This window comes from Cryptomeria japonica, chromosome 7 (genome assembly GCF_030272615.1).
Source record: "Cryptomeria japonica chromosome 7, Sugi_1.0, whole genome shotgun sequence".
In the NCBI taxonomy this organism is placed as follows: Eukaryota; Viridiplantae; Streptophyta; class Pinopsida; order Cupressales; family Cupressaceae; genus Cryptomeria; species Cryptomeria japonica.
In genome coordinates this window covers 435,703,808-435,775,896 of record NC_081411.1, presented here as the reverse complement: position 1 = coordinate 435,775,896, position 72,089 = coordinate 435,703,808, and the positions used below count along the sequence as shown (strand labels likewise).

General features: G+C 34.5%; 3 protein-coding genes and 1 pseudogene across 4 annotated transcripts; all 4 read right to left on the bottom strand.

Annotated features, from left to right (window-relative positions):
• Nucleotides 1-14,295: 14,295 nt before the first annotated feature.
• LOC131030406 (phosphatidylglycerophosphate phosphatase 1, chloroplastic/mitochondrial) lies at nucleotides 14,296-38,829 on the bottom strand. Of its 2 annotated transcripts, XM_057961236.2 has the most exons (5): nucleotides 38,108-38,822; nucleotides 26,090-26,167; nucleotides 16,177-16,250; nucleotides 15,930-16,037; nucleotides 14,296-14,849 (listed from the first exon to the last, which is right to left on the bottom strand). In XM_057961236.2, the coding sequence occupies exons 1-5, from the start codon at nucleotides 38,646-38,648 to the stop codon at nucleotides 14,739-14,741; spliced, it is 912 nt and encodes a 303-aa protein (XP_057817219.1). In that variant the 5' UTR covers nucleotides 38,649-38,822; the 3' UTR covers nucleotides 14,296-14,738. The 2 variants fall into 2 exon arrangements, with proteins under 2 accessions (XP_057817219.1, XP_057817220.1); XM_057961237.2 differs by lacking the exon at nucleotides 15,930-16,037 and having other exon boundaries at nucleotides 38,108-38,829.
• A 541-nt stretch (nucleotides 38,830-39,370) lies between these two features.
• LOC131030442 (uncharacterized) lies at nucleotides 39,371-40,774 on the bottom strand. The gene has a single exon (XM_057961276.2). The coding sequence runs from the start codon at nucleotides 40,772-40,774 to the stop codon at nucleotides 39,371-39,373; it is 1,404 nt and encodes a 467-aa protein (XP_057817259.2).
• Nucleotides 40,775-40,963: 189 nt separating this feature from the next.
• On the bottom strand, nucleotides 40,964-44,039 carry LOC131030443 (uncharacterized). The gene is made up of 3 exons (XM_057961277.2): nucleotides 43,975-44,039; nucleotides 42,364-43,647; nucleotides 40,964-42,257 (listed from the first exon to the last, which is right to left on the bottom strand). Exons 1-3 carry the CDS (start codon nucleotides 44,037-44,039, stop codon nucleotides 40,964-40,966), a joined length of 2,643 nt encoding a protein of 880 aa, XP_057817260.2.
• Nucleotides 44,040-53,788: 9,749 nt separating this feature from the next.
• Nucleotides 53,789-67,481, bottom strand: LOC131030444 (serine/threonine protein phosphatase 2A 59 kDa regulatory subunit B' zeta isoform-like; annotated as a pseudogene).
• Between the last annotated feature and the right edge of the window lie 4,608 nt (nucleotides 67,482-72,089).

Here is a 72,089-nt window from a genome sequence, read left to right as displayed (position 1 = left end):
CCATTCTTTCATCATTAGTTCTAATTTCTTCTATTCTACCTCCCCTCCGCTTTTCATTCTTTTTCGAGAGATCGCCCGATTTTTCAAAAAAATTCGGCCCATCTCTCGAGGGGGCATACCACCCATTAAATTTACATTTTATGGGGCATTTCTTCACACCTATTTTTCTTTCTTTGAAACGACGCGATAAACCGCACCGTCTCAAAGAGGGGCAAATGTAGTCACACAAATCTGTCCATGTTAATTAAATGAATATTTCGTATTTATTTGATTAAAAATCCACTAGCCACCAATTAATTAAATTAATATTTAATTAAATTCATCCCCAAACATTCTTCTATTAATTAAATAAATTATTCAATTTATTTTAATTAATTCATTAAATCCAATTCCAATCAATTAAATAAATAAATCAATTTATTTAATAAAATCCCCTATTCCTCTTTTAAATAAATTAAATAAAACATTTATTTAAATCATTATCCTCCCCCCCCACTTGCATTTTCCTACAAATGCAACTTGCACACATATTGAAATAAATGAATTTTTATTTTAATAAAATCCTATTTTCCCTCACCCACCAAATCCACTTGCAAAATCTAATCCCCTTCTAGATTCTTCTAACCCCTTCCTAATTAGCCTAATCCATCCCCTAATTATTGTCACATTCCTAAGCAAAATGGAGTCACTTCTCAAATGGCCCAAAGTCTTGGATAACCATTGAAGGTTTTCAACCTTCAACCACCAAAAACCCCAAAGTCTTTGAAAACCATTAAAGGCTTCCAACTTTCAACCACTTAATCCCCAAAGTCTCCAATAACCATTAATGGTTAATTCAACTCTCCCACATGGTTAAAACATTTGTTTTGACTCAACCTCTACCCAACCCAAGGGTCTCATCAGGTCATTAATGCTTTGACCATGATTATCTCTTAATCATTTGCACAAAGGTTTATCCTTGCATTAACTCCTAATCCAGTGGGTAATCCTAATTTAGGCTTGACTCTTAGCCTTTAGATAACCATGAGGTCTTCTCAGGCCTTTAATGCCTCCAACCTCTTCTCTCAACCCAATCCTATGTTGACACTTGTCACTATTTTATTGGTGCCAATTGTGCACATGGATCTCCAACTTTCAAGCTTGACCCTTGATTAAACCTTTCAATCCTGGCCATCCATTGCTCCATTTTTCCTATAAATAGAGCCCATTCCTTCATAATCCAGATCCTGAAAACTTGTAAGCATTTAGACTATAGCCATTCTAGAGAGCATTTTAGCATAGCATAACTAAATCTTGTCTTTTTGGTTAAAAAACTTCATTTTAGCATTAAAATAGCTTTTCATTTCATATTTAGAGCTATTCTATAAATCTCAATCCTCCATAAGCATCCATAGTGCAAAAAGCTGCTGAGAGCTACACTATTTTGGAACTTGGAGAGGAGAGGAACAAGGGAGAAGGAGCTAATCTCATGCTAAGAGATAGTTGGAGATATCTCATTTGTCTTTACTTCTTTAGTTAGATTCATTAGCATGTTTTTAGTGTCTCCTTTGGAATGCCTTCATTTGTTTTAGTTTTTGATTGACTAACTTTAACATCTTGTGTGTTTTGTGTTGTTTGATCATAAACTAACAATCTTGCGCCATTTAGGAGGGCATCAATACCCATTCAACTCAATTCCACTAAAGGAAGTGAATTTGATTTGTATTTAATCCATTTCATACTTAAAGTGAGATCGGATCAATTGAATTCACTTTCCCTTCAATGTAATGCTTGGAAAGTAGGTGCAATTCCTTGTTTACATGCCCAAACTTGTAAACCCTATTTTCTACCAATACAATCACGTATCTTTCTTTTTTGTCTGTTAACGGTTTTTCATAAGTCAATCTACTTTATTTGTTTGACTCCTTCCGTTTTAAGTGATCTTTTAGTAGCCTTAAATTCTTCATCATACCAAAAATTCATGTGGAAAGAGTTTGTAGTCTTCTTTGTAGGTTAAGATCTTCTACAAACCTTTAGAGCCTCTTGCATTATAGTATCAACATATTGCTATGAATGTAATTAGTTTCTCCTCTATTTTTCCTGTCTCCTATGTTTTTTTTTCCGACTTTAGATGTTGCTCAAGGGCAATGACAAAAAGTTCTTGATTTTCCTGATTAACAAGAATTTTACCTTGCTTATAGACTTTCATATGCATGTGTTGTTCTTGTTTCTCATGAGAGTTGTTTGTGTGAATGCAAAGATTTACATGAAGAAGCATATGATTTGATTTCAGATCCATAGGGCAATTCTTGATATTGAACCCCAACATCCTATGAATAGAAATTTGAGAGCAAACAAGGTAATCAACAACACTTCGCCCATTATAGGTTTTACAAGTGAATCTGTTGAATCCAAATTAATTTCTCATGCCATTACATGCAACCAAGCCATAAAAAATGCATAGTCCAAGAAGCTCTACCCCAAAGTGTGGCACACTCCCATGTTCATCTTGTTAAGTCCGTTCTAACAACTTATCTTTGTTTTCTTCAAGCCATAAAGGGTTGTTATCTTCTCTTTCTTCATTGTCCAATTGGATAGATTGATGGTCTATTGTTTTAGCATTGAAATCACCAATTAGAATGATTTCTCTAGAGGTGTTGAAGACAGCTATGTCTTTCTTTAGAGCAGCATAAGCATCCTTGTTGTCTAAGTTCCTCTTCTTGTAGAATTTCAAACTTTTTGGAAGAAAGTATCAAGCAACCAGACTAATTGTTACCTCATTGACAGTTAGTTTCCACCAAAATGAAGTGCTTATTTGGATCTTCTTTTTCAACTTTTATTATTCCACCTCATTTTTCTCTTATTAGAATTGTGATTCCTCCATGTCCTTTACCTATTTCAATCCCTTCATTCCAAATAGATATTTTATTCTAGCCTTCAAAAATAGGGACCTTGCCTCCATCATGTTCATGTATTTCTTCATGGGAAGCCTCTACAATTCCAACTTACCATGTGTAAGTGCTCCATTGGGGCCCCGAATCCCATTTTTTGTGATAAATGCTCATTGATATGCGCTTTCCCCTTTTTTAACCATGCTCAATTTCTTGCATTTGTTGTTGATTTAACTTTTCCCCATTCTTTTCTCTAATCTTCTTGCTATGTAAAAGTCAAGTCTTCATCTAAATATATGTGAGTTCCTCTAAGCAGCCCCCTATTCTTTAGGATTGTCATTTTCTCTTCCGTGCTTCTTCAAACAACTCTAACATGTCTATTTCTTCTCCCTTCAGATGTCTTTCCAATCTTATATGCCTCTTGAATACAACTCGTCCATTTCAACTTGTCCTTAAAGAAGTCTCTAGCTAGAATATGGATTCTCTCATTTTCCCCATAATCCTTTAATCCTTTGATGATAGTATTTGTTGTCGTATCTTGTTTGTCTTTTTCTTTTCTTATTTGTCTTTTGATTTGTTTCTCTGTGTTTTATTTTTTATCAATTGGTGGACCATTTACAACTTGAGCCCAAGGTTCAGCTTCCTCTATTTGTTCTCTTAGTTTGCTTTCTCTTATTTCAATGCTTGGCGATGCTAATTGAAATTCTTCCTACTATGAAGTGTCATTTACTTTCATTGTCTCTGAGTTCTTTTATGTTGCTTTTGATTGATCTAATGCTTGTTTTAAATTGATTAGCTCTTGTTGTCCTTTTCCATACTACTTTGCAAGTTTATTACTTGCTCTTTGAGCATATTGTTATCTCTTTCAAGATTCTGACAATCTTCTAAAGTTTTCATTAGCTTAGCTTCTCCAAGTTGCCCCTTCTCTTTTATAAACTCGATCCTTTTTTTAAGCTCATGAGATTGGATGACCATAACAGCAAAGTGGTTGTGTGACTATATGTATCTTTAAAGTTTTCACCTTTGTCCATTGAAAAAGTTTCGATTTTACTTTGTATTGATCTAGAATCCTCTTGCAGTGATAGGTTCTCTTTGTTTTTCCCCTCAAGAATAGTTTGTTCTGCTAGTCCCCCTACCATAGGGAGACTTTTGGAAGTTTTGCATGTTTTCTTAGGTTCTATTTGGGCACATGGCATCTCACAAGGCTCCAAAGGACTAGCGTTGTCAAGGTTGTGAAGCTACGTGATGGTGTCACCAATCCATACATTAGAGTGGGTAGAGGTCATAGTGAAGCCTAAGTAGAATGTTGTGTCCAACTATATACCATGACACTCTAGGTGGTTACTCTTGATTGGTTTTGCAACAATGCAAAGGTACAAATTATTGAGCATTTCAAAGTTGCAGTGGTGCAAGATTTGGACATGTATCCCGAGCTTATCGATATGTTCCAACAAATAATTTTGATAGTAAGGTCCATGAGGTAGGATATTGTTCAATTGAAGCTTACTGTGCACGATATAGAAATCTAAACCTTGTTAGGACTGTGATGGCGCAAAGTGTTTCCACCTGTCTCGATCTTGCTTATGTGCTCGAACTAGCTTCAATTAGCAATCCACATGGTGGTCCATCGCGTGTTCATAGGAGCTCAAATGAGGGACCTTGAAATAAATTAAATAAATAAATAAATTATTTTAATGTCTATGAGGCTAAATATAGTCTATGGGACAGACCACTTCACAAACTGACTTCTGTATTTCAGCTCTTTTCTTATGCAATGTGATGATGAGTACCCTCAACTTCCCAACAATCCCCTCACTGAATAAATTATCCCAAAAGCTGGCTGCCAAGGTGCTAACATAATTGTCCATGTTGTCCTTGAAAGTTGAAGTAGTTTTTTTGTTTCCACTTTACCTAAGGTCGATGCCATATATTGCCATGTGTCCATCCATGCTAGAAGAAAGTTTATGATGTTTGGGTTGGGTCCACATGTTGATTTGTAAAGTATCTCATTGTGTGGTGAATGCTAATTAGAATAGATAACATAGTTCCAATAACCGTCACCTTATTGTCATGTTGACCCCCCAATAGCCGTCATAGTGAAAAACATCATTAATAAATTTGTTTTGTACCAATAGTCGATCATTTTTTGTAATTAATTGGCCCATTTGTGCACAACTATTGGAACATTTGTCCCATTTGTGTACCATTATTGGAACATTTGTGCACCACTATTGGGACATTTGTCAACAAGTACTAGCGATTTTGAGTTGACGGTTATTGGAACATCTTTAGTTAGGTATCAGGCGGCACTTTGAAATGTGTACTTTTTGACCTTTGCGTGCATCGTTACTACCCAGAAGCCAAATCAATAGCTATAAACAGTTACATCGCATACGAAGACAACTAAAAAAAATTCAAAATCCGATATACCATTTAAGATCTGTAGGTGCGCAAAGTTAGCTATGACGGCTACTGTAGTCTTCCCTTAGATGAGAATTTTCAAGGGCAACACACATGATTTTTCAAATAAAGTCAAGTCTCTCCATCGCCGTTGATCTTGCCCACATAGCTCAAATTGATGGCTCAGCGTGTGATCGCAGAAGGTAGGGTCGGGCCCAGTCAAGGTCACGATGTGTGGTAGTGTGACACATGTTTGTCCCTGCCCAGAAAGGGCCACCCGTTGTATGGGTCCATAATTAATGACTTGTAAAAATGACTCTGACATGGCTGTTCTTGATTGGTTGTTACCTATTAACACAATGTTGCCTTGGAGCAATTTTATTCAAGTCTAGTCAACTAGCCTAATCGCTGTTGGTCTCGCCCACGTATTTGAAATCAACAGCCTGCATTCAAACTTGGGAAACAGCTACCTACTTCATTTTTATTCGCAGGAATGAACAACGATGGAAAATTTGATCGATGTCAGTCAATTTTTATTGATCTTTTCAACACAAATTCAATTTTATCCATCCTTCGATATATGAAGAAGGCTTCAATGCAAAGAAATTGCAAAATTTAGGTAGTTTCGGCATTCGCAGAGATAGTTTAGGGTTTCTAACCATGAAGCTGTCATTAATGCTTATCTCCTCAATCGAATCACCAAAATCGGATCCAAGTCCGTACAGAAAATGTTATCAATGCACCAAATTCGGATCCAAGTCCGTACAGAAAATGTTATCAATGCACCAACCCTTCGATCTAAAGAGGAAGATGAGGCCCATGCTCATTGAATGCCTACAGACATACCTTTTATTCTGGTCAAATAGCCTAATCATCGTTGGTCTCGCCCATGTATTTGATTTGAGAAACATCTACCGGCTTATTTTTTATTTGCGAAACAAGCAGCGATGGCATATTTGATCAATGTCTGCCTATTTTGATTGATCTTTTCAATTCAAGCTCAATTTTGTCCATCCTTTGAAGTATGAAGAAGACTTCAATGCAAAGAAATTGCAAAATTTAGGCGGTTCGGGCATTCGCAGAGATACTTTAGGGTTTCAAAACACAAAGTTGCCATTAATGCTTATCTGCTCAATCTGATAGCCAGAATCAGATCCAAGTCACTACAAAAAATGTTATTAATGCACTTTCTCTTCAATCCAAATTAGAAGACGCCTATGCTCATTGTGTGAAATTTTGCAGTTAACGTGCAAATAAAATAAGGATCTAGCTGGCAATAAAAAGACAAACTTGCAGATATATAATGCAGGAAGAAAACAGAGCTGAAAATTAAACTCTATAAATTGAATGTAAAAGCATGATTTATACAATAGTAACCACCGCATGAATAGAGATTTTACGGTGGAACTGGAAATTACGGAGGACATGCATAATGTTAAACATGCACTCTTCCTTCGTTAGCTGCACTACTGTTGAATTGCTGTCCTGACTGGCATGCAACTGCAGCCTCAGCAGTCTCACCGTAAATCAGGGATGAAACAAGAAGTTGTACTAACACATTGAATGCATATAGACATGCCTTTTTATCTCAAGCCCATTCCAAACCGCAGAATTTGTGAGTGATCTTCGATTTCCTTGCACCCAAAATTCTAGAACATCAATGCTAGGGCATGATTAAGTGCCAAGCATGTCCTCTCAGGCTTCCTCAGTTGCCCAGGATTGGATTTGATGCGATCATCTTACCAAAATCTCTTGAAGGTGCATGAAACTAGGGTTTCAATTCCTGGTGTGCCCTGCCCTAACTTTCTCTTGAGCTCAACAGTTGGATATAAAAGGTTTTCCAGCCTCATTGTAAAGAGTTTTGATCCCTAAGAAATCAGTGTGGACTAGAGAGTCAATTTTTTATTTTTATTTTTGTTCTTAGAACTTAAGAAAAAAAAAATGTGACCTATGCTTAGCTCTGTAATGATGCAGTTTACACACTTCCTATAGCAGCCAAAATACCTGTAGTAGTTTTAAATGGATAATATAATTTTTTAGTTACATTTCATCCACACTCACCTCATTATGTGCAACCCTTGTGCATATAGTCACAATGCCTTTCATAAGTATATGCTCTTGGATTGACACATACCAAACTAAAATTTTACTATTAAACATTAGATCTATTTCATTATTTATATTATTTTGGGCCTATCAATTATTTCCTAACAACTTAAACGGAAAAACAAACTATTATGACTTCTTCAAAGGAGACTTGGGAGATTATACAAAAAATCTTGGTTTTATTTCCAACTCTAATGATGGTTTGAATGATTTACAAGTCTATCAAGTATAGAGTGAAATGGAAAGGAAAAGTAAACAAATTTAAGGGTGACTTCATATGCAAGTTTTGTGTCATTAAGTGGTAAAGCATTAATGCTTCAAGATCTACCCCCTACTTGATGTTTTAGAGATCTTGGGCATATTTCTTCTCTAAATGGGATCTTATTCCTTATAAAAAAATCCCAAAAGACATCAAGGTAATGGAAGCAATTAATGATGGGTATCAATGGAACATTGAAGCTCTCTTTATGAAATGAAGCTAAAGTGTGGAGTAATGCTTCCAAATGCTAAATCTAACAGAAGAGACGATGCATAAATTTATTACAAACTCTTAAATATAACAAATAAAACCACAACACCATGTATACATGGGAAAACCCTTGCACGAGAAAACCCACACTTCAAGAGCCAGACTCAATTGTATTATCAGCAACAACAACAATTATAATACAATGCACGAAGCTAATACTCTTCAAGAGTAGCTACAATAGAGAATTCAAGAAAAATTATGGCAGCATAACAACACCTTAGAAATAATCAACCTATCTCATACAAAACCACTAAGGCATCAACATATAAATAGAGCTCATCACAAAGAGGTATTTGCCCATGGTTTCCAAAACCATCTTCAATGCCCAAGAGGTAAGTTGTGTCACAAGAAACACATTGCTAATCCAACGACACGTTGCACGTAGCAACTTTCAAAGCAACAACACTTATCTCTTTCATAATGACCATCTTGTCAAATGTAATGTAAGTACAACATAGAAGTTACAATGACCAAATAGGTGCCTTCCTTACCTCACAGTATCGAAAGTGAACTTAAACCATCAATGCAAACTGCCAAAAAATAACTCTCCATGACTCTTCCACCAAACTAGAAACCGTCATATAGTCATAATAGAAATTTGTCATAGTCTCAACATAGCAACCCATGACACTAGTCCCCTAAACTTTGGGACTCCCAAAGTGGGTGAAAAAATAAATAAAATAAACATGATTGGACACTAAGGTTGAGACACCTTAATCCCAACACTTTTCCCACAAGGGAACGAGATCAACTATGTTTTCCTCAAATAATTGCTCTAGATTGTATTGGCAAGATTATTGCAATTATGATTTAATTGTTTTTGTGTTGTAGTAATAATTATGGTGATTCATGTTTTTAGGATTTTATTAGTCTTCCATTCTTTGTACATTAAGAATAATGTGGATGTTTATGTAGACCTAGCTAGATGGTTTGTTGACTTCATTGTGTTGATATTGTGAGAATATAAATTGTATCATTCATTAGTAATATTTTTAGGACAGCTCAAATGTATTCTCACAATCTCTTTGGAATCCTTCTTGTCTCAACTTAGATGTATCCCTACAATTATACAAAACTACAAATTTTTTCATTTTTTCTTTTTTTAAAGAATAATTGTAATGTCCCCTCCCTGATTAACATAATTAATCTATTTCAATATACTAAAATTGATTGAGAGACTAATCATGAAGCTAGAATGTCCCCTACCTGATTAACACAATTAATCTATTTCAATATACTAAAATTGATTGAGAGACTAATCATGAAGCTAGTCATTGATATTCTTCAATCAAGTGCTTATTTATTTTCGTCATTAGATGATTAATTTTATTATTCATAGTTCTTAATATAGTTATTAGACCCTGGTACTACTTCATTTTTAAGGGAGAAGGTTCTATGTATCTTACCAAAACGCTTAGAGACCAAATACAATAGGTTCCCTCAAAGTTTACAGATCCAAGCCCTTACCAATTTTGGGTCTATACCCTCAAGGCTTATGGATCACCGATCCCCACCCTATCTTGGGACTTAACCTATTGCTTGGATTTAGACTGCCCCTGTTTGGAACATCTCATTCTCATCTTCTTATATACTGACAATAATGGCATGATTTAGACTATAAGTATACTAATTTCTTATGTATTATGAATATATATGTAATTAAGTATGACTGTCATACAGATTGCAATCCATATTAATATTACTATTTATTCTGCATAAGAACATTATCGGGCTTCATATATTAAGCATACTTATTAAACACATCCTCATGCATACCACTAAGAACAAGGATGTTACTGCCTGTAACTTAATAACAATTCTGATTTGATTTGATCCATGGTGTTGTCACTAGATGCTTTTGATTCCTTTCCTTTGTATCTCTCAATGTGAGGGAGAGGTCACACCTTTGAGAGGGAGAGGTCACACCTCTTCATCATGTATGCCCTTTGGCAAGAGACGCACCCTTTGAAAGAGAGCAACTCTTCATTATTTCTGCCTTTTGAAAGGGACACAACCTTTCACAATCAGATCTGCAATTTTTATTTAAATCAAATCTGCACTTCTCATTCCCAAATTATCCCCTCTTCAAATGAGTTCTCTCCTCCCTTTTATAACTCATATTTGGGGGAGTCGCAACTTATCACTTCATGCCTTTTGACAATTCATTAACTTTAATCAAATCTTAATTATATTTAATTATATTATTTTATATTTTTATTTTTATTTTATTCTTTTGTATTTTAATTGTATTATTATCATTTATTATTAAATTATATTTCAAAGTGGGGACATCATAATAATTTGTATGTTACACATTTTAGTTTTTAGTAATGTATGTGTATTAAGTTAATTCATCAAAAAAAGTATATAGGCCAACTAGCTCAAACTTTCCCTTGGTCCCCAAATAGGCCTCGTGTGTTTCAATTCTAGCTCAAGCTTTCCCTTGATCCCCAAGTAGGGCTTTTTGTGTTTAATTCTTAAATGCTTCAATTTTGTAACATCGCAACAAATACCATTTTTATGTATTAAAATTAAACCAAAAATAGTATTAGAATTTCACAAATGAAAATTTTTGGAAGACCTTGATGAAACTTAAATTAGTTCTATTAGGATTATAAAAGAACATGTGTATGGGAAAGTCAACCAAAGCAACTTCTTGAATGGAAAACATAGTCCACTATGGAGTATTTTTTTTAGACAATTAACACAACGGACGGAAAATTTGTGTACACCATGAAAATTAAATAGAACCCTATAAAACCCCCAAGGTGTAGACCAATTAGTAAGTCATTAAATGAAATGTTGGTTGTGTCCAAACCCCAACAATGTTGCCCAAAGAGGTGTTGGCTGGCTCGTGAGTTATAGTTGTTGAATAACTTGAATGTGTTAATGTGATAGTTGCCTACAAGACCAATTATTTCTAATACCAAAAAAATATAGAAACCTATTAACTATTACCCCAAAGCAACATGAAAGTTAGTGTAAGTTATATAGTGCTTACATTATGTGTCATAATATTTATTTTCACTATGTGGACTAAACAGTAGGGAGGAGTATTAATTCATAATACTAAGCTACAAGATCTTGCAAGATGGGACAACTATTTTTTCATAACATCATTCCCATAAAAATTTCATGGTTAACACAGATTTTGATATTGATAAATAGGATTGAAAGGACCCGAACCTTGTACAACAATAAAAAGCCAAAAGGTAGACATGATGCTAGGGATACTCGCCCTCTTAAACCAAACTTCAATAAAACGACAAAACAGCAAAGATAACTGAGAGAAAATATGACAACATGAAATTACACTGCAAATCTGAAATACATAATTTCAGCCTTATTGGGTTTGCATACAAACATGAAATCTGATTTTAAAAATCAGCCTGCTTGAAAGAAAGAACCACCATGGAATTCTTCCAATCTTCAAAACTAAAATCTGACCATAAACATGCTCCTCCTCCTTCAAACCTACACAATCTTGAATGACAAATTCTATCTTTGATTTTGGAGAAAGGTGTGTTATCAACAACCACACAAGTTCCCATCACCTTAGGTTTGGTAACTTCGCACGATTCTACACCAAGCATGAGAAAAGGTTGCCCACACATTTAGAAAGTTGCATAAATTTCCATTATGCCTTGTTATATCCACCTCCACAACATGCTAACAATAGGAGTCAACTATGCCATCCACTCAACTCACCAAGACCCCAAATTGAAAAAGCATATACATTTGTTTTGGGCGCCCATTTTGAATGTCTTACATTAAGGAAAGATTCTTTAGGAGTTAAATGTAACTCCCAAATCTCACACCCAAGAAGGCATATTTGAATATTTACTTTGGAAATGCCTCTTGAATAATCTCACAAATACATAAGGCTTGCAACATTTCAAGATAACCAAATTATTCAATAAAATATTTGGCCCTTTATTACAAAATTAAGCACCTAAGACATTAAAGTTGGACTATTGAAAAATTAGAACAAATTATTCCTAGATGATGTAGCGTAGCTCTTAGATGCCCTTGCATCACAAAACATATACCATGAACAATGGGACAAAGCAAAGCACTCCACAATGCAAAAAGGAGTGAGGCACCACTACAACCTAACGACCAAAAACAACTACAAACAAGAGATAAGCTAGGATCCCTAAGATCTCACTAAGACAATTCTTGACCTTGCTCTACTTGGCCTCTCACCAATCACTCTAACACGAGTTTGGAGAAAAGATTTAGGAATATCTTTCTTCCTCCTAGCAAGCTAAGAGATATTATCCCTCTATTCCTCAAAACAAGGGGAAGTTGTAGGGGATTCTACAGTAAAGAGCTCATCAAGATGTGAAGCAAGGGTAGACACAATTAACAATTGTTAATACACACAACCCAATGAATTCAAATTTCATAACCCTAATAAACAATTCAAAATCGTGAATGTAATTATTCAATGTCAAGGAAGTACACATTGGTTTCAAAGTGCTCAAATTGCTTGTTGGTCTGCTCCTTAAAAAAAACCCACAAGCAAAAACAGTAAACCCTATCTTCCACCTTACACACGTTCACCCAATGGTTCATTCCCTACCACTTTAGATCCTCACGACAATCCTTGTATGAAACACTGCAATTTTTATAAAAATCTATTCATTGTGGTCAAATATATACAAAAAAGAGGGATCAAAATACATAAACAATTTGTAGCTAGTGAAATTTGATAATTTGAGATGGTTGATTTTCCTATTGAAAATGTTTGCATCAGTACAGAGATCAAAAGTTGTTATGTTCAATGTGATGGGGGGCAAAGACAATGTAAGAAAAATAAACATTTTGAAAGCCCTTCCCTGCACTAGAAACGCTTTTGCTTGACATTTGAATGCTTCACACAACTGTTTTTCCTTTATTGCATTTTGAATGCCTATCATCACAAAGGCTTGCCTCAATCACAAAAAACAAATGCCAAAAATGGCTTATAGATGTTTACAATCCCATCCAGTGTTGAGATTAAAAGTAACTTCAATCATAATGTTGCCATTAGAATCTAGTGAGGGCTCAACTTGTTAGACACTATTCTTAAGCAAATAGGTTGACAAGTAGCTCAAGTTAAGCTCTATAAAACCTCTAACAAAGCATTTATCCTAGTTAAGGCACTCAATCTCTAGTAGGTTGAGATTACTAGTAACTTTGATCGCAATGTTGCTGTTAGAATCTAGTGAGGGCTCAACTTCTTAGACATTATTCTTAAGAAAAGAGGTTAACTAACTCTATAAAACCTCTAACAAAGCATTTATCCCAGTTAAGGCATTCAATCCCTAGTATTGTTTCTTAACAAAGTTGATATTTGTATGCATATCGCCAACCACTCCAAAATTCCACTTCTGAAACAATAATCAAACAATATTTTTAGCTCAACTACGGGAGAAAGCCAATAAAAATGGATCAGGCTTCCCCAACACATGCACATGTATACAGATTGATTAAATGACAGGTACTAAAATTATTTAGAACTGGTAATAATATTATTATTTGGATCTTTAATTCAGACCTAGGAAACCAACTTTGTCAAAGCAAACAATTACCAAGCAAGTGCCTTGAATTGCCTTCTAGGCTGGAAGGTTGGCAGGTTCTGTTTTTTAAGTCATTTGTGTCTAAACTCGACCATCATTCATAAGCATTTACTCAAACAGACACGTTGATAGATAGTTGAGTTGGTCATCCATGTAGAGAACTGCCAATGATTATAGCTCCGATAGTTCCTTCTGAAATCAATATAGTCTACCTATATTGAATCTCAACTTGCACAAGTTGCGATTCAATGCATTTAGCTATATAGGGAACACTTTAGTAAATTCAAAATTGCATTAAGTGTTTACCTACAACCGATGATCAGCATGATTACATCTTCAGCAAAATATTGTTTCTTCAAAATATCTATCTTCATTAACTCCAACAAACCCAATACAAAAACGTGTGAAGAATTGAATATAATTAAAATGGCCATTAAGAACATATTAACAATGACAAGTATTGAGATCGTATCATAAACATTAAGAACCTTTCTAAAATTGTGCTTTGCAAGAACTGTGAACCACTCTCTAGACTTGAGATCGTGATTGTTGCACCTTGCCACGTAAAGTATTTACATACCACATAAGATCTAAAACGTAATTTAACTGCAAATATTAATGTTAACTGACACAAACTTCCAAAGCAACAAATTATAGGTCTACATTTTGCCATGTAATATGCACACCCAAATATCACACAATATTAAATCTCCTATATTCTCCATTCCTCTACTCAATGGAAGCTCCAAAATAATTTATTAGAGAACTTAGTTGCAATTCTAAATGTGATATGTTGCATTCTCTTAAAACAATGGACAACTTACACTTTTCAATGTTCATCAAATTCAACTTCTTATAAATCTGTCAACAGGCTAATAATAAACATATATTTTGCTGTAATGCTTGCACCCTATCAAGTAAACTACTTTGACAACAGTTACATGATTTAAGTAGTAACTGTCCCGAGCCAATAATTAGTCAAATGCCATATATTAATCCAGACATTAACCTACAACATAGGAAATTTTTCCCCAAAAGCATGCAATAGTGGGATGGAAACAAGATCCATAAACCACTTGGCTCTAACAAGGATATAATATGCTAAGCCACCAAATTTGAAGATATCAACACTGACTAACTTTTCTTTCCGAAGAAAATTCTTTCCCTGCCTGCACAAAGCTTTTATAATGGACACAGCACCGTAATCCCAACAACCCATGTGGGAACATTCAACACACAAACTCAGCAGCCATAATTGAGAATTTTCTATCAATTAGGATCTCTAATGCATTCATGTTTGCTCGAAAGCAAATGATGACTTGCAGGTTTAAACCCTTTACGATACCAACACCGTACAAGAAAACTCTCCAACTTCCTTACCTGTCATTGAATTAATAAAAACTTGATTATTCACCATGAATTGCTAAGATTTCATCTAAATACTACTATCTCAAATGTCTTGGGCCCTTGGCCATAGCTAAAGATGTAGCTTATATTTTAATTAAAAGATCAAAAACCTAGAGATATAATGGTTAGTAAAATTCTTGTGGATTAAATAACTAAGATAGATGCAATTATTTCATTGTTTTCATACTTCCAATCTATCATGGATGTTAAGATGCTTGAGTATAATCTCCCTCAGAATTAGCTGATTAAGAAATTAGTCAGTCTATTTGAGCAGGTTTGTGGGGGTACTAGAAATTTTTAGTCAATTATATCCCATGTTTTGCATCGGTCAGCTGTAGTTTTGGATTTATAAAAAAAAAACAATCAACTATGCCACATGCAAAAGATATAAGGGCTAAAGCAAAAAAGTAGCTGAAATAGGCCATTAGATATTAGAGTAAGATAAGTTTGAGGAAGTTATCCTTTGCGCAAAGGTCTCTGGTGAATGTGCCTTGTCAAGTGCAGAAACCATGCCACACTCAAGAGACTCTCTGAACCAGAGTTGGTGCTCAGACCTCCTGAGGAATTCTCTTTTCTTCTATATGCTTCCTGAGTTGATATTTTAATAGTACTACATTTTTGCTTTTTATTTCTTCTCGTTGCAATTAAATCCTTGTTCTTTTGTCAGAACCTTGCATTTTTTGGGGGAACAGGTAGAAAAGATTCTTTCAATGAAGATTCGGGATTTTGAATTTCACTTCCTTATTCCAGATTTTATATTCAAACCTTGCAGTTATGACAAGTTTCAGCTAGGTTCATAACAACAGATATAAAGAAATGGCTTCCAAAAGAGTTGTTAGCACAACGACACTATTTAAGCAACCAATAAGCACACAACAATCACCTCGTTAGACCAAATATAAAATGTTCCATTCGAGCCAAGGCAATTGCTCATTTTGAGAATGCTGAACTAAAAAAACCAGATCTTGATGCCAGAAAAAAGCTGTCAGCAGCAGAAAAAGATAGAAAAAGCTGTAAATGGACAGAACACAGAGATAGGAAAGAAGACCATACTTGTCTCACAATGAAAGGCTCCCTAGCTAGAGTTAAAGGCTCTGTCAAAATAGTTAGAAATCCATTCCTATTGCCATACACAATATCTGTGAAGTGTCTATCACCAACCTGGAACGAACAAGAACATTTCACAGTTCAAATGCATTATAATTCACAACAGAAATGCATTATGGAACTTCTAAAATATTCAACAATAAGGCACTTCCATGAAACCTATAGAATAATCCTTGGTGTTTACTGAGCATACCATCACAAGCAATGAAGGATCATAACCAAAGTACTTTTCAATGTCTTTTGCATTTCCTGCAGGCTTTTTTGTTCCTGTGACCAACAGAATTTGCAATCAGTGGAAGAAACAGCAGGACGAATAAACATCATTGCACAAACTATTCACCTTTAAATTGGACACAGAATCTCCTAGTCATCAAATCAAATTCATATTTTACATGCAGATATCAGTATGCCTTTAGACAAAGTCAGACTTTATTTTTCAAAGACCAATATAAAGACATGCCGACAAGTATAAGGGCAATGGACTTCTAAGGGAAAAGATATCATAATATTTAAATGAATCACACTGCCGTAAATTTAAATTGAGCAGAGAGAATCTTTCAGCCATCAAATAATTAAATAGAGCATATTTACCAGCACATGCTAGTATGTCTTTAGTCACAGTAAAACTTGTCCTTTACAGACCAACAACAAGAGATGCAGACAAGTTTAATTATCCAAGGGTACTAGATGGCTAATAGAAAAGGTTGCATAATATTCAGCTGAACAAAAGCAATAAATGGTGAGTGGAGGTAGGGTGCCCCCTTGAGAGATTGTTTGTGCATTAAAGGCATGAATGATCTCTCAAAAGAAGAAGAGTGTTGTATGAGACATAGTAGAATGATTAGTTGATTACATGCATGGATTTGATTTGGATAGAAGAGATGGTTGGAATGATCTGTAGATTGATTGATTGATCAGATTGATGGGATTGATGGGATTGATTAACAAAACATGTGATCGGTTTGATTGCAGACTTTGAGAGTTTGTCTGTTGTTAATTTGATTTGATGGATGGTCTATGCTTTCTTTGTATCCGCCTAGGTATTCGATCTGCAAGGGATAATTTATTGCTTTGATTTTTAGTTTTTTGTGATTTTTTTTCTTTTTTTTAGGATTTTTTTCAATTTTTATTTTTTGGATTTTGAAATATTTTTCAACTTTTTTTGGATTTTTTAAGATTCTTTTTAATTTTTTAGGAGTTATTTATTTGGAATTTTTAAGGAATGTCTGGATTACTAATTGAGATAAAAGATGTGTCATGATTTATTCTCAAGCAAGATATATTTATTTGTCCCAATGTCTAGCAAGGCATATAACATTATGAATGTATGGAGGAGCTAGTGAAAGATGGAGGCAGCTTATTACGGAATCAGAGCTGATTTGGTTTCCAAGGACTGTCTTGCGAGGTGACCACATGTTTATCCAAGCTAGGGGACTGGATATAGCAAGGTAAGGTAATAGCTCAATGCAATGAATGGTATGTGGTCCATAGGCATGGATATATCAAGAGAATTCTAAAAAAACATGTTTTGCATTTTATATCCCTAGTTTTGCTTAAGATCAAGGGATGGATATGCATAGGATGCAGATAGGATTGGATAAGATAAGCAAGATCAAGAGTGATAATGGATGATGGAAGTAAGAAATGGATAAGATAAGGGATATGAATTAAAGAGTGTGAATAAGTTGAAGCAAATAGGATGTGTGCTGCTTATGAAGATCCTTAGCCTTGTCAAGATCAAAGGTGGAAAAGGGAATATAGATGTAGATAGGGTAATGGACATTGGAGGATGGGTAGTGGACGAAGGATAAGGGGAATATAGATGTAGATAGGGTAATGGACATTGGAGGATGGATAGTGGATGAAGGACAAGGGGAGATGTGGCAGGAAGGATAGAGAGTGGATGAAATTTTCCCCCAAGTATAGAGGTCTCCATTTGCAAAAGGGGCAATGTGGAAGTCGTCACAACATCTAGTGCTGCTTGAATAAGTGTTCCTGAACATTTCAAAGATAGAGACCCAAACCACACTTAGAATCTCCCGAAAATTCAACCAAACATATCTAGTGACTAGGAAGCATACTCAAAAGGGAAGAAGAATCCCAAACTGGATCAAGGTACTTAGTCTTTGATTACCCATGTGTGTGCAAGTGGGTTTATTCCGGCTCATATGACCATTGTAATCCTTAGAATCCAACATGACTAACTACGTGAGTCACCCTGACTTCAAAAGCATCCTGGATTGAGCCTCGCTGCTAGCAGACATAAATAGTCTCGATGAGATTATCACTATAATCTTGTGAATATTGCTCCATTGTTGGTCAAGCGTCTATAGCCCCCATGGAGTTACTCGCATGTTCCCAAAGCCAAGCATTTGATATTTCATTTCATCCTTCTTTTGCTTTTCTTTTTCTTGCTCATTCTTTTGTTTTGGTCTTTTGATATTGTTTTTTCTCTTGTCATTTATTATATTGTGCGTTGACTCGTAAGCAATGAAGCTCACATAGGTTAGAGAATTACAGTGTTGTTGAAGCAGGATTTTAGATTTTTCACTACCCATGTCTTCACCTAAGAAACCACAATGACATAGAGCAATTGATTAAGTACGTGAGATATAGTAATTAGAAGACGTTGGTATCAAGATACAATAAGTGATTCTCTTCCAAGTCAAATACAAATCCTAACCAAAAGATAATGTTAAAAGAGGAACAACCTCGGATTTTGAAGCATTTCATGAGATAAATATCTAGGGAATGGACTTGTGAAGTTTTCACACATCGACCCATTGCAAATGGGGACACCCCCCCTTTTTTGCTTTTTAGGGTAGTGTTTTGGCATCTTAAGGTTTTGTCTCCAATCTCTAGCCTCTACAAATGAGTCAAGTTTTTCGAAATTTGGAGTCGTCGTTAAAATCAATAAGGAGTGGTCAAAAGTGTGTTTTGATGCTACAGATGTGCCCTAATAGGTCGAAGGAGTAGAATCGCAATTTCTCGTTTTTGGCATTTTGGGGCCAATCCAGGTACCTACTTTTCCAGTCTGCTTTTTGTTTTTTTCTAAAAATAGAAAGTTGTTTTGCTTTTTTCGAGAGCATAGCTGGTCATCAGGTCAGGAGAAATGTCAAGTCAGGAAAGTTCTTCCAATAAATCAAGTATGAAAGAGCTTTCAAATCCAGAGGATGTCTTCCAAAAAGCTAATTGGAGATCACAAGAATTTGACTAAGTCTGGAACTTGGATCTAGAAATTCCTCGTTCGAATCATGAAGAAAACCTATCCATGGAGGAATTTCTTGGTCCCATTTGAAGTCCAACCAAGGAAATCATAAAAGTCTTGATCAAATGTCAAGGTTCACTCAATAATGGAGAAATTTCCAGGGCTTCATTAAGTCCGCCTAGGAAAGGTGGCAAAATTTCCAAGCCATTGCCATGTCCGCCCTCCTTAAGGTAGAAAATTTCTAAGAATCCTTGAAGTCCGCCATAGGAGTGGGTGAGAAAAACAGTTGAGTTGGCACTTCAAGAAGGGAAAAAGTCAGAAATTTGGGATAAGTGTGGCAGCATGCCGAACATTTACAATCAAGATGCAAAGTCTGCTCAAGGCACATGAAATTTCCTTGACCTCATAGCAAGTCCGCCCTAGGCAAGGTTGAAGAATTCCTAACTAATGCTGAAGTTCGCCCTTGCCTTGTGGAAAACTTCCCTTTCCATGTGTCAAGTCCACTCTCTAGGTGAGTAAAGTTCCTTGTCCTACTACCAAGTCCGCCTAGGCAGATTGGAATAATTCCCTATCAACATATCACGTCCACCTTAGCGACTAGGAAAAATCCTTAAGTCATGATGAAGTCCGCCCTAGGGTGGCATAAACTTCTTTGTGCATTAGCCAAGTCCACCCAAGGAGTGGGTGTGAAAAGAGATTAAGTGTTGGAAGAAGGATAAGAATTTTGGTTAAGTATGGACATCATTTAATTTCTTATCAAGAAGTGAAGTTCGCCTAGCAAGCATGGTAAAAGTTCTTCACCAACACATGAAGTATGCCCATCTCAAGATGCAATCTTCCTTGTAAGCATGGCAAGTCCGCAAAGCATGATTGAAAACTTCCTTGGCCATGTGCAAAGTCCGCCCTTGGCGTTGGAAAACATTCCTAAACTCGTGGTGAAGTCTTCCCTTGGAAGGGTGAGCACTTTGGTAGTAAAGGAATCAGAAAATGGTTAAGCGTTGCCATATTAATGAAGAGAAAAGAGTATTAGGACATGGTAGAATTCCTCATCAAAGTCCGCCCTAGGAGTGGATGAAAAATGAAAGAAAATCAGAAAATGGTTAAGGGTGAATACTTGGAGAAGGAAAAGAGTCGAAATTTTTGAGACATGGGAAAGTTTTCCTTGTGAACATACAAAGTCCGCCCCTCCCCTTGGCAAACATTCCTTGCACACACCTCAAGTCCGCCCATGCCATGGCCAAACTTTCCTTGAACACTAGCAAAGTCCGCCTAGGCATGTAAATTCAATTCCAAATCACTTGCAAAGTCCACCCTAGGAGAAAAAGTTTTGGCAAGTTGAAAAAGTGAATAAAGCAAGGAGGAAAACAAAAAAACAAATTGCCCAAGAGGATTTTGGAAAAAGGGTTGAAATTTTATTTGATTAAAACACAAAAGCTAGGCATGAGAATCCACCTAACCCATGAGAGGGAAAAATTTGAAATTAGCAAAGTATTGGAAAAAGGGAAAAAACAATTAAAGCAAGAATTCGCTTAAGTTTGAAAAGTGTTGAAGAACTTGAAAAGGAAATAAAGCAAAAAGGTTTCTAGAAAGAAGCAAAGAGAGAAAATTGCCTTGAGTTTTAAATCGAAAAAAAAAAAAAACAAGGAGGTTCGACCTGAAGAAGCAAATCATGACCACATTCATTGCCATTAAAACTCTTTAAAACACAAAAAAGCAAGGCCAAGCAAGCTCGAATTTCCTATAAACATAGCTTTGGCAATTCACTATTCACAAGTTGCATCTCATACTTGAAAATTGGAGCTCTTGGAAGAATTCCTTTCAAAGCAGATTTCAAATGAACTGCAGATGCCAAACAGTTTCTAAGGAGGAAATCAGACATTTAAAGTCATGGAAGGAAATTCCTCAAAGCAATTAAGGAATTTCTTCAAAATTATCAGGTTGATAAAGGGTTTTAGAGACAGATTTCCAGAGTTTCCAACTTCAAGATTACCTTCCTTGGATCCGAATTCCTAATTTTCAGACTTGCACAGGGATTTTTCCACCTCAAATTCTTCAGATTTCACCAAAGAACAATGTTGTTTTTTGTGCTTTTTCAATTGTGGAGGAAGAAATTTCATAAATTAGACTTAATTTCTCACATTTCCAGAATTTTCCAAGTCTGATTTTAGCTTCCAGAATTTTTTCCAAGTCTGAGTTTAGCTTTCAGAATTATCCTAAGTCTAATTTTCACTAAAAGTTCATAATCAAACTTGAATTCATAATTTCCAAAGTTTTCCAAACTCTGATTTTTCATTCTCGGACTTGGCTACGTCTGATTTTGGGTCTGGTTTCAATAATTCAATGAGGAAAATCAGAGTTATCCTTCGAAATTCCCCCTTATTGATATAACTTGGAAAATTTTCATGACTTTCAGGTGGTAGATGTCAACTCAGGAAGGAATTTCCAAAAGGACGCAGATAAAGTTCAATAACAAAGGAACCGGTTGGAATGATGGTTCTACAATGCATGGAAGGACAACACTCACGCTTCAAGGTGGAATCCAAGCATTAAAGAAACAAAGAAGGAGTTACACTTCATCAAGACATTCAAGAAGATCAAGTCATCCAGGATGACAGGCTCTACATCAACGTTGGTCAAAAGATTCCACAAGAAGGAGCAGTAAGTTCAAGACACAATGAGAATGAAGAAAATGTTCTAATCATCTTGAATTTCCCTCGGAAATCCAAGTGTAAGGATCAATACAAGGAGGTAATCTTGGTTGAGGAGCGTTGCAACATGAAGTCAAGAGCTCCACTAGGGAATCCAAGTCCAAGGCATGGAATTTCATAATCAAGGAAGGAGGATAGTTTCAAAAAAGCTAATCAGAGTTAGAAACTTGATCATCCAAGATGATGCAATTGGAACAATGATTGCATCTCAAGAGATATTGCCTAAGGTATCACCACTTCTTCATAATGAGGAATCAAATCTGCAAGGCAAGCTGAGGTGGCCTCCCATCACCACTTCTTCATAATGGGGAATCAAATTTACAAGGCAAGCTGAGGTGGCCTCCTAATCATCAATCAGCCAATCCAAGGGTCCCAAGTCAGACATGTCCTGAAGCAATGAACTAACTCAACAAGTGGAAGATATTAAATGGCTCCTACTTTCTCATTGGTTATCCAAAACATTGTAATTTCTCATTGGCCAAAAGGAGTTTTTTTGCAATTAACCCACCCTAATTAGGGCTTTAATGTTTTAATCTTGGCCATTGATCTTGAATCAATCTGGACCGTTGCTTTGTAATGGGGTGCCTATATAAACCATCCTCCTCTCATTTGTAGAGGGGGAGATTTTTAAGAAATTGTTGTAGTGATACTTCTTAAGTGCCAAGACATTATTCATTGTTCAATTGTTGGTGAATTTTGTCTACTTTTGCAAGTTAGCATGGTTTCTTGGCTCTCAATAGAATAGATTTTATTTTCAAGTTGTTAGATTGAATGAAGGATTTGATAGAATTGCTTTAATATGGAATGGATGTGTTCATACTTTTGATAATTGGATGATTTTCAATTATTGTGCAAAGTTAGCATGAACCAATAAATGAAAACTTAACTTCTATTGCTATATTCATTGTTCAAAGTGTTGGTGAATATGAGAGATATGAAAATCTTTTAAAATTCCTTAGAAGATAGCACTAGTCTTGTGTAGTTGTTTAATTCGGCGAAGTAAGAATTGGCTTTAATTCCACTTTTGCAATTTTTGTCTCCAAAGTTCATAGGATTAAATTAGGATTAAAATTATCTTTCTAAACCCTCACCCTTTTTCCTTTGTTTTCAAGTCTTCGTAGAAGTAGGATCAAAAAGAACTTATTGCAAAATCATTTTTACAAGTGTTTGGAATCAATAGAATCCTTTGATTGATTCACTCCTTGAACAGCTATGTAAGCCCCCCTTGAGATTACCAGCATATCAGAATGAACCAACTGAGACTATCTGCATGAATTTGGAACCTTGGAGTCGTCTTTGTGATCACACAATCCATCTATTTAGCACATAGAAGATTTTGATCAAAAGAGAATAAGATATCTCTGGGTATTTTATTCTGAGTTGCACGTGCATAAAAAACATACCAACGGGATTGAACATGAGATTGAGCGTGGGCGAGCGTGTGACAAACTAACACAAATGCCTATTTCACAGATGAAGGATTTATGCAAAGGATTGAATGGGAGGGATGGAAGGATGGAAAATAGGTGTTAAATAATAGATAGGATGTTGGAAGATTTGCATAAGGATAGATGGAAATGTCTTCAAGATCAACGTTAGCACACACCTTGAGAGGTGGTGGAGTGATGGAGGACAAGTGGATCTTGGATTTTGAGCTTTTGATAGAGGAGTGGATGTGGAATTAGGGACATAAAGACCCAAAATGGATGAAGGAAATGATGGAAGAATAGATTTAGAAAGTGGGAGATGTGTAGATGGACGATTGAAGGAAGCTTTTGGAACAGCAAGTCTAGATGCCCATTTTGATTTTTCTTTGGGATGCAATGCTTTTATGGGAAACCACATTGATTTTGATTTTTCTTTTCTTTCTGGTTCTTTGGAACACATTGCATCTATGAGCAAATTAGGAATCCAAATAGATTTGGATTTTTCTTTTTGCTTAATGGGCCTTTGTGGCCTTTTGAATATTGCCTTTTCTTTTGGATCAAATTTTTCTTTGATTTGACATGTCTTTCAGATTGGACATGTTGATCTTTGGATGTATATGGATTTTTGGACTTATGGATCTTATGCTTTACATCCAAATTGCTTCCAAAAGGAATGGGATTCGTGGATGAATAGGAACAAATGGAGGTCTTTTGGATAAGTTGATGTAGGTAGATGGTTGGAAGGTGCTCAAAGATGTGTACCTTTGCTGATCTTGATTTATGACAGGGTAATTGGATTGTGAGCTAGGGATCATATTGATAGTGAATGAAGGGATGTAAGGTCCTAAGATAGATGGAAGGGACAAAGGCTTTGATTTTAGGATAAAAGGACCCAAAATGGATTTGGAGGATAGGGCTGTGTATGCTTGGATTTAGATAAATGAATGTGGTATTTAGCAGTGTTCCACGGGGACGCGTCCCCCCCTTTTTGGCCACGGCTCGGAGACGGGGATGGGGGGATGAGGACACGACGTCCCCCGCCGTCCCGCCACCGCCACCCAAGCACCACCGGAGACAGGGAGACGTCTCCGCGATGCCCCTTGACCCCAACTTGGGGGCGCTGCCCCCAAACCCCCGTCGAAAAATATAGGGGGAAACCACACTAATGGAAGTAGGGAAAATTTAACCTCCGAGTCTGATTAGGCTCCATATAACAACATAACTAGCATTGAAGAAATATTGGTATTTAGATTTAGTATTTCAAATTTCCTATAGTTTCATTTGAAATGTAATTCTTATACTATTATACTGTCATACATCTTTTCAAAACTAGTTTTTCAAGTACTATATGTATATGTATAACTATATCAACACCACCACCCCGCCAACCCGTTGCCGCTGTCCCCCCGCCATCCCCAAACTTCGGCCCTTGGTCCCCCCATCCTGGAAACCCATCCCCCCGTCCCCAACGCCGGTAGAACACTGGTATTTAATAGGGACACCAACGTTTTGAGAGAGCTATGTAGCCAATGCCATGATAATTGGGATTTGCTTTGATATGAAGGGGTTCTAATATACCTTGTTCATGTAGGCCTAACCCTTTGCCTTGATAATGCATGTTTTGACAATTCTTTTTAGCAATAGGATACTTGTTGCTTTTAAAACAAGACGCGAGTCCATTTTGAGGAGGATATGGTATGGAAGAAACAATAGGATCATGAAGTAGAACGGATTGGATGGAAGTGGAGGAACCCATTTGATAGGTAAGTGGTTCATGACTAGCTTTGATAGGGGTGATGGGATCTTGAGGTGAATTAGGATTATGAGAGGGATTAGGACAAGGAGACGAAGGGATACCTTGATCTTGATTAGGAGGATCATTGGAGTTTGTTAGGGGGATCATTGGAGTTTGAACTGGATCATTGAAGGAGATGGAAGGGATATCATGATCTTTCTGCATGACTGAATTGAACTTGTTTTTGTTACATATCTTAAGGAAACATTAACATGTGTATATAATCTATGCACATGTTATTGTGGTCCAAAACATATCTTAAACTAAAGTCAGACTTGCCAAACCCTAAAAATGATGGGGCAAGTAAAGATCATTTAATTGCACAAATGTTTACAAGGCAAAACATTCTTTTAAATGGCAGAATAAACTCAGCCATTTAATCATTCTTATGTTCTTAATCTACTGCTCATTCTCAAAGTGTGAGAAAAATGAAAACAGAAAAAATAAAAGGAACTTATCTCACATAACTCTTGAAAGTTGAAACAATAGTAGCAGTAAACAAAAGTACACTAAAGCCAACAGAAAATGTCAAACAAGGAAAAAAGGAACCAAGCAAATATGGCTATCCCAAGGCAATCAATTGCAAATTCACAAAACTCCCTGAATATAAATTAACAGCAATAAAAATTAAAAAGATACTTCCTCCTCCAATAGATGAGTACCAAATTGAAAGCTGTGATGATCAGTTCTAATCATAAACTCCCAGCAGGTGGTAAAAGAAAAATAAAGCAGTTCTCAAATCTATAGGTGCCTTTCATCTCTTTTACTGAAGAAAGAATTGTGTTTCAATAGAATAGAATTGCGTTTCGATAGAAAAGAATTGTGTTTCAATTGAAATTAGAGATAAATAATATACCATTCAATCTAGTTATACAAACATGTTGTAGATTAAAATTTGATCAACCTCATTACCAAGACTTTATAATATCATCTGCAAAAATTACTAGAATGGAAAGCAGTGACCATACCATGTCTTATAACAGGTATTCCAATAAGCTTCTCCAATGCATCTGCTTCTGAACCATCCGGATCATATTGATAAAGCCCTGCTCTGTCAATGCATCAAAGAAGAATATGATTATCACTCAAGAATGTTTATGCTAATATATATCAAGAAATAGGACTGAAAAAAGGCATTCTTCTCAAGTGTTCAATATGCCTGCTCTGATCATACGGAATGAACTCCAATAATATATCATAGAAGCTTTCACAATGGAGACCCATGGTCAAATCCCAATGAAACGTGTTAATTGCTTAAGTGTACAAATTGAATGTTGAGTAGGGTATATTACCACATCCAATTATAGATGTGGTGTAACCCAATGAACAAACTCAGGTGCTTGAGCAGGGTGAAATCAATGAAAGAGATCCCCCTTGGCCATGACATCTAAGCTGAAGGTTGCCTCAAACGGATGCTCAACCCATAAAAAAATGTACTCGCTCATTCACTCAAAAATGGGATTGCCATTTGATATTTTCCACTCCCACTTGATCAAATCTGTTGAAAACAGATGAGGAAGCTACATGTACAAAGAAACTATTTTGTCCTAACAGGTGGGTAAAAGGAGAATTGAGTACTAATGAGTTACCAAACCCCACTACGTTTCCCATGCCTGGAATCAAGGGCTGGCCAATCTACACAGAAATTGTTTGCATGGGGCAATAAAAACATATGTGAAAGCTAGATGAAGATAGATATTATATTTCTTGGCAGGTGGATGAAAAGAGTTTGCAAGTCACTAACCATCTCTATTCTCTCAAACCACGATATGTGAGTGAATTACAAAAAAACATTTATAAAGTAAAAAAACTGTTGGAAAACTAGATGAATGTTGAAACTATCTTTCTTGGTGGGTGGATAAAACAAGCTCACAAGTTACTAACCATCTCTATTTTCTCACACCACAATTTGCAAGTGAGACAACTATAAACACAATTAAGCCATGCAAATAAAGTAAATAAGCATATCATCAACATACATGACTTGGGAACAATTGCTATTACATCGATACATGTTAAATGACAATAAGTGCAGAAGGACTCTCTTTATCAAGCACTATCTATTATGATACTTCATCTCACACTACTAAACATGGCAATCTCTCCTATTTGGAATGGCGTGAATCCCATTTTATCATTCAACATTATGCCTCTAGATAAAAATCTGAGAGCTCCTCATTGACACTGATTAACTCCACCCTTTATTACCCTTTGATTAACCCACTCTAAATTTATCTGATTGTAAACATTTATTCTCCATCTTTGATGTATAGTGAATCGAACAAAGTGTCAAAGAATGTCTGTGAGAGTATAAGTCACTCATAAACTGGTAATAAATAATAAACATGCTCCAATACAATTAATGGTCCAGCAAGTCAACCAAAAAGATAATTCTACTGTGTCCAATATAGCTTTGGTTTATGTGCAACAGTGATAAAATCGGACCATTGAAATAAAACCTGTCCATCTATGATTGGAATTGTATCAACTATCTGTTGATGGAAAAAAACCAGTCACCCAGCGATCAAGTCCAAACGAAAGTAACACAAGCACAACACATCACAATTCATAGTAAACAGACAGAAAGGATTATTATTATTATATCCATGAGTAACAACTCTATTGTGTTCCATGCATCATAGATTTCACTCTTTTCCCCCTTCTCTCAATCAAGCTCACTCGCCTGAGGACACACTACCCCAACTTCTATTTTGAGCTCTCACCAACCCAGGATAATTGCACGCAAACTACCTTCTGCATTACCTCTCAAAGTGCTCCAAATCTTAGCCAACCACTCTCATCAAACTCTGCAAGACCACAACAATGGTTCCTCTCCCTATCCACTTGTTGCCAACCTCCAACTATGCAATCTGTTGCCACGTGAACTTCTAGATACTCTCAAGTACATTAACCTACTCCGTGTGTGCTATCACACCAGTCAAGACGCTACTCCATTGCACCTCATATTACAGTCAACTCGTGTTTCTCCAAGTTTTAAAGACAGAGGAATGCAAAAACGTGGGCATGCAATTTCATGAACTACAAAATCTTTGCTAAATTTGAGGATGATAGTGGTACAGAAGGGAACAGCTATTTAAATGAGTTAAATAAACTAAGAGTAGCAAACAAAATTCAAAGTAAAAAAGTAATATGCTGAATTTGCAATGGCAATCTTCCCCCTTTATCTTTTAAGGGGTTTTAGCTTTTTTATCCATCCAAACTAATGTTTTCTATTGTTACACACCAAATGGAGCAGGCTGTCAAAATTCTGTGGGTGCCATACCCACCAAGTCCCCAAGAATTTGGGATGTCACCTAGACCCACCAAAACCTATCTCCATAGAACATTGCCACTAATGTTTCTTCATTCTCTACTAGAGTCAAATAACCAATCCACAACCTCCAATGATGTGTTCATATCTTCCTCTACCTGTAGAGACCCCATCAACCTTCATGACAATTGAGCATGCCAACTGTCAAGAACCACAATAGGTGACCCTCACTTGAGGTTGTCACCAAGCATAGAATTGCTACTCTCAATATATCCCATGCAAGGCCTTATTCATTTGAGAGATTCAAAACTACTCTCTAGCCAACCACAAGACTGAATCTACAAGCCTGCATAGTGTGGGAAATCCAAGACAGCCTTCTAGCCTACTTCGTGACAACCCCTGCAAGACCAAAATTGATAACCCTAAAGGTGCATCAATTATGGATTCCCAGGTTAACTCCTCTCTACAAATCTCAGCAAACTAGTCTATAAGAATCAAATCACATGCAGCAATATGTAATTCAAATTACATGGAGGAGATAACAAATAATAGAGCAAAACACACAAGATACAGAACACAAAACACAAGCATTCATCTGGAGAATACCCAAAACGGGTCAAAAACTCCAAGAAGGGAATGTCACCAACACCACATTACTATCTATTGTCAGTACATGGGGTAAGATGTCATATTCAATAGTCTTTTAGAGTTGTACAATGAACCAACACCCTCCTCAATCTCCACTATACTCTTTCAATCACAATACTGAATACTCTAAATACAACTTTCATTTTGCTGTCCTACAATGAAAGTCTTCTTGCTTGCCCCATCGAACCCATCATTCCTTTTCATTGCTGCCCTAAATACTTCTTTGGTTGCCGGCAATGGAAACTTCATCATTTGGGCCTGGCAGCACTCACCCAACATAACCATTCCAACTATTTGGTTGAACCCCACATGGACAAGACAAATGACCTACATCTTGACCATAAAGGCCACCAAAAGAGATAGGAATGGTCACTCGCCAAGGAAGAATGCAAATTGTCATAGCCTCTAGCAATTAAACAACCATGTGTGATCATTCTCTTAACCTCCTTCTACCCTAACAACCTCCAACATGTTTAATTGGTTAAAATTGACCTAGAGTAAACATATGCAAGGATATTCAACTGCACAACTTCATTTTGATGTTTTGGAACACCACCAAGATGCCTATAGAATTGAACTCCAACCTCAAATTCATGTCCACCTTTACTAGAATTCCCTACATTACTGAAAGTTTGAAAGCAATATAAATCACTTAACAAAACAACTGCAACAATAGACTTACCTCCAAAGTTACCCACATGTTATCGCACAATTGAAGCAACTTCCAACACACTTCTAGAAACCTGTTGGAACCTACAGCAGCCCAAGCAACACCTACAACACTAATAGAAATGGCATACAAGTAAACTCTCCTATGGATCAAGACGAACTCAACTATCCATACTTACAAATCTCCAAATCTATGGATCAAGACATAATCAATTACATATTTCCCATGGATGAGACATACTCAACTATCTGATCTGAACAAGGCATAAAACTTCCAAGCCCTCCCTTGCTCCAGGAAGGGACATAAATGCAGAATTGGTGCCTGTTATGCAATGTACAATATCTCAACAAGAAGCTAGCTCAAAATGGAAAAGATTCATCCAACCTCCTATGTCCTTCAACCTCCTTTATGACTCTATTACAATTTAACTATCAAATGCAACATTCAATCCTTCGAAAGCCTAGTTAGGCATAGCATGAATGGCTCTGAGATTACAAATCTATATGATGCATAGCAAAAGGATTGTATGTTGGATTCCACTGACATTGCACCCAATTAAAATATCCACCTTATTTCTTCATAGACAAACAAAATGCTATATGATACTAGTTTTTCCAAAATAATATTTAAAATGATATGCATTTGCTTGTCAAGCATTCCCATTACAACCAACTATACAAACTCCATACAGGAAACAACTCTCACTTAACGACTAACATCATTAAATACTAACAAAAGCTAACATGATTATTTTTTATAAACTAAACTAACCTAAACTTTACTACCAATGTAATGTAAACTCAAATATTTTAGGGATTTTTAAGCAAACAAAGTGGATTATTGAAGACCACTTGGACATGCACCAAGGAAACTACACTATAGATTGTACAAACTCCTTTGTATTGCCAAATGCGGGATAAGTCGTTTTGAATTTCTGCTTAAAATAGGATTTGGTGGGACTCAACAAATATGATATAGAGCTAGCTCATTAATCATATTGACTAATGAATGACTCCTAGGACAACCTATAAATGTGTGATTTGACTTTAAAGTTTAAACACATGACTTGCTAGAAAGCTTTTGCATCTGAATGTGTTGTGTCCATTAAACATCCTTCACAAAATTGCTCAAGGTTTAGAAGATCCTTCTAATTCACTCCAAAACACGCATGCAACAGATTAATAGAAGTATTAAGTTTGACTAAAAAAATTAGACTTAAAGTTTGAGCTCAAAGCCCAACTCCAAGAGTGCTTCCCCTTGATCATTAGAAAGAGCCTACCTCATATCAAAGCTACCGAGAAAGCTAGCTAAGAAATTTGTGGAAATGAGCATTTGAAAAGAATATAGTCTACCTCTTAAGACATAGCACATATCATGAAGGCCCTCAAAATCTCTTCACTTAAGCTATTTCTCTATTACAATCTTTCCTTTCACAACTACCTGTGAAAACTTTTTCCTTCAGCCCAAGCTTGAGAATCCCATACCTTCCTTTACACTTCCACCCTAGAAACAAGTAGAGTTACCACAATTAATATATTGTATCCTATCACTAGATTATAAACTCCATACACATTAAGTTTAGTGAAGCTTGTGCAATTGATTGCTTGATGAATTCTTAAATTGTGCAAGCACTAAAAAAGGAATGATTTTGATTGAAAAACACCTTGCATCTTTGCAATGTACTATTCAATAAGAACAATCCTACAAATTCTATAGTCACTTTTTTCTCTAGACTTGGAAAGCCAAATACTATAACTCACAACACAAATTGGTCGGTACTCCTTGTGCCAAGCATCCTCCACAAGTTCAGCCCTCTCTCCATTATCTATGTTCCATTCATACATGGCGATTCTAGAAGCCCTACAAATATTGATCAAAATGAACAATGGAAACCCATTTTGTTTTGATTCCAAAAATGCCCTTTAAACTAGAAACCTAGCATGAAACACATCATTCCAAAGAGTTGATACTTTTAATAAGGTTATCATAGTGAGATCTCTTTCAACATTCTTATTGTCTAATTGTCTTGCAAATTATAGGATTTTTATAAATTGTTACTAACACTTGTACCCTCAAGATTTTCTAGATAAAAACCTTTTGACAAGCAACCAAAGGAAACTTCCTTTGTCCTTGACACCTTGCCATATTGGAAAACTTATATGATTCTATTTATCTCTTAAAGATCTTCATTGAGCCTTGCCAAAATGAAAAACCAATACGAAGGAATTAATTAAAGGGTAGATTTAAGCAAATTCAACCATATAACAATGGCAATCACTTCCCCTTGAAACTACTCAACATATTTGTTGAATTCATCTACAAGGCATTCCAACATAAGAATCGAGGAGACGTGCCATTACGAATCCCAAAATCTAAGAACTATTTTTGCTCACTAAATTTCATATTAAAAGAGAATGTGTAATGTTTTCTTATGTTAAACAATTGACTTGAAGCCACACTATTTGTGTGCAAAGTTACTTTAATACATGCATGCTACTTCAAGGATCAGCTCAGCCACAATAATGATGTCATCTGCAAACTAGAGGTGGGGTAGTAAGGTCACTAGCCACAAGACATTAAAACCTTTCACATTCTACCTCCTACTATCTTTCTTTAAGGTTCTATCCAAAGATTCAATGAGAATAACATAAAGACAAGAGGAAGGTGGATTTGCCTTCCAAAAGCCTCTTAAGAACTTGGTAACAAAAAGAAAGAAAAATAATAATTAATTTTGGAACCAAAAACTTAAAAATTATGAAGCATTCCTTCACCCGTTCCCTCCACTTCCATGACAAGTGAAATATTTCTAACAATTTCCAGCGAAAAAGTTCAACAAAGCCTATCATACAAACCTCTTGAGAGCTTGGTAACAAAAAGAAAGAAAAAAATCCATTAATTGCTATAGTCCACCTATCATACAAACCTCTTGAGAGCTTGGTAACAAAAAGAAAGAAAAAAATCCATTAATTGCTATAGTCCACCTACAATTCATCTTCCAACGCAACAAATATAGCAAATGTACCTGAAATATTCCATACACTCCCTTCACTATCCACTTTCCTATGGACAAAAGAGGTTGGAGTTGGCCCTTTGAATCTTACACATAATAAGAAGAAAATGAGTATGGATTCTAAAAATTGTTAGTCTCCTAGCATAACCTTCGTCTTCTACTTTTGCAATGGCAACCATACCCATGTTATTCAAAGATATCAATTTTATTAATTTAGTGTATACTTTATGTCTTCTTCAGTACTTCTTGAGTAGGGGTTGGAATCCAATGGCAACCACTATTGTGGCATCCTTTTTAACATTTACATTCTTACTATCTACTCATTGATAGATTGCCAATGGTTTTACTATCTCCTTATTCTCACTACTTGCCTCTTTGCTATATATTTCAAATCTCCCAACTTGATCTCTCCTTCAACTCAAAGCATTCCATCTAAGAGTCCTTACCTTCCCCACCATAAATACCTCTTTTGAAGACTTCCATACCTAAGAATCTCCCAAGAAATCCTTCATAGATTTTTTAAGGCATTCTCCATCATTAACTCTTCTTCAATGATGAGTCATGACCTTCTATGACTTCCATGAAGGCACAATCTTTCATTAAATCCTCCTCAATAATGTCTTCTCCTTGCTTGTTCCACAGTTTACCATTTTTTAGGGTTCAATGTCTCCTTTTGCTTCTTTGAGGCACCCTCTCCTTGTTTGATGATTAGCCAATTTTCCTCCACCTTGTTTTTAATATATAGGTTTTCTTATTCTTTAGAAGGCCCTTGTCATCTAACTTTGGTTAGCTTTCTTATTGGCTTGGCTCTTCTACTTCTCTTACCAATGGGCACTTTCTACATTTGAAGGTAATGCATGTGCATTCAATTGGTTGAGTACACTCCAATCGTATTGCTTTCATGGTTATGCATTTTGGTAAGGAATGATCCGTCTCTAGTTACATGCAAAGTGGAACATAGTTTGACATTTATCTCCCACTAGTCACCTAGAAAATGAAAAGAAAATGTCCCATGAAGTTCCCCAAATTTTGACAAACATAAACCAACCAAAGTTCATTATGAAAACCATAGAATTGCAACAAAGTCAGCCATTTGTGACATCTCCTCCACGGGATCAAATCCCATATGCACCAGGGTTTCAAGAAGAAACCTAAATATTTTTAATGTTTGCTTAGATTCAGAATGTTAGCCTCACAAAATAACTTTCTCACTGTTTGGCATCACCTACTGTAAGACATTCATAATGAGTACCATTTCATGCTATTTTGCAACAAAAAAATGGAAAACAGTACTTGGAATTTGGCAATGTTAGAAAAGTGAAACATGAATATAGGAAAGGGATGGATGAATAGATTAACTGCTAAAACTTGTCAGAAGACTTCTTAAGGAAAGGTAAGAAACAGAGAATCAGCAGGAAACAGTATGAGAAAGACAAAAAATTCTTGGAGTGGTTGGATACTATATCAGAAGCTTTCAAAAACTCCTAGAAATGGCTTAATAAATACTTTTGAAAGCTGAACTCAAATGCGGGAAACTTATGAAAACTCCCAAAAATAGCTGGAAACAACATCAACAATATGTTCAAATTCTCCATCAAGAATTTCCAAGAGTTTTTAATGTAGAAAATGTGATGTCCCCTTTTTGTTGACATCAGTTCTTTAGTGAGGATTAGCCTATGACCCTGACCCTCGTAGGCTAATGGGATTGGTTAGAGGGTCTTTTGAGGATTGGTATCATCCCCAGTGTTCAGAGTACTTCAGTTTGGTCTTCATTTGGCATCATTCGGACATCATTTTCTCTACTTACTATTTTTAGTAAGTCTTGGGATGTTAGAGATGGACCCCTGCTATTTTTAGTAAAGGGGGTATGGTCATATGCAGTCTCCTCATGTTAGCTCCCAATTCAGATGACGTTCTAAAATACATAGTATTCATGGAGATATTAATGTTTAATTGGCTCAATTAAACATTAATTACTTGGAGATTATATTATTAAGTTATAAAATGACTCTATATTATAAAGCACTTAAATGAGGGTCTATTTATCATGAGAAGGGGGCCAAGTTTATTAATAATTTATGAGCACATAACCCAAGGTTTAATTACATTATTGATGCCAATGAAATATTATAACATTTTAATGTTAATTAAGAGCTTTTTGAAGAAGTTCGAACTTCTTGAGGAAATACAAGTGTGCAAAAGGAATCAAACTTCATTATGTGATTGGAGTTTTTGATTGAAGTTTCTCTAGAGCATTGAAGTATAGAATACCAAGGGTTTCTGCAGGATTCAAGGCTCGTTGGCATTGGAGAGCGTGGCTTCTTCATTGTAACAGCATATAGAGGGTGTGCGATATCATCTGATTATGCTTGTGAGAGTTGGCTTCATTCAGGAGTCAATATTGAGCTGATTGGAGGGTTTCTTTCAGAGTTTGTTTGCAGATTGAAAGGGATTATATTCAGAGATTTATTCGCTGCTACAGTACCCGTGAACAGTGCGCTGCAGTACCCGTGAATAGTAAACGCTACAGTACTAATACATTTTAGAAGAGTTGATCTACATAAATTCAAAGGGGTTTGAAGAGCGATTTCAGATTGTTGGAGGCTACATTTATTGCTGTTAGTACCACTCATTGGCACGTGGGAATTACATGTCTGTATGACAAGTGTTTGTGTTAATGACAATCTGCTGTGAGTGCATTTTGGTCTCTTAGAATGCATGCCAAATGTTCGTAGAAATGTCTAACAGCTGTAGATGCATATTTCATACGATTTCAGTCACACATTGTCATTAAAAGGTTAGTGGTAGGTGTTACATTGCATTCTCATTTAACTTCAGAATTTGATATATGTCCTTTTGAGTTCAATGAATGCATATTATCATCTCATGAATCAGAATATCAAAAAGAAACCACAATCAGCAAATACAAAAGTTTCATGACAAGTGTTTGACAATATTCCTTGAGCATTTAAATCAGAAATTTTCAATCAAATTTGGCAAGGGATATTACAGAAAATGTTTGGGGTTTTGGCTAATAGATTTATGGATGATTTCACTAGTGCATGTTTACATGTATATGTGCTAAATTTGGGCCCTTGACTCTGTGAACAAAAGCCCAAGCAGTTGTGGACCTCTGGTATTCCAGTAATGGCAATACAATAAATGTCCAGCCCAAGTACACAAAATACAAAACCCCTGAGGCCAATTAGTGATCAGCAGCACACAGGTTGGCATTGCTGGTCTCTAATTTAGTCCGGTCAGCTTGGTTTAAAACTTTAAGGGGGCACCCTTTAAGGTTTAAGCACACAACCAGTGGCCTTAGTCATACCAAAGCCTACAACTTGCATTTTCATTAAGATTTAAACATCTAATATTTATTTACATCTAAGTTACCAAACCATAATCAAAATTGGGTACAAGTACATAGGTATGGTGTGTCAGTATAACAAAAAAAATGTGAGGCTGGGTACATTCTGGGTATGTCCATACAAAAAACATATAAAAATCATAAATATGTACATATTTGAAGCCTAAAATTAGGAATTAAGTTCAGAATGTCGTATCATGCATATGCTAAACAAAAATACTATAAATATTACACATTTGAAATACAGAATACTAATTTAATATCAATTTGTCAAACTTGAATATCATTATAGATATTTATTATTTATTGTCCAATATTAAAATAAATTTTTAGTTAAAAATATACTAAATATATCCATAATCTGCATATAATAAGTATTATAAATTAAAAAATATAATAAAGATAAATCCTAAATTGTAACATATACTAAATTAAACAGTATATTCTAAATTTATAATTTATAATAAATTTGACTTTTCCTTAATGAATCCTAATTATAGGTTATATTATAAATTGATTCAAATTTTATTATCATATCCTTTTTAATTTTTTTGAACGATATATCATAAATGAAACTACCATAAGGTTATCATACACCGTTATTAAATAGCATGAATTTGTAACCCATATTGACGGAACTCAGCCCAACTGTTAGGAGAGGAGGACCCCCCTCAAACTTTGGTGGAATTGGTACGAAACAGGCAAGGAGGGAAATACCCACCCCTTTCCATTCATGGGCTCACCTGCTAAAATAAATATAGAGAATGAGGAAGTTTGTTTTTAGCAGAAAGAATATTATATACAGTTTTAATTTTTTAAATCGATTCAACATAAGGGATTTATCATACACAGTTTAAGTTCAAGCAGCGAGAATATCTGTTATGTGCGAAGTACTGCTATGACTCTTTTCCTGTTTGCATAGAAATCTGTGAATCAGATGAAATGCATATATTAATGAGAAAATGTGCTTTTCCTTGTTGCTGCGAGACTTCTCACACAAAATGCATAATAATGGCAGTTGTTAAGTGTTTGGGAATGGTCATTTAGGGTTTCACCGGTCAGGAGATAAAAAAATTGCTGGAATCAATCCAGAATCAAGTTTGAATTGCCATGTCGGCTTTTCAATTCCCTGGGTACGCTCTGCACCATTTCCACGCAATTCCAACCAATAAAACCGAACCCTGCCTGATTCCACAGGCGATTCGAATCCAAACACAAAACTGGTATGACTCGTACCTGGAAAAGCTGTTATTTCCAGCTGAATCAGAAACATAGCTTTACATTTAATATTCTAAGATCCACTGGAATTAAAGATGGTCAACTAGGATGGTGTGTGTGACTGGGTAATAAAGATGGAAAGTTAGCTCAATAAGGATCCGGAATGAACATACACTGTCAACCACGGGGCATGCTTCGGTGAATGTCGTACAAATGTATAAAAGCAAATGTACTAACACAACCAGGGAATGGCCCCCATATGTGTCGCTATATTGAGGAATCCAACAAACCTTATTAACCAACACTGGATGTGTGCTAAGAGACTGGGAATTCAAATGCGCAACAAGCTCGCTTTATAGGTTTATATTGCAATCTAACCCATAAAAGCACATTTCAACGTGATACATGTTTATAACTTTAAGCAGTCCCTCACTCAGTCTACATCATAAAGATAGGAAAACTGTTAACCTCACCCAATATTTAACAACAAAAGATAAGTTATCAAGTAGTGCTATTCAAACCAATTTTTTTTACTTGGAATGCAAAGGAAACCCTTATTACGTAATGTGATTGAAAGCATATGTTCTGGTAGCTTGATCCATGTTTAAATATTTTAGTAATACCTTATTCGGTCAACATGAAGATAGGGTAAATATAAGCTTCACCAAATATTTCCCAACGGAAGAGAAGTAAATCTATGCAAGACAAAAAAAAAACAATCTTGGAATGTAAATGAAACCCTTAAAAGTGCAAGGCGATTGAAATCATATTTCTTCTAGGAAATAGAAGAAATTGTATGTACCGGCAGAATTGCTGAGGAGAGCAATGTGGCCATCGAAAACAGATTTGCAATCTTGCAAAGAATGAGCGAGCGAGGGCCAGAGAGAGGGCGCGTAAGGAGCCGTGAGTGTGTTGTCCTTGTCGAACACGATCCCTTGAAACCCCTGCTTCTTCAACTCCTTCCAATCAATCCACCTTATATCCTGCACATTCAGATGGGGCAGAGCCAAATGCTGCTCCTTCAATATAACCTTGACGCTCGAAACAATGCCACGGGGATTGAACCTCTGACCTAGCTTACCCCACATTGTCTTACTAGTATTATTATCACCACTGTCACTTTCACTGCCCTCGCCCAGCTGTATATACGAGGAAGACGGTGGAGAAGAAGAACTCATATCCAGGAGAATCGAGGGTTTCAATTTAGGTTTGTTGTTCTGATTAGCACAACATCGTATTCGCAATTGTGGGTTAAGAGAAGAAGATAAAATGCATTTTGGAATTTTGTGATTGTGAGATATTTCACCGAGAAAGAAACGAGGAGGATTCAGAACTAGGAGCATCTCCGTCGCAGAACATGTATCGCGAACTGCGATATAAAATATGCTGCCTCAATATTTAATATAAAATGCCGTCCTGCCATTATCTGGATGATTTGCAACTACAGAACTACTATCATCAACATTCCATCTATCAAATAGCAGAATTATTTTTATCAATTTCGCATCCTCAAGTTACAATATAAAATTAGCATATCGAGTGTCACTAGTGGAGTGTGTCTTGCCTCTCGGCTAGTAAAAAACAATTTTTGTTCTCATTAAAGTATAGATGTTAATTTTAGAAATTGCTTGTATCAAAGAAGGGTGCAAGGGTTAAAAATAGGAAAATATGAAACTAGCAATTGCACTTTGGGGTGCAATGGGTACGTCGAATAAAAGATGGGAGTAAGAGAATAACATAAAAACTATTAAATGGTATAGAATAGGTCCTTTGCAATCAATGAGAAAAGTTTACAATGTTAGATTTTTGTAGTATATATATAAATGAAAATTAGGTCAAATGGAAAAGCAATTTGAACCATGTAGATATATTTCACTTTGAATGTCTCATGCTGTTACACAACACACTAAATATGTAAAATATTGTTTTGTAAAGAACAGTTCATTTGAAGCAAGTTTGTAACCGTTTAGAGGTCTTTCATTTGTCAGTAACAACAAGGCTTAGAATTTCTCACGCTGTTACAAAGCACAATAAATATGTTAAATATAGTTTTATAAAGCACAGTTCATATAAGGACAAACAGTATTCGGATTGAACAAATGGTGTACATGTATTGTTGTTTTGGTGTAAAGAAAAGAACAGGAAATGAAGAAGATTCAATGTGACAAGGGGTTGAAGAGCAAAAACCTGGAGAAGTGTTTTCATTTGATAACATTGTCATTCGTTCCTCTTCTTCTTTTCGTCGAGCAGCATATGGACTCTTTTGTATACGTGAATATCTTTGGAATGTGAATGGAGGGTGTATGCGAAGACTTGCAAGGTCACGGACCCTTGAAATTGCTGTGAATGTTAACCCTTGACGATCTGTATTGCCGATATCGATTGTCGCTCTTTGAAGTGTCAGCCCTTGTGATTTGTGAATTGTTAAGGCCCATGCCATTTTTAGTGGTATTTGACGTCGAAGACCACGACTTATTGGAATAAGAGGGATATTTTTTGGGTTGTGTTGGTCCCAAACTGGGCCTATGTATTTTTTGAATTGAACAACAACAAATAAGGGGAGTTCAGGTGGTCTTTCACCAGCATTATATACAATTTCTTTGACTTGTCCAAGTGCACCATTGACAAGTCCTGTTTCCACCCACAAGTTGGCAGATAACATAACTTCTTGGCCAATACATAAGAGGATCTTAGACTCAAGTTGTTCCTCATCAGGATTTGAGCATGTGATTCCCTTGAGTTGTTCTACAGTAGATAGGGCAATAGGCTTTGCCAAAGACAACAACATATGTTTGTTATGTAATGATACCATTTCATTTGTTGCAAATAAGTGTGTGAATGATAAGAATAAAGATTGCTCTGCAGAGGAAAGTGCTGAATTTGCTCGAGAAAGTAAAAGTTGCCAATCTGCAATAGTGGGTTCTGCATTTCGTAAATTGGAGAGAAGTGCACGAAAGGCAATTTGTGCAGGTTGATCTCCAATTTGATGAAATATTTTTTTCAATGTTATAATTGTTATGAAGCTACGCCATAGTGTCCCTCCATATGAAGTTGAAGCATACATAGGAATGTCTTTGACAGGTGGTAGTTGGCCCAAGTCACCAAAGAGAATGATTGAGCGTCCTCCAAATGGGAGCTGGTTATGGGCAGGGAATGCCTCACGTAACCTTATATCAATGCGTTGTATAAACCTGGGACCAATGAAGCTCATTTCATCGATTATAATGTAGCGAATGAAGTACATGCTTTCTTGGAAGCTTGCCAATGTTTGTCCTTGTAGAGTGTGCATTTCTTTGATTGGAATTCTTAGTGCTGAATGAATTGTTGATGCTTGTATATTGAATGCCGCAACTCCAGTTGGTGCAAGGAGCAATAATGGTGATTGGCCATTTGGTGCTGATCTTTTGAGTGTTGATTTAATGCTTGTTATGAGGTGTGACTTTCTTGTGCCTGCAGTTTGAACAATCATTTTCAATGGTGCTTGCAAACTATTAGCATGTAGATGTGAAATAACTATATCATATGCCTTTTGTTGTTGTATACATAGGTTATTTTGGCTTTGCTGTTGGAGAACATGATGGGGCTGAAATGTTCGACGATTGGAGTGTATGAAATTTGTAGCTATTTCTTTTTCTTGTGGACTGAAGTGATGTACTCCCTAGTCGTTCTTCAAGTCAATATCACGTTGGTCAAGCATATCAAGTTCATCCAGGTGAAGAGGAAGTCCTGGGTATGAAGCTGACAGTACTTGCCATTCATTACGGATGTTTTCTGGCAGTTGTTCTGTGTCGCTTGAAGGAGTGGTAGGATTAGATCTTTCATCGGCTTCTGTAGATGTGCGACGTACATGCCATGGCTTGTACTTGTGCGAGAACCTTTCCCACAGTGCTTGAATTTCATCATCTGCTGAGCCGAAATCCATTTGAATGTTGTGGAATGGGTGGTACAATAAAAGTTCAGTCCAACAAAATGCTTGAAAACATTTTTCTTCCTTTGTAGGGATGGTTGTGAATCGTGGAGACACTCGAACTATGACTGGTGTGGCTCGCTCTTTCCATTGATCATGCTTCCTTGATGCATTGAAGGACCATTTTTGAGTTACTTCGATAAGAGACATTCTCTCTAAATGTATTGGTCTTGCCATGTAAGATGCAATATAGTTTGGATATGTGGTTCTTTCTGTGGATGCGATTGGTACACGTTGGAAATTTTTTTGGTTCACATTTAAAGAAAAAAATGTTCGACTACAAAGGGAGAGTGGTAGCTTTAGCAAAAGGTGGCAACTTTCTTGGGCACCTATATCACGATCCACAAGGTTGTCAAGAAGCATTTTGCGAAAAGCATTAGGAGCTGGTTTATTAGACTCAAAGTTGGTTGATATTCGAGATAACATTGCATGGTATGTTTCTAATTTGTTTTTAGCTTTAGCGGCATATTTTGCAATATATTTGATCACAGCATCAATTGAGAGAACAGGTTGGCAATCTACATTGGCCCTCCATATTGAGAGTATAAATGGGTTGTGAAGATTTAGGCGGTCATCATTGCGAGCAGGGGTGTGCTTAGGTTGGCCATTATCATCATTAGAAAGAGACGACTTCTCTGTAATGTTCCAAGGGGCTTTATAACGGCATTGAAGAGATGTCCCCTTCCTGCGAAGGCATGTTTGGATAGTACATTTTGTATGTCTTTGAACACGGTTGGCCAAATCACAATAGTCAATGAAAGGATCACTTGATACTATCATGCTTGTGTCCATCAAGCAAGGGTCATCAACAATGGATCGGTGGAACATTTGATTTCTCAATGCATGACTTCGTGGGTTCCACACGGAGACATATTTATCAATGTATGCAAGTGCATTTTGTACTGACTGAATGTCATTCCATTGTAATTTGCCAATGTCAGGTGCTTTTGGTAGCCAAATGAAACCATGGATGTGTGCAGAGCCTCTATGTTGCCATTCATACTTGGGAAAAGAGGTTTTTAGAAAAAAACAAAAAAACTAAAAGAAGGGTAAGAGCTGAAGGTAAAAGTAGTAGGTTGCAAGAATTATACCTATACCAATAGTCATTTGCACCGAGAAGTTTTTCCAACACTTCTTCACGAAATGCAGTAAATCTGTGATGCATGTACATTGCAGTAAGGTGTGGATTTTGAACTATATTTTGTAATCTCCACCTAGCAGTTGCATATGGATTTGTAGGTGTGGTGGTTGGCATGATATTATGCAAGTCTGGCCATTTTGTATCAGCAGCACTGAGTGTGAAAAATAGCGTTGGACAACCAATTTGGATGACCATGTCTATAAGTTCCCTTCTACGTTGATTCCAGAATGGTTTAGTTCCACGAATTGACGAGCTAAAGCGCGTTAGTTGATCTGCTAGTTTGTCATCAGGCAAGTCCTTTAATCTTTGTCGAAGGTCAAAAATTGTTATAGGCATTGAATCATCAAGTTGTTTGTGGACAAATACAGATGCGGTGGCTTGACTTCTATGGCGCATTAGTATATTCAATATGAAGTACCTAAACCTTGGGTGTTGACCAAATCTATTATCATGGTATCTTAAAAGATGGAGACCATACTCGTGTAGCTTAACTTCTTTAAGACGTGGTTGTTTGAATGCAGCCATACCTTTAGGGAACAAAGTGGGGAATGACATTACAAACAATCCTTCAGTAGTGTATTCATTTATAGGAGATGGGGAAATGGGTGACCATTTAACTACAGGAGTTGGGCATCCTTGCCCTAGTTGTAGTAAAGCACGAACTTCTTCGACCTCTCGACGTGCAGGTGGAAGATTTGCCACAAATGAATCAGTCATTTGCAAGTTCTCTATCAATGGACCATCCTCTGTAACATCTTCTTGCATGAAACTTAAGTGAATGGGATCAGGATTTGAAGTGGTCGAATATAGTAGGTCAGATATATTAGTGGGGTTAATGGGTAAAGATGACAATGCCAATTCATCTAATTGTACATCTTTGTAGTATGGGTCATAACAAATCTTATATTGTAATGCCTCATGCACACGTCCTCTACTAACATAGAAGTTGTATTGTTGTTGGCCACTGTTTGCTTTGTTTACTATTATCATGTCCAATCCATCTATATGCCTAGGCAAGTGGGATGCAATTGAAGAAACATCTTGAGGAAAACAAATAGTGTGGCCACTATATTTTAGTTGGCCTCCTCTTGCATAGGTAACTTGAAGGACAGGGCTAATCCTTGCTATCAACATCTCCTCAACTTGAGTTAGTATTTGCAAACATTGAGGTTGCTCACCAGGGTCCATGTTGTTCCAATTTGAGTAGCGGTGTCCATTTTTTTCTGTTGTGCATCTGTAACAAGTATTTTTTCCATTAAATTTTATAGTTTTAATTCCTGGGTATCTCTCGAAACATATTAGACATGTTGAAATCTTTGAAAGCTTGTCCAATTTTGAACGAAAGTTATTTCTGGCAATGCAATATTTTTGACAAAAGTTTGGGGAGCTATAGATTTCGGCAATTGGGGTAGCTTGATTTGTATGTTGGATTTGGGGTACATCTGTTTCTACATGGGGTGGAAAGTGGGGAGAAGATACTGTGGATGTGGAGGGTTGTCCAGCTAAAAAGTGTCTGGTTTCTCTTCTTCTTTTGTTAAGAATAATTTTCCTCTCATGGTACCTTGCACGTTGCATTTGATTTCGATGAGCACGTCTTTCTTCCACTATATCATTTTGTATTTCCATGGCACCGTGTGTTGAGAATGAAAGGTATATGATATATCTGTGAATGAAAATCTTTAAAATATAAATATATACCAAATTAATAAAAATTTCTATATACCAAAATAAGTGCTAGTGTAATGTGAAATAGCATATGAAACGATTATAAAGAAAGTTGTGAGATTCATTGTTTGAATAAAAAAGATTTGATCATAAATGAAAAAAATACAACATATGTTGATTTATATATGATTTTTTGTATTGTGTAAATTTAAGTATATTTAAAAGCATTTATTGAAGTAACATGACTAAGTACAATACATGATGATGACATAATACTATAAACATAATATGGACAAGTGAAATACATAATATTGAAAAAGATATACAAAATGCTTTCATATATGGACAAGTGAAATACATATTATTGAAAAAGATATACAAAATGGATACACATCCATGAACAGTATTATATGTAACTTTTAGGTAGGCTTAATGGTTGTAATAACAATGCTTTGTGTTTCTTGGCCAGCAAATGGAACCATTTTGATGTTGAGATCAAAGAAAAATTTGCAATCAATAACATTGCTCAATATAGGTTCCACAGCATTATGTTCTACTAGAAGTAGCTGGAAATCTTCTGCAGGAACACCCAACAAGGTATTTGATGGTCCTTCGAATGCAGTAACTTTAAGAAGCTCACCTGTTTCATCTTGCAAGTCCATTTTAAGCATGTAGCTAAAATCGCATTCAGAGAGATCAGTAGAACACTTTGTGCATTGGAATGTGTTGGGTGAACTTTGCACAACTTTTTTCTTACATTTTTTTTTGTTCACTACCTGTGGACAAGATAGGTAGTAAAAGTTGTCTAAGTGAAGTTTTGTAATAGTGGCCTTCACACATACATTCTTTTGGCCAGGAAAGCTTTCATCAGTAATAGATGAAATATCTATTGGATTTTCAAATGTGTGGGGGGAAAGGTTGGTTTGTGACAATGAAATGTAGGGTTCGTCAACCCCTTTCTTGGCATACCATGTTTGTAATGTTGTGGTTTCCAATAAATCTGGATTGATTAAAAGTGTAGTTGAAAAGATAGTATCAAGTGATTTTCCATTCCAAGATACTATACGACCAGACTTGATCAAAAGAACAGGAGGATTCGGTTCTAGGGACATTTCAAATATTTGTTTGCCCTTGATTTGATAGTGGCGACCCCAAAATGTAATATCTATGGTACAACTTGACATGTCTATGATTGTAGCAATACACTTTATTGTCTCAGTGCCATCTCTTTTACGTATGGTTGATGTAGGGGAGATTGATAAAACTATTCCAATGACATCTACAAGGGCATTAATAGGGAACGATTGTAGTGAATCTATGCTCTTAATGTGGAAACTATGCTTGGGTATGGTAGAGTCTATGCATGTGGTAGGAGTTACTATGGAAGAGTCGTGGAGGATTATTTCAAAAGGGTTTGTGGAGCTACTATATTTTGTGTTTGCCACTTTAATACGACCGTTGGAGATCACATAAAGACTACCAGAGTGAATAACATGGTAAAAGTTATCAACAAGTTCATTAAAACAAGTCACATGTATTTCAGATCCTAACATGTCTACAAAATCAAATCCAAAAACTTTCCCATCACGTCCTACATTTTTGAAATTGTGAATAGGGGTTTTTGCTAATGCTCGACCTTGAATGGACCATTGTTTGTGATATGGGGTCAATGTTTTAATGGGAATAATTGGGAAAGGGTTCAATGGGTCTTCAGAACTATTTGATGGAAGGTAGGCAATAGCTTGTAGGAGTGGAGTTGGAGATCCAATGATAGCTGCATTATTTGAAATTATGTCGAAGCTAAGAATTATAATAGCCGTGCAATAAAATGAGATGTTTATTTAGTGAGGAGGTCTATAAGAAGAAACAAGAAAAAAAAAATTGGAAAATGTGGACATACGTGTATTTGTCGAATATCTTGCAAGAATATTCTGTAAGGCAGAGAATAGAACCCGTGACTAAAGCTTCTTCTAGAACAAGACTGTTCATTTGGTCAGGAAGCAATGTTGGATGGGTGTGCATACCATTAGAGAGTTGTAGGCAATATTTGACATTTGTAGAATGAGGTTGTTGAATGGAATGTATTGCTGTAACTTGTAAAGAAGGGTCAACAAGAGACATGCCTGCAAGAATGTCTGTTATGGCATTTGCAGTTAATGTTGCCATCATTCAATTCAAACTGAGTGGAAGATGTTGGCCTATGAATAAGTTGAAATAGGACAATTAGGTTGCGACAAAGAAATTGCGGTCAACATGAAATTGAAATTGAGTGGGAATAGCATGTTTGTTTATATAAATTGAAATTTGTTAATTTTTCTTTCTTTCTACAAATGTAGTATTAAAAAAAGAAGTCTTCAAAGTAGTATTCAAGTTAAGATTGGTATGTTTGAAAAAAAAAAAGTGTTTGAACAGTTGTTGAAGTTATGCACCAATCTTTCCTATTTTTTAATTATCTTTATAAACAATAATAGTTCATCAAACTTAATGCATCTCATCTAAGCTATTTTTAAAAGATGGAGAGTATATAATGATAACAAATATTTTTTAAAGTATTTCTTGTGATACAACTCATCTAAGCTATTATTACACTATTTAGTTCAAAAAATAAAGTTATGAAGTAAACTTTTTAAAATTGTGAGTAAAAAACATCTATTTCTAAAATGAATGAGTGGTTGAAGCTCAAAGAATCATATTACCAAAATAAAAGTTTATTCATTAACTTATGTTGATGATTTACACTGATAGATTAGGTAGGTCACATAATACCAAAATAGAAGTTTGTTTTTTTACTTTTTAGTATCTGTACTAATAGTTGTAGCGCAAATATATGATTACGATATTTACATTGTGAGAAGCTAAAATAGCCAATCACATTTTTTTTAAGTATGCCTCATATGCATCAATGAAAAAGGAGACAGAGGACTCTTTATCACTTGAATAGTGTCGATGACAGTATATCTCCTTAAGGAAAGTGAATAGCCCATCTAATTTAGTGTAACTGGCTTGGAATGTTGACATCGTCTCCTGAAGTTTTTCAATATCCAATTCTTCCACAAGAGGTATTGATTGACATGTAAGTTTGAATTTATGTACAATATCATGACAGCTGGTGGACACAATTGAAGCAAGATTTTGGACATCAGTTGCAAGACAATCTGGTTTATTCACAGAAAAACATGATTCTGCTGGCATGGTTGTGATATCCATTGCCAATAAAGGGTTTTCAGTACTTTTGGTTGTATCTCCAGTAGGTAGTTCAGTGATACCATCACAATTTGTATCTTCGGCCATTTCCTGATAGGAGTAAATTTGAAGAATGTATAAGTATCAAATAAATTTGATTCTCCATGTTATTAAACTATGAAAATTAAAATTTCAAATTCTAAATAAGTTTTTAAAATGGAAATAACTATTAAAATGTTCGTATGCACTAATTCTGTGGAAGAGGTGTGGAAAGGCAGTAAGGAAAGAAATGGATCTTTTTGTACAAATATATTTGTGTATCACATTAGGGCTATTGGTACGATAGTTAGTGAATGATGTTATGTATGCAAGAAGAGATTAGGTTTCATTTTTGCCAATAGAGCATTTCTTTAGTCACATATAAATTTGGTTGCAAAAATAATTTTCTTCATTCCTTTCATCAATACATGAGTTTATAATTTAAGATAATTAATAATTAGGATCATAATCATAATATATAATATAATTGAATCAAATAATTATAAATATTTTATAATTATGTTTAAATTTGAATTAACAATTGATAATTTAGAAACATATTTTATATATATAGAACCCTAAAAAATAAATAATTAATAATAAAATAATTGATATAATATCAATTATGATTATAATTATAATTAAATACTAACTCTAATTTACAACATTAAATCTTATTCAAACCAATTAAGCAAATTCTAATTCATATAATTATGATTTTAGTCTAATCAAAAAAATTCATAATTACAATTATAACTTAATCTACATTATTAAAATTCTAATAATAAAAAACAATAATAAACTTAATTTAAAATCTAATTCTTAATTATTATTTTGACTTTATATTATTTAATTATATTTATATAATATGAACCTGACATAAAATTTATTATAAATATAATATCAAGTTTAATCTTAAAAAAACTTACATTAAATTAAAGTTGTAAAACTAAAACTGAATGCTAATAAAATTTTATTTAGTTAGCTGTTTACTGTCATTTACTAAAGGCATAGAGAAAGTAGTTAATAATAATAGCCTCATTGTCCCGTATTCAGCAAAAATCATTTTTAAAAACCTATATAGTTGTCTTCTCAACCGTGGATGTGCAACTTAGGTTGTTTGCATGTGGTGAAAGGTAGAGGATGCTAGTATTCTCGGAGAACTCGCTTCTGGAGTTCCAAAACCAAGACATGTTCAAAACATTTCATACATTCGTATTAGAGTTGTTTTAACATTATTAGAAAGCTCCAGTTTCAGCGTAGGTAGGCCTTTGTTGCTACACCATTTTTGTAATTTCTATATTGATTGTCATCTATTTTTGCAATTTAATTTGTCTTCCAATCTCCTGCTAATTCACATTCCTTTGCTCTCATTCACTATTTCTTCTTCCAATCTCCTGCTAATTCACATTCCTTTGCTCTCATTCACTATTTCTTCTTTTCCTCTGTGGTTTAAATCTAATTCCCTCCATTCTTACAGTTTGTAATGGTTTTTTATTCAGATGAGGATACGTAAAGGGTGCAGAAATTAGGTTGAAAATAGCAGGAAGAGGACTTGGAGGCGCAAAAAGCTGGTTCTTCTTTTAAACCCTCTAAAATCCTTCATTTCTTTGTGAAAATCAACATAGTAATGGAAAAAATGCATACCCTAAGTTGTAAAATCTTCTATAGGAGACTGTCGTAGTAACGGAAAAAATTCATACCCTAAGTTGTAAAATCTTCTATTGGAGACTGCCCAAGTTAACAAGCTACGTAGTATGTTCTAGAAGGAATTTTTTAAATGACATTCTGCAAACAAATTGGTCTTTTAAAAACATCCTAAATTTTACTGTTTAAATTGAAGAATCAACGGCTGTATGAAATAATGAATCAGATAGGATTTCTTGTGCACTCCTCTGGGCACGGAATATGATGGAGCGGAAGCAATAATACAATTAAAGAAGAGACGAGCTTTAATTGGAGAAAGACGTATAGTTCCTAGGCGATATATTAAATCTTCATTGCCATTCATTCTCTCTACGATTAGGAAAGTCTTATCAATCACATCTCATCCTCCTTAGCATATACTGCGACGGTTTGGCTTTTATAGAAGGGAATGACCGCTATGTTTTGGCCTCTCTCAACTGGAATAGGTATTTACTTTTGTCCGCCAAATTTTGCTTTGCTGCCCCTCGATATAGGATAGATTTGAGTTTAGATTTCAAAATTGTCACACATCAATCATATTAGTTTATGAAAGACGTGATGATAAAAAAGATTTAGGGTGATAGAAGTAAAGAAGAAAGGCAATGGATGGTAGACGAGTGGCAAGGGGTGGTGAGAAATTAAATTGAAGGCGGTTGAGATATATAAATTAACTCCTCTACGTTGTCAAATATTTACTTTATGAGAGCAAATTTTACACAGCCAGCATGTTGGCAGCCACCTAAGGTACACAATCGGTCATTCCTAGGTCTCTGCCATCTGCAATAATTAGAACATTAGTCCAACGTGGTCCAAGAGGAGTTACCCGTAGCAAGAAGAGCTACCAGCAGCAAACTAGGCATCCTAATATAGGAGTAGAATAATGATAACAAGGCTATTGAAACCCTGTGAAACTTTAAATATTATTGTTTTCTTATTATTTAACAGCCATCTTCTCAACATCCCCAAAATTGAGTCCCCATGTAACCCTACAGGGCCTATACCCAAAACTCGGTGGCACGTTAATCACAAATATCTCATGATTTCACAAATCTCATTTTCGAATAAGAGCATCTCAATTCTGAAACAAAAATGAAGCAACCTTTAATCAACTATAGGATTGATTGGTAATTACCTTTCCTGCCATGAATATAGACTATTCACTGGTTCAGAGAGTGGAGAACTTACGATGTCTAGAAATGTGGCCATGTACTTAATCTACTCGTGTATAGGAAAGGGAGGATATAGAAGCTAAAACGGATTAATTATAGGATGTAGATTTAAACCAATCAATAGTTGTGGTTATTTTGAACTTCTATGAATTTACAGCAGACCATAAACCCCAAAATTTGAGTTGATTATCCTCCATGTACCCAAAACCCTAAATAAATGGAAAAACTCACTTAAATATAAGTAATCTGAGCATAAAAATTTCAGCAACGTAGAAGGTAAAATACTTGTTTGATGGGAAAATGTAATAATAGCATATAAAGTTTAATAGTCATGGAAAATACCTATGGCAAAGAAGTAACTTGATGGACGAATGCAAAGCTGAAAACAATACATCCCCAAATCAATTAGTTAAGAAAACAATTTATAGTCAAGAGGAACTGAATAAATAGGATGAACAAAGAAAACAAAGTATAATACACATACCACTGTAAAAAACTCAGAAATTACAAGTAAAATAAGTGACTGTTAAAATACAGGAACACCCAAATATTTGTAGCACTCCCAGGTCGGTTAAGCATTCATATTAAATGCAAACCAAACATCTTCTTAAGTTACATCTGTTTTCTTTAAATGAACAATTACTTGAATAAAATATCTCTGCCATCCCAATGAAGAGAGGAAAAATAAATATCTTGTTGATTAAAAAGTAATTAAAAAGTAAGATTTTGTTAGTTAAAATGTTAATTACATTAAATTTAAAAATTTGTATTAAGAATTTACCAAAATATATAATATTTAAACTATACAACAAATACATAGTACATTAGCAATTTAAAATAAAATTATACTTATTTAAAATAGAACATGTTAATAATAATCTTTTTGTAAGTTATAAAGAGTTTACTATAGTCTTTTTAAATATGAATATAATTAGGATTGTTAGTCTAATGCTTAATAGTTTTTAATAATATTAATACAATTGATATGAAGCATTAAGAAAGAGGTGAAATATCTATAGAAAAAATAATAAATATCTGTTAAACTAGAATAATAAAATGATTTTATTCATAGATTTATTTTCTTTTTAAATACGAATATAATTAGGATTGTTAGCGAACATGTATATAAGTTCAAAAACCTAAAGATTTTATGGAGATCCCATTTTACCCTAAGTGTAAGAAAAAAGTAATGATGGATTAATCTTAAATGATATTTTACTCATGATTAAACTCCCATATTTTAATTAATCCATCATTACTTTTTTCTTACACTTAGGGTAAAATGGGATCTCCATAAAATCTTTAGGTTTCTAAACTTATATACATGCTCGCTAACAATCCTAATTATATTCATATGTAAAAAGAAAATAAATCTATGAATAAAATCATTTTATTATTCTAGTTTAACAGATATTTATTATTTTTTCTATAGATATTTCACCTCTTTCTTAATGCTTCATATCCATTGTATTAATATTATTTAAAACTATTAAGCATTAGACTAACAATCCTAATTATATTCATATTTAAAAAGACTATACTAAACTCTTTATAACTTGCAAAAAGAGTATTATTCTAGTTTAACAAATATTTATTATTTTTTCTATAGATATTTCACCTCTTACTTAATGCTTCATATCCATTTTATTAATATTTTATGGAGATCCCATTTTACCCTAAGTGCAAGAAAAAAGTAATGATGGATCAAAATATAATTTAAGATTAGGGTTAAAATAATTCATCCCTAATCTTAATTATATTTATATCTTAATCTTAAATGATATTTTACTCATTATTAAACTCTCATATTTTAATTGTAATCTTAAATGATATTTTACTCATGATTAAACTCCCATATTTTAAGATTAGGATTAAAATAACATTTAAGATTACAATTAAAATATGGGAGTTTAATCATGAGTAAAATATCATTTAAGATTACAATTAAAATATGAGAGTTTAATCATGAGTAAAATATCATTTAAGATTAAGATATAAATATAATTAAGATTAGGGATGAATTATGTTAACCCTAATCTCAAATTATATTTTAATCCATCATTACTTTCTTCTTACACTTAGGGTAAAATGGGATCTCCATTAAATCTTTAGGTTTCTAAACTTATATACATGCTCGCTAACAATCCTAATTATATTCATATGTAAAAAGAAAATAAATCTATGAATAAAATCATTTTAGTATTCTAGTTTAACAGATTTTTATTATTTTTTCTATAGATATTTCACCTCTTTCTTAATGCTTCATATCCATTGTATTAATATTATTTAAAACTATTAAGCATTAGACTAACAATCCTAATTATATTCATATTTAAAAAGACTATACTAAACTCTTTATAACTTGCAGAAAGAGTATTATTCTAGTTTAACAAATATTTATTATTTTTTCTATAGATATTTCACCTCTTACTTAATGCTTCATATCCATTTTATTTATATTAATATTATTAAAAATTCATAAGCGTTACACTAATAATCCTAATAATATTCATATTTAAAAAGAAAAGAAATCTATGAGTAAAATCATTTTATTTGAAGGTTCAAACTAATTTTCATTAATCAATGATAATCTTTTTATATGAATTTTTTAATTATTTCTTATCTTAAACATCTATATATAATTGAGAACCGCATACTTGCATCACATTTTTACTCAGGTCAAATTAAAATGTTGATATTGACCTTTTATTTAATTAAGATTCTGGTTAAAATATTTTAACTTTTATCTCCAATTATATTTTAATTTTTATCTTAAACGATATTTTAACCATTATTAAACTCCTATTTGGGTAAATTATACTTTAACCCTAAGCTTAAATGATATTTTAACCCTAATGTTAATCTTATTTCTACTTTAATCTTAAATGATATTTTATCTATAATTAAACCTTTTTTTATTGTTATATTTATATTATACACCTTTAAATCATTTGAGATTCATTTGATAAAATATATTAAAAAATCAAAAAAATATAATTTAAATAAAATATATTAAAAAATTACTAATAATATAATCAAAATTTATAAAGTAACATTTAAAAAAAAATCTATCAAGCATAATAAAAAAATAAAAATTTACAGGGTTTTCACCATGGGGCTACGAGGAGCGTTTTCCACACCAGCTTCTACGGCTAATTGTACTGACATGACAACTATGTTGATATTATTGAAGCACTCAAAGATCGTTTACAGTACAACCGACTTTTTGCATACTTCGTAGTATGTCAAAAGCACCCATTATTTTTTATAATTTAGTCGATGACGTGAAACCTGTTTCACAACGCCAAACTCCTCTCCTGTTCGGTAAACTGCATCAGAAAACAAGTTCGGGAAACTTGTATCAGGGAAATGCATTGTTGGTGGATTCTAGTAGCCACTCACAAATAATCTGTTAATGATGAAAAATATCATTGATTTGATTGCATTAAAGTTTTCATATTTGATTTACCCTTTCAAAAGATTTGCCCATTAATGCGTACATTGTTGCTTACGTTCATGCTTTATCTGTCACCGCCATTGATCACCACCCAGCTTGTGGACAGGCAGAAGCCGCTAGAGCACGGATTGACACTATATACGGAGGCATAGAAATCAGACATAGTGGGGCATAGGCTATGCAGTGCGGTTTAAAGGGTTGCATAGCCAGTGCCGATGAGTCCTTTCACGCAGCCACTGTACGAAGATGACGAAATAGGGAAAAAACCAATCAACGGCGGAAACTTTTCCAATGGTCTTGCATTCGTTTTGGCTAACTTTCAGCCATAGATTTTAAAGATTGTGTGGGTCATCTCAAATAGGGAACGCCTTCGGCGTAAATATATGTAAATTAATTTGTTATAAAGAGGTATATTTTTTTAGTGTTTATATAATTTTGTAGTACAATTTTGAGATATATGTAATAGAAAAAATGAATTGAGTATTAAACATAATATACTGAAATTGGTTTCAATAATTGATTAAAAAATTATTTTTATAAGATAGTATTATTGATATTGGAAAGATGATTATATACAAGTGGAAAAGAGGATTTGATAAAGTTAAGGTAACTATGTATTTGACAACTATATAATCTATCAAATCGATTATACCATTAGAATTTTTATCATGCATCTAAATCTAGTAAAATTGATTCTACCATTAGAATTTGTATCAAATATTGTTGCTATCATTGTTTCACAATTATCCAAGTCTTGCTTTATACATTTTTTTGACTTGAATCAAAGAAATTATATGTCATTGAAATGAGGAGGTTGCCCTTCAATTATCAACTACTCAATCAAAGCAATATCAAGGCTTAGAATAAGTTTTTAATTTTAACTAATAAAGGCTTTGTCTTGCAAAGTTTATTTGCAAAGTCTTAAATCCAAAAGGTATAAAAGGTGGAGAATTTTGTAGTTAACGAAAGTAGACCAACTTGGCTTATAAAGGATCCACATAAGAAGCCTACTTTTCTAAACTCAACTTAGGTGAATACAAGACAATGAGAATGGATACTCTGTCAAATAAAATCAAAAGAACCATAAGCAAGAGGTAATGTAGCGATATGAAAAACTAAATTTAAATTTTAAATTTTTAAACAATATAGTGTATGCAATTCAATATTGATCTATGGGCCTCGAGTATATGACCCAAAGATAACATTTATCAAGATCACCTAGGAAAGGGAGATTGGTTGTCTTGACAAAAGAAAGGAATTGAAAAATATACTTGTACAACCATGTACGACTAGCCCATTCACTAAATAGCAATAAAATATATTGTCGTGGCTAGATGTGTCAGAAGAACTAGTCAACTTGTGGAAAAGAGAGAATACATCTACAACTTGACTCTCAACTATTAGTAAATCTCTTACTCCTAAATGATTATCAAAGATGCAATTTTAGATAACGATTTAAATATTAGAGACATGTACAATAATCATCACTACTATTAATTTTTTTTATTTCATATTCTAAAATAATTATATTTTTATTTATTAAATGAAGACACTGATTCTATGGATTTACCCATAGATATTTTCAGTTAGATTGAAAAAAGTCATGCAAGTGGATTCAAACATATGTAGAAAAGTTGTAAGGGTTTGATTGGTAGTTTAATCCATTTTTCTTGGTTCCCAGTTCAAGCCTTGCTTATATGACAAGTTTGAACACAGGTATTTCCAAACTAACTAGTGCTTTGTATGATAAAACTTAGTGAACATAGCATCATTTTGACATCTCTCAAAATTTCAAGCTCTCTAGTAGAAGACAAGTGTTTGCATATCCCTTTTTGTGACACCATGTTTATAAGAAATTAACTCTCATAGGAGAATTTTCATTGTTGGCATATTAATTCTTTAAAATATGGTCGCTTAATTTGTAATGAAGTTTTAAACTTGTACTACTAATATAAATTTTTTTTAAAAAATAATAATTTGACTTTGATAAATCCTCAAAGAAGTCTATGTTTGGTAGATCTATGATAGTCATCAATTACAACCAACAGAATATCAAAACGTCAAATAGTTGAAGTTGAGATACCAAAACAACAAATTATCAACAAGTTTACCAGCAATTACAATTTTAACACTCCAACAAAGAGCATGCAAATAAATTAATTTCAAAATTTAATGAAATTTACACTCCAAAAGTAGTCAACATTGTTAATGTTTATATCGGATTTGAATATAGGATCTTTTAAATCTTATTAATGCAATTTCCACTTCTTATATCAATATAAGGATTCCTTTGTATATCAATTAATTTAACATGATTTGTTGTACAATGATCAACTAAAACTGATATCAATCTTATTGCAGTTTTACATGAAAATAGAATCAATTAATATATTAAATTTCCAACAGCAAATGGTCTGCAATATTCTGGGAGGCAGTCGATATTGTTTATGCACTGTAATTATTTTGTACATCCACAATACGATTGTCTCCCTCCTTATATAAGGAGAGAGACATGCCTTCGAAGAGGCATGCCTCTACGTGGATCATGTCCATGTAGAGACATGTCTCTCGGTCATGTAAGAACACGTCAATACGTAATGTAATGCAGTCGATAATTATTGGTAACCAATTTGCATTTGTTACATTGTAAATATGATTTGCTAAACGCGCATAATCTGATCGATAGTAAATATCGATAAGCATATGATTAAATGTTATTTGATATAATCAAATAAATTATATGTGTATATTTAATAATGTATAGTTATACATTAAATATATACATATGATTAATTCATAATCATATTTCAAGATTAATATTTAAGCAAGAATCTTATTAAATACATAATGCAAAAAATGGATTAATACTTGTAGAGGATAGATATCAAATGCTTAAGGTCGATAGGCCAATTAAGCATTTGATTTCATTGATTAGAATTATTTGACTTAAGCTACAAAACATTAACACTCCCTCTTAGATAGGGAGGATTAATTCTATCCAGAACATAGTAGATCCAATAATATCACCTCACCATGATATCTGAGAGATATGGCATGTACACAAATATCAAGTCACATGATATTTGTCATGACTCTCATAAATATATATATATATAGACTATGATATGTGCATTGGCATCACGTCACATGATACCTATCACAGGGATATAAATCATGGCATATCCATGAATATTACATCACATAATATCCACCATGATTATCTCAATTATTATGGTTATCCATTGATATCAAGTCTCATGATACCCACCATAATATCTACAGAGATGCTAACTATCATGACATGTTCATAGATATCAAGTCTCATGATATCCAACATGATAATGATGTTAAATATTGCAAAGTCATCACTTTACAATATCAACCATATACAAGTGTTCATTTTGAAAAATCATCATCTTTCAAAAATATTCGCAGGGCCCAAGCAATCATGGAGTCTCACACATGACAAAGGGTTTACACATTAAACACCTTTTAGTACAATAGAATTTAAATAATTTAGATTTTATTCTCAAATTAACTTATATTTCCAACCATACCAAGTTTATTCTGGAAGTGCTCAACCTTTGTCTTGGATAGAGGTTTGGTGAGAATGTATGCAGTCTATTCGCCTGTACTAACATACTTCAGCTGAATCACATTCCTTTCAACAATGTCTCTAACACAGTGATAAGGAATCTTAATGTGTTTAGACCTGTCATGAAATACTGGATTTACTGAAATCTTTATACAACTCTGGTTGTCGCAATGGATGATAGTAGAATTCAAAGGTTGTCCAAACAACCCCACAAGGAGTTTCCTTAGCCATACTGCTTCCCTTGCTCCCATGGATGTTGCAATTTACTCATCTTTTGTAGAACTCTATGCTACTAAGGATTGTTTCCTACTGATCCAGGAAATCATATCTGATCCTAGGCTAAAATAGCACCCTGATGTGCTCTTCCCATCTACCACACTTCCAGCTCAATCTGAATCAGTGTAACCATGAATATCTAGATCAACATTAGTATATTTAAGACCATACCTAATAGTACCACGTAGGTATCTCAGAATATGCTTCGCTACAACCATATGTATCTCCTTTGGTTCACACATAAATTGATTAAGTGCATTAACTGAATAACAAATGTCAAGCCTAGTGTTAACCAAATATATTAGGGACCCAATAATTTGTCTGTATAAGCTAGGATCTGCAAATTTTGATTCTATTGTCGCTTCCTTTAATTTGTGCAAGTTTGTTTCCATAGGAGTAGACATAGGTTTGCATTCCATCATTCCAAATCTTTTCAGAATGTCAATAGTGCATTTTCCTCGCTGTAGGATGATGATATCTGCTTGTTGGCAAACTTCTAAACCAAGGAAATAATGTAAAAGACCCAAGTCCTTCATGTCAAACTCTAAAGCAAGGTCTTGCTTACATTTGGCAATTAGGTGATCTTCTCCAATAATTAATAAGTCATCAACATATAAAATGTGAATCAACGTTTTACCATTTATTACCTTGAAGTACAAATTCGGATCTGCATCATTCTTGAAGAAGTTTAAGCCCATAAGATATTTATCTATTCTTTCATACCAGGCTCGAGGGCCCTATTTGAGCCCATATAAGGCTTTCTTCAACTTGCATACATATGCATAATTTCCATGTATGACAAACCCTTCAGGTTGCTCTAAGTATACTTCTTCTTCTATTATCCCATTCAGAAAAGTTGTCTTCACATCCATCTAATGAATCTTCCATCCTTTAGATGCAACAATGGCAATGACAGCTCTAACAGAAGTATATCTGGCAACTCGGGAAAAAGTCTCTTCATAGTCAATCCCTTCCTTCTAATAAAAACCTCTAGCTACAAATCGTGCTTTGTATTTCTCAATGTTGTCATCTGCCGCATGTTTGATTTTGAAAATCCATTTTGAGGATACTACTGATTTGTCTTTAGGTCAGGGCACAATGTCCCAAACATCATTCTCAATGATGGACTGATACTCTTCTGTCATAGCATCCTTCCATACTTGATTTTCAATAGCCTCCTTGACACTAGAAGGCTCTGATTTGATGATCTCACTCATCAAGGCAACATAACTAGAAAACCTGTGAGGTCTTTTGCTTTCCCTAAAGGTCCCTTGTGGTGTTGCATAGTCTTTAGCTTCTTGAATAGTGGCCTTTTTCGATTCATATGAGTACCTCTGGTTTCATTTGCAAGATCCATGAGTTCATTTTGTCCTTCATTTTCTATTACTTCTTGAGTCTTCCTCTGAATCTCAAGAGCAAGATCCTCTTCAATGTTTAGAGGAGATTCTAGGTCTTCTAACTCTTGAGTAATTTTAGATTTTCTGAAAGCAATATCTTCCTCAAATATAACATCTCTACTTAATTCAATTTGTCTTTGTCCAGGTATATAGATTCTGTAGGCTTTAGATATTTCACTATAACCTACAAATATGCCCTTTTTGCCTGAGGGTTCTAATTTGGATCTTTTCTCTTTAGGTATATGAATATAGACTGGACATCCAAAGATTCTTAGGTGACTTATGTCAGGTTTAACTCTAGTGAAGGTTTCTTTGGGGGTTTTGTCATCTAGGAGAGAGTGAGGACTTCTATTTTGTACATACACAACAGTACTAGAGGCTTCAGCCCAAAAAGAAGTTTTGAAGTTTTGATCATACATCATAGCTCTGGCAGCTTCTACAATAGTTCTATTCTTCCTCTCTGCCACTCCATTTTGTTGAGGATTATAAGGAACTATATACTCCCTCTTAATCCCAACATTTATACAAAAGTTTTTAAAGTTATCTGAAGTATATTCCCCCCCATTATTTGTTCTTAGTATTTTAACTCTCTTACCAGATATATTTTCTACTAGAGCCTTGAATTCCTTAAATCTCATAAGGATTTCTTTTGACTCTTTACATTTAAAAAAATATATCCATGCTTTCCCAGAGAAATCATCTACAAAGATAACATAATACAAAAATCCTCCTAAAGAGGTTACAAACATCGGTCCACATAAATCAAAATGAATAATTTCTAATACATTTTTAGATTTGCTATCACTGGTGTGAAACATACCTTTTGTGTTTTTCCCTAGAGCACATCCTTTGCATGTTCCTTCATGATTTTGCTTTATTTTAGGTAGACCTATCACCATTTTTTCAATTGAAGGGAGAGCTCAGAAATGAAGATGTCCTAACCTCCTATGCCAAATTTCACTTGTTCTTGTTGACTCATGCATTAAAGCTTGAGAGGAGGAAATACAAAGTTTGTAGAGGTACCCATGTCTTACTCCAATAGTATAGGCCTTCTTGATGGTTGAGTTCTTTGGCCATGCCAAGACCTTTCCTTCCATAAAGGTGATTTTATATCCTTTGTCTTTAAGTGTTGAAATGGAGACTAAATTTATCTTTATCCCTGGGACATATAATACATCCGTGAGTTGAAGGGAGATGCTTGAATTTAGGTTTATAGTACAAGTCCCAATTCCTTTTACAGGATAGCTTGAATCATCTCCAATAGTTACTTCCTCATCAGAATTTTCTATTAGGCTATCAAGGTGTTCTTTGAATATTGTAATGTGACATGATGCTCCACTATCAATTACCCTGGTATTAGGGTTAGTTGATACTTGACTTGGAAGAGCTAAGTAGAACACAAGTTTCTCTGAATCATTCTCTATCCTTGACTTACTAACTTTTTCAACAGTGGCTTGAGGTCTTGGTCTATCCAGACACTTTATAGCATAGTGCCGATATTGGTCACATCTGAAGCATTTTACTTTGGTCATATCCCTCTTCCTCTTGGATGAGTATTTTCCTCTTGAATCTTTGTCCTTCTTCCTTTTGATGTTATTTTTCTTTCCCTTTTTGTGTGAAGAGGAGTTCAGCACATGAATGTCTTCATTGATAGGGATTTGACCATCCCCCCTTGCAATTAGCCTTGGTTCTTCTTGAATGCAATATGTTTTTAATCGATCAAATTTTGGAAGTTTTGAGCGAGCACTAATTTCTTGTATGAATCCTTCCCATGAAGCAGGTAATCCATTTAATGCTAACATAGTTAGCTCCTTGCTATCTATAAGGTGACCAATGGTGGAGAGTTCGCCCTTTAATTATGCGATCCTCATGAAATACGATGTAATGGATTCTCCTTTGTTCATCTTCATATGTTGAAGTCTATGTTTTAGTGATAGAGCCCTGTTAGTATTGTTTATTTCATACATGCTTTCTAATATTGAGAACATTTTGAATGTTGTATCTAACTTATTGATTATAGGTACTATGTGATCCTTGACTGCGTCTACTAACAGCTTCATGGTCTTATTGTTGTTCTTTATCCATTGTCTCTTCTCATCTTCTTCATCCGGTATAGTTGTTTCCTTTTCTACAAAGGCTTCTAACTCTTGCTCTCTTAATGTGATCATAATTATGAATTTCCATGAGACAAAGTTAGAGGCGCCTTCAAGACAATCCTCAAATCTAACACCATTGGCCATTATGAGAAGAGTATGTGTTTTGAATAAATTCAAATGATAAATTATGACTACCTTTAGACTCAAATTTGATTGGATCTTCCTTAGACTAGCTCTGATACCATGTTAATGTTTATATCAAATTTGAATATAGGATCTTTTAAATCTTATTAATGCAATTTCCACTTCTTATATCAATATAAGGATTCCTTTGTATATCAATTAATTTAACATGGATTTTTGTACAATGATCAATTAAAACTGATATTAATCTTATTGCAATTTTACAGAAAATAGAATCAATTAATATATTAAATTTCCGACAGCAAATGGCCTACAATATTCTAGGAGGCAGTCGATATTGTTTATGCATTGTAGTTATTCTGTACATCCACAATACGATTGTCTCACTCCTTATATAAGGAGAGAGACATGCCTTCGTAGAGGCATGCCTCTACGTGGATAATGTCTCTCGGTTGTGTAAGAACACGTCAATACATAATGTAATGCAGTCGATAATTATCGGTAACCAATTTGCATTTGTTACATTTTTAATATGATTTTCTAAATGTACATATTCTGATCGATAGTAAATATCGATAAGCATATGATTGAATGTTATTTGATATAATCAAATTAATTATATGTGTATATTTAATAATGTATAGTTATACATTATTAAATATGTACATATGATTAATTCATAATCATATTTCAAGATTAATATTTAAGCAAGAATCTTATTAAATACATAATGCAAATAATGGATTAATACTTGTAGAGGATAGATATCAAATGCTTAAGGTCGATAGGCCAATTAAGCATCTGATTTCATCGATTAGAATTACCTAATCGAAGCTACAAAACATTAACAGACATTGGCTAGATGATAAGATGTAAACATACTTGAATTGTTAAATAAAAATATTCTATTTATAGCCATTTATACAATTGTCTTACTTTTATTTCACTTTTGTAGATGCACTTGCATCTACAAAAGACTTCTACACTGGATTGACATGTTGACTTAGTAATAGACAATTATTTCTAAAAATATTTAAGAACAATTTTCTCATGCAGTTTTCTTTTATTTCTTTTATTTCCTTTGTTATGGTTCATTGTTCTTTTAAATTTGTTGGCACCAAAATTATTGATTTGCTTTTAAATTGGAATTCGTAACTTTTACAACAACACAAATAGCGATTGAGGGATCTTCTATCAAATGTCATTTTCTATGTTTTATGGAAAACAATATTTATTCCAAACTTCCAAAGCACCTAGGCTTGTGCCTGTATATTGGCATAATAACACTAAATATTTAAAGCATTTTTTTAAGTTTTTTAATTTTGTAGCGGTTACAAATTACTTGATAAATGCCATGAAGATTTGAATTCAACATGTGGTTCCTTGTAGTCGCAAAATCAGATTTATGCTTTATATGACAAATTGCACACTTAAATAATAATGAAGAAAAACGCCACCTTATGTGATACCCCTCCCTTGGTCAGACTTGATTTAACCTAGTTTGACTCTGGATGATCTTTATTGTAGTTAAAGTGGCCATTTATGATTTATACTTTATGGATCATTGGATGATGGTTTTCATATTGTGATTTATGATGTGATTATTTGATGTTGTTTATGCTCTGACAATTAGATGATTAATGAGATGAATTATATATATGTGATGTTGGGATTTAGTCATTATATTTATCAATGTTTAATTGCTCTGATATACACTGTGTTTTATCCTTAATGTTCTTGAGTGAAAGGGAAAAGTACCACACTTCTCTTTATGGGCAAGCTACGTTGCTTCCATTCCCTTTTCAAAGTATGTTATTTTTATGGATTATATGTATATGTTCGACAGTTTGCTTATGCAGCTGGAGGTGCCGAGCATCGACTCCACCTGAACCTTCAAGTCTGAGCATGCTCTATAACCCAATGGTAAAGTGGAAAACTGGAGTTATCAGTCAGACCATTGTTGTACCATCGTTCCAATGAGAACGAGTCTCCAGTCAGGTATCCTTGTTTCTTGGTCGTTTGGTCATATTAGTTGTTAGCTTTGTTGGTCTTTCGTGTTTTGGTTTGTCGCAATTCATCACCCCTGTGTAAAGTAGAATAATTATCTAGTATTTTTCGTGAAAGAGATTAATATTATATATTAACGGTATTTGAATATTTTTAATTTATCAATTAATAAATTTTAAAGTGTGCAAGATTAAATTAAAATTAATGTTATTGCTAAAACGACTAAATTTATTTTATCCTTGTTGTAAATAATTAATTAAATTGGGAAATAAGACATTTAATTTTGTATTTTATTGTGCTCAAGGTAAATTAATTTTTTAAAAGTAATTTATATTTAATTGTTTTCAAATTTAAATTTGCATGTGTGGGAGTTACAAAACTAAACAAAAAAACAATTAATGAATTTAATGGGGAATCTTGCATGCTTTTTGGGGGAGTTGTTTTTAGGGGAAGAAATGTTTTTTGCTTCCCATGAAGTTTAATGTGTGCATGTTTTTCATGGAAATGGCTTTTGAAAGGATTTGGAGAAAATTGGTTTGAAAAGGAGAAATTTGGGAAACAATGGAGTTTTATTTTCAATTTCGCTAAGAAATTAGAGAAAGGGATTGAAATAATTTGTTGAAGCTTTTGGATTTGTGTGTCTGGCTCTTCAGGTTCGACAGCCGAGGATCTTCTTGAAGGTTTTTTCTTCCGCTTCCGTGCGTGATTTCGAGATAGCATTTTAGAGGTAGGGTTCCATATTTATTTCTTGCATGTAGAATTTCTTTTAGTCTGTTTTAAAAAAAAATAATCTATTGCTTATTTGAAAAGAGAAAATAAAGTGGATTGTCTGATAATGGGGTTTTGGGTTATTGAAATTTATTTGTGATCTGGGTTAAATTAAATGTATATTGTGAAATTTGGAAATATTTTGAGGTTATATATATATATATATATATATATATATATATATATATATATATATATATATATATATATATCGTTTCTATCTGTTATGTGAAAAAATATTTTTTTGCAAATTAAATTTTTAAATCTATGCTTCTTTGGGTGTCGTGGGCACCCACCGTGGGCTTACCCACGGCGGTGGGGAGCCCCCCACCGTGGGATTAACATATGGTAAATGTAGTTTATTTTGATAAGATGGTATAATTATAAAGATAGTTATATTTTGGATAAACATAGCTAGGCTTTGATAAAGATAGTAATAAAGGATAAAATTAGACATATTTTGTTAAACATAGATATATTTGGAAATTAGAGAAATTTTTGAGAAAAATGGATGCGTTTAGATTAATATATATGTTATTTGATATAATCAATTAAACATGTGGTTAAGTTCTGTTTAGGATTATATATATGTATATGTTTTTATATGAACCCGAGTAATCTCTATTTAGTTGTTGTTGATCAAATATATGATAGCAAAATTGTAGGAATGAATTATGATTTCTCAAATGCTTGAATAATGCAATGTTAGTTTTATTGTGCAAATTAATAAGAATAAAATGAGTTTTAATGTTTTAAATCTGGGTTATTGGAAATCAATGTTATTTTGAATTAATTATTGTATAGAAGTGATCATGGTCTCTCTAGTAAAATATTTTAAGATTGAATACTTTAATGTCTGACATTATGAGACTTGGTTGTACCGTTGATTTTGTCTGCCATAGTGGGTTTCTTGGATATGTGGTATAAATGTAATTTGTTTTCCAGAGGCTAGGTCGTTGTTGAGTTCTTTCTTTGTGTATAGTTTTCTCATCGGCATTTATTGTGATGTGCTTGGTGTCATGCATGTCTTCTATGCTAGTCAATCAATCTTGCTACATTGAACCTCCTAGTTTGTACTCTTGTTCTAGCAAGTCAGCCAACCTTGCTATGGTAGAGGGGTCTAGACTCTTGGTGTTATTTGGTTGTCTTAGACCTTGTGTTGAATTTTGATTCCTAGGTGCAAGTCAAGGGGGAGTGGCTTTCATTGGGGGCTGGGACCCAAAGAGGTCATCAAGGTAACTCAATGAGAGTTTTATAATCAAGTGAAAATTTAAATAATGAACTGGGAAGGGTAGCTAGTACACATTAATAAAGATTAAATTGTTGCCTCTCTTATGCTCAAACACTTGTTTAGGTTTGAGGTAAGTAGAGAAGGCCTGGAATGGCGTCCACCAATCTTGTCCATTTGAAAGGTTGGTGTGGTCCACTAGTGTTTGTGTGGGGGTCGGGGATCAGGAGAGGTCATTAGGGTAACCTAGGAAGGGGGTCGGGACCTAGTGAAGACTCACCAAAATAACTCATGACAACCTAGTGATGGAACTCTTCCCTACTGCATACCTAGTGGTTCCTCTTGGTTTTGTCTTTCTGTGAATTTATTGGGCCTCTGGAAGTTGGTTGTTTCATTGTTGAGTTCCTGCAATTATAGCCTTGTGAGTCTCTTGTGAGCCTCGTGCGAGTCATTTGTATTTCCTTTTGTCTCTTGGGTCTAGCCGATACCTCCTAGCATGGGGGGTGGACCTAATGGTACCACATGATTGGGTGGAGTGTTACTTGCGCCCATTGGGTTTCGGTACGTCCTACATCCGGATCGTGATGGCTCATGAGGAGATTGAAGACCTTCATTTAGTACTATATTTTTGTATTATATTCGTTGTTGCACTCATGGAGAATATATCCTTATGGATATCTTGTAATGTAATCGATTTTTATATGTATATTCCCATGGCATTGTATTGTGCATCATGATCATTTGTAAAGGATAGTGTTGTCATATTTATAAAAGTTTCATTTGTTATTGTTGTATTGTTATGTTATATTGAGTAACATCATTGTGGGGCCTTGAGGACTCTTGCTAGTTATTATATGTACTTATTAACATTATCTTGTAACATCATGTTACTTCTTTCATATGTATGGTTTAATTTATTTATAAAAAAAATATTCGCATTTTCCATTGTTTTATTTGTTTAACTCCTCTAGGCCTCATGGAGGGGTGTTACACCTTATATACAACAATAAAGATTTAATGTGTAAATAGTAAAGGTGTGATAACCATGAACTTTTTTGAATGATATTGTTTAATCTTTTAATCTTTAGCAACAATATATTATGATTTTTGACAAAATAAAGACAATCATACTAAATATAAAACAAAAAATTATGATAATAACGCTAGCCCAATCAATGGGGTTGAAACATGCAAGTAACTACACTAATGTAGCCATAGCTTTAAATAGATTTTGCTAGTATACACTCAAATCTAGGTTACAAACAATGCATCAATAGTTCCCTTCACTTGCTATATGTATGTAGACTAACCTAGGTATTTGCAATAACAACTATTAAATATATATCTATATCTATAGCTATAATGTTATATATATTACCTCGAAGTGAAAAATATTGAGGCAACACTTTATTTGTTGAAATCGAGGTATCGTACACCTCTAAAATCCAATTGTTTGGGTAGCTTCTAGGACTTCCTCTGATTCTCCCAAATGCATCACCTTCTTCTGGCAATTTGTAATAGGCCAATACTTGAGTAACCCTCTAATGACAATATCTGCCAATTCAAAGTCTTTCTCTACAAACAAAGTGATACAATTAATAGCTGTTGGTAGTACATAGAGACACTTGGGCTTATGGAGAGGAATGAGTGCCCTCGTAAGAAAGAGCTTATACTCTTCCTTTTATGGCATTGTGAAGCCATTAATAATAGAGTTTAAAATCTCTAGCAACTTTGTTATTCCAGTACACCTTTGATCTTAAATGTAAATCTGTAAAAGATGTGTTAATAGCTTTCTTGATGAATGGCATGTGCACCATGAACTTTTCATATATCTAGTGCAGGATAGTCTTAAGGTATTCCCTTTCCTGAGGATCCTTTGAATCAAAGATATCCTACAATTTGAGAACAAAGAAATGATCAATGTATCTCTTGGTCAACTTAGCATCTGCATTTATGGAAGCCACAAATCTCAATATGAATTCATATACAATCTACAAGTGGGCTTGTGTAGGATCCATGGTGGGCTCTTCTTCTTAAATCCCTCCATGCCTGATTTTTTATGGGAGGAAGGGGTGGACTTATAAATAAATTAGCAATCACCATCTTGCCAATTTCCTCCATCATCGACTCTATGAACTTTGTATTGCCAAATGTTATGTAATCCACCAATTTCGGGAGAGTCTGTTGTTTGATGTCCTTTTTTTTAATATTTTTATTAGGGTCACTGAAGTCAAAGACAACACATCATTAATTTAGCTTATTACTGAAAAGGTTTTATTTTTTTGAAATGGGTACATATTTCAAGGATGCCAGGGCCTCATAGCTAGTTCCATTTGTTGGGTAAGTTGTTGAAGTCATCTTATTGCTTGCATTAGGCCATGATGCAACACTACTATTGTTATTGTTGGTGTTGCTCTTGCTACCACCATTAGCATTGTAAGATGGAAAAAAACAACTTCTTTATGATGATATTTGCAACACCCACGTCGTTATTATTGTTGGTATGAGAGTTGATGTTGTTGCTATTGTTCTCCATTCTACAAAGTTCGCATAGTATATATTTCATCTTTTATGATCCTTAAATTGATTCCCCACTCTCAGTTACTCATATAGAAAACTAGACTCAAAACATGAAATACAAAAAATCCAGACATTTAGAAACTATTCATAGCATTGACTTACACTATTTTGTAAAGTAAATGGTGGCTAGTAGTGAATCAAATCTAATGATCTTGATACTATTTCAGTGTCGTAAATTGTACACCCCTAATTAGATTTGTCCAATTCCACGCTTAGGTTATCACCCATCTTAGTGTGTTCCATTATATTTTGCATTTACAAGGTTCCTTTAAGCATTTAATTATTAATTTAATTAAATCTAAGGTCTTCTCCCCTCAATTCACATATTATAAAATTGGGCCCTTAACTCTAAGTGTGCCCCTTTTTATTTTATTTTAATCAATCCTAACAAAGTCCTAATTCGCATCTTCAAGGAACATTTTCACATATCTAAACACCTTGCATTGACCTACCATGTTGGGTTTGACTTTATAATCATGATATCTCACATCCCTAGAAATTTGGAAAAAAGTCAGCTAAACCAAAATGCTACCATTCTGGTCCCGACTTTTTCTCTTTGAATTTAAGGAGCCGAATTTGGAGGTATTATAATGTTCAAATCCTTCTTTGTATCAATTTTTATTAATTCTAAGTTGGCCTATTATCTAAATTAAAAGTCAGGTTTTCATATATATAGCCTTTTCTTTCCCTTATTTGAGGATCTGAATCTAGCATTTGAGGGAGATCCTTGTGAAGCGAAAGTATAGGTTTTATATATTCTACAATCAACAAGTTCATCATTCATCGAGTCTTCATCAAGCTTTTTCATCATTCATGGAAGCTTAGGAGATATTGAAGAATAATAAGGAGATCACTAACAGTTGATTGGCTTGTACCTCTCCTTAGGGTTTGGTATGGTTTGATGTTATTTTCATATCTCCATGTAAGTTTCAGATCTATATTTTTAGATTTATATTATTGCTTTAGATCTACATTGCATTTTTACATTTGAGGCATTTACATTACATTCATTTTAGGGTTTTTACTCAAAACATAGGGTATAACTCTAGTTTGCATTTCAGCTCATATGATCGCATTCAATTTTTAGTGATTTTTTCAAGACTTCATTTGATTTTTAGAATTTTTTTCACGACTTTATTTGCTTTTTAGGGTTTTTTATGATTTTGCCCCCAGTGTCTAGCAAGGCAAGGAATATGAAAAATGGATAAATAAGCTTGCTGAAATGTGGGTGGATAGAGGGAAAGACAAAGGTCATTTATTACGAAGACAAAGCAGATTCAATGTCCAAGGGCTATCATGTGATGGGATAAGGGACTAGATATGACAATGTAAAGAAATGACATGGCATGAGGGACATGTCAAGAGGTTTTTGAAACTAGTTTTTTGCATTTTATGTCCTTACATCGAATCAAGTTCAAGTGACGAAAAAGAGTGTATGGACAATGATGGGATATGGATAGGATAAGAAAGATAAAAAATAGACAGAGGATATGGACTGAAAGTTGCGATAGGCTAAGGGATAGTCACTGGAGGTTGCAATAAGCCAAGGAATATGGATGAAAGGCTGTAATAATCCAATGGATAAATACCAAAACTTATGATAGACTGAAAGCTATGAACAGGATGCATAACATTCATGAAGATCCTTAGTCTTGTCAAGATCAAATATGGAGAAAAGGGAGTATGGATATAGATAGGATAATGGAGGGTACGACAAGAGTACGGTAGGATATGGAGGGAAATATGATATGATAGGATAGTGGAGTAATAAAGGGAAATAGGATACGATATGATAACACAACTAAAACCTGCCCCCAAGTGTGGAATGCAAGAAAATGAAAGAGTACGCATGACGTATGTTTGTCAAGTTTTCATCATGGTACTTGCCCAAGGCACCTGTTTGCCAGGTTTTCACCAAAGGACGAATTATTTTTCTTTACTTTTCTTTTCTTTTCTTTCTTTTTTTTATTTCTTTTTTTTGGCATTTTTTACTTTTTTCAATTTTATTTTTATTTTTTTACTTTTTTGTATTTTTCTTTTTTTTTCAATTTTTTTTGCCTTTTTGGAAGATAATGGATGCTAGATAAGAAATAGAGGAAGGAATCAAGTGTCTCACTATCTAGATAGTAGCCTTGAATAATGGACCATGACTATTAAAAGTATGCTCAAAGATGTTGGCAGGATAATGACATGGAAATGAGATGGGACTGAGGTAAGGATTTATGCTAAATATTGGATCAGAGGGATGGAAGGATGGAAAATATGTATTGGATAATGAATAGGGTATTGGAAGAATTGTTCTTTAGTGGATGGAAATGCTAGAAAGATCAACATTGGCACACACCTTGAGGGGTAGTGGAGTGATGGAGGAAAAGTGGATCTCAAATATTGAGAATTTGATGGAGGAAGGGCTAAGGATTTTGGGACATGAGGACCCAAAATGGATGAAGGAGGTGATGGAGGAATAGATTTGAAAGGTTTGGATGGAGGAAAAGAAATTTTGAATGCCAATTTGGATTCTTTTTGTTCTTCTACAAGCCACTTGGGAATCTACATTGTTTTTTATTTTTCATGCTTTTGTGGCTCCTTAGAACATATTGCTTGCACAAGAGATTTAGGAACCCATGTAGATTTTTACTTATATTTGAGAAATTGGCCTTTGCAACCTTTTGGATATTTGTTTTTCTCTTTAGATCACATTTTTCTTTGTTTTGACATGTCAATTAGATGAGACATGTTGATCCTTGAATACATTCGGATTTCTGGACATGAATTTTATGCTTGGCATCCAAATTGCTTGGAGAAAGAAAAGAATGTGTGGATAGATAGGAATGATCTGGAGGTCTTCTGGATGGATGGAAGGTACTCAAGGATGTGTGCCTTTTCTAACCATGATTAGGGGATGAAGGGATATAAAGATCTAAAGTGGATGGAAGAGATGAAGGGTTACGTGCATATTTGGAGTTAGGTGGAGGGATACCAACCTCTCGAGAGTGGGTTGTGTAGCCATGACCATTAAGATTTTTTTTGACATTGAGGGGTTCTTCCTTGCGAAGGTCTACCCCTTTTCCTTTATAAATATTTTTACGCATAGGATACTATTTGCTTTGAGAAGAAGATGCAAGTCCATTGTGAGGTGGATATGATATGAAAGAAATGATGGGATCATGAAGTGGATCAGGCTAGACCAAAGTGGAGGAACCTATTGTGCATGTAGGGGATTCATGAACATCTTGCACCAACATGTTAGAATCATGAGGGGGATTACGATCATGTGGGGGATCAAGATCAATGACAAACTCTTCATGAGATGGAATGGGAGGAATAATAGGATCATCAAAAGATATAAGATCTTGGAATGTATATGGACAATTAGGACGTGGAGATGGAGGAACAAAAGAATCTCATGGAAGATTTAAAGGGATAATAGGGTCTTGCAGTGGATATGAATATGAAAGGATACTTTGATCTTGATAAGGAGGAATATCATTGGATTCCTCTTTAAAGGTTCTCTACTCTTGACTTTCAATGGGATCATTGGAAAGAATGGAAGAGATGTCTTGACCTTGCTTAGGGAGAAGAATTCCAATGGTATTTAAAAGGACATTTTATTCATGAAATGGAAGGGGATCATTTGGGATAGGATAGACTAGGATATCTTGATCTTGCTCAGGAAGCAGAGTGACAATAGGACTTTGGATAGGATATATAGGAATGGTGGGATCATCATGAGTTCCTACGAATATGGGATCCTGGTCAACAATTGGATGGAATGATAAGGTTTGAGGATCTTGATCTTGATTTGTTTTGGGACTCATTTGTTCGTGCTCTAAATTATCCTCTTGATATGGGGTTGGACTTGGATATACATGGGGGATTCTAGCAAGGAATCAATGAGAGTTGAAATGAGGCAGATAAAATTTGAATGGGATCCTTTGAAATAAGTTTGATGGGGAATCAAGCACATGGTGGCAATGGGTCTCGCATTTCTGAAGCATGGTAAGGACTTGCATCATTTATTATGGATAGCCCTTAGGGGATTTCATCCTTGGGTGTATCGTTTGATGAGGGTGATATGGAAGGTTCTTATGAAGCTTCAAAATGTGTAGGAATAGAGTCCACTAGAAAGTCAATTTGCTTATGAGGGATGAACCATTTCTAGACATGGGTGCAAAATTTTGATCTTTCTCAAAATAATCGCTTAGGATTCTTGTTATTAAATTTCTGAAAGATTTATCTTTCTTTAAAGAAGAATTTGAATCCTTGTGAGGTTTTGACATGGTTGGTTTGGATTGGGACTTGTTTGAAAGTGATTTGGTTTTTGTTTGGTGTTACATTTTGATTTTGGTTTGGGTTTTGGTTGAATGGAATTGGATTTGGGACGTG

What these genes read in the sequence shown, in the direction of transcription:
- LOC131030442 (XM_057961276.2), bottom strand. Translation starts at nt 40,774, where the DNA reads ATGATTGTTCAAACTGCAGGCACAAGAAAGTCACACCTCATAACAAGC.
- LOC131030406 (XM_057961236.2), bottom strand. Translation starts at nt 38,648, where the DNA reads ATGCTCCTAGTTCTGAATCCTCCTCGTTTCTTTCTCGGTGAAATATCT. An exon ending in AATACCTGTTATAAGACATG is followed by an intron (nt 16,251 to 26,089) that starts GTATGGTCACTG and finishes TGTTGGTCACAG; the next exon opens with GAACAAAAAAGCCTGCAGGA. An exon ending in ATCCTTCATTGCTTGTGATG is followed by an intron (nt 16,038 to 16,176) that starts GTATGCTCAGTA and finishes TGTTCGTTCCAG; the next exon opens with GTTGGTGATAGACACTTCAC.
- LOC131030443 (XM_057961277.2), bottom strand. Translation starts at nt 44,039, where the DNA reads ATGGAAATACAAAATGATATAGTGGAAGAAAGACGTGCTCATCGAAAT. An exon ending in AATCAAATGCAACGTGCAAG is followed by an intron (nt 43,648 to 43,974) that starts GTACCATGAGAG and finishes TACTTGTTACAG; the next exon opens with ATGCACAACAGAAAAAAATG. An exon ending in GCAAATGACTATTGGTATAG is followed by an intron (nt 42,258 to 42,363) that starts GTATAATTCTTG and finishes ATGGCAACATAG; the next exon opens with AGGCTCTGCACACATCCATG.